The following is a 71,289-nucleotide window of genomic DNA, read 5'->3' as shown; positions in this document are numbered from 1 at the left end:
TAAAAGTTTTCTGGTTGGGGTCTGAGGACCTCACTCCTGTAGTATTTCTGTAGCTTGTGCTGATGGTCTGCGCCTGACAGGTTAGCTCAGGTCTTTGTAGTCCTGAATTCTCATCAGACAAAGCAGCCAAGAGGAACACAAATGCCTCTGCAGCTCTTGGCTCTGAGGCAGAAATGAGTGCTGAAGTGATAACGGGAGGGACTGGTTCCTGACCCCATAGCAGAGCTGGTCTCCTGTTATCCTGGGCTTTCATGGGTCTGTTCCAGCTCCCCTCTCCTGGGCACGCCCATCCCACCCACTCAGGTCTCAAGGTCTGTGGTGCACTTACCTAATTCTGGACCTGCCCTGGGTGCATCATATAAGCAGGATGGGACCCACTCAGCCTCCTTCCCCAACAGTCTCCTGCTTCTGTGCTGTGAAGCCCTCTTGGACAGTCCAGGTCTGGGTAGCATGGTCCCAGTCCTCCGTCCCAGCCTATCCTTCCCTCCATCAGAGCTCTCACTTATCTCAGCTGGGTATTGGCTCTCACTCTCTCTCTGTATATATATATGGGTTTCCCTGGTAGCTCAGATGGTAAAGAATCTGCCTGCAGTGTGGGAGACCCAGGTTCAATCCCTGAGTCAGGAAGATTACCCTGGAAGAGGGCATGGCAACCCACTCCAGTATTCTTGCCTGGAGAATCCCATGGACAGAGGAGCCTGGCGGGCTACAGTCCTTGGAATTGCAAAGAGTCGGACAGCTGAAGCAACTTAACACACATTCAAACACACACACACATAAATATATATTTGGCCACATCAAATGGCTTGTGGGATCTTAGTTCTCTGACCAGGAAATGAATGTGGGGCCAATGGCAGCAAAAGCACAGAGCCCTAACCACTGGACTGCCAGGGATTTTTCCCTCAATATTTTTTTAAATGAAAACCTAAACCTTCTCTCCACTCACCTTACCCCTCTTGAAAGAAGCCAATTTTGCATCTATTAACCAATTCATTTCCACTTTCCTAACTTCCTATATTCACATCTGCTCCCTGGAATCTCTTCTGAACAAGTTTTTAACACTTTATTAGTTTTTGCAGTAATTAATGGGTTAAAAAATCTTTTAACACTGTTTAAAAAAAAAAAAGATAATCTGGGCTCACACCATGAACATGAGCACTTGCTTTTCCTGAGTTTCACACTCCCCTAAATTCAGGACCTGACACCAGAGAGAGCGTCTCTCTTTATGGACAGGGACAGCTATTTGCTCATGTTTTGACACTTCTCATAGAAGCTCTGATGGCTGTGCTGTAAAAAGCCACTCCACCCTGGGCCCATGGCTCACATTTGGCAACTATGTCCCTTTAATGGATGCACGCGTGTCTATTGTGGGTACAAACATAATGGTTTCCATGGAGACCTGGTCACAATGACTAATTAGACAAAAGAAGAGTGTTTTTCAAAGCCTTGAAAGACATCATGGATGTAATAAACGAACATCATCTTAGTCAACTGATATATTCTTCTTATTTCTCCCCGCTGCTGCTGCTGCTAAGTCGCTTCAGTCATGTCTGACTCTGTGTGACCCCACAGACGGCAGCCCACCAGGCTCCCCCATCCCTGGGATTCTCCAGGCAAGAACACTGGAGTGGGTTGCCATGTCCTTCTCCAATGCTAGAAACATCAAAAAATGGTCCCTGGTAATTCGACCTTATTATGGAGTTGGACCCTCTAGCCACTGGGTCAGAGCCTTCTAGATTCTTAACTGCAGGATTCTGATCCTGACCTTCCAAAAGCAGCCACAGGGACACTTGTCCACTACCACCATTTGCAGACTGGGCTGTCCCACCTGGCCCCACCTGCTTACTCTCATAATGGCCATTAAGGAGACCAGGGATGCTCCAGATTCGCGGGACCTCGTCCTAACCACTCCAAATGACCAGCCTGACTCAGCCATCAGCTGCCCCACTGGGTTCACTGGCCATCTTCATTTGTTTCAGATATTGGGTGTATGAAAATTGATAAAGGGAAATTGCAACTAAGCTTGTAGTTAGGAAGGCCTATAGATAGTGCTTTCCTACTCATTGTTGTTCAGTTGCCAAGTCGTGTCCAACTCCCTGCGACCCCATGGACTGCAGCACGCCAGGCTTCCCTGTCCCTCACTATCTCCCTGAGTTTGTTCAAACTCCTGTCCATTGAGTCAATGATGCCATCCAACTCTCATCTTCTGTCACCCCCTTCTCCTCCTGCCCTCAATCTTTCCCCGAATCAGGGTCTTTTCCAAGGCATCAGTTCTTCACATCAGGTGACCAAAGTACTGGAGCTTTGGCTTCAGCATCAGTCCTTCCAGTGAATATTCAGAGTTGATTTCCTTTAGGATCGGCTGGTTTGATCTCCTTGGACCAGCTTTTTCACTCTCCTCTTTCACCATCAAGAGGCTCTTTAGTTCCTATTCAGACTCATCATCAATCACCTCAAACAGGAAGACAACAGTCACCCCCAACAGGAAGACCTCAGTTACTGACCCCAACAGGAAGATACCTACCTACCTTGCACTGACAGAAAGTGCCACTATTTTAACAGGAGGAAGGAAGACTTCCTTCCTGCCCAGCAACAAGTCCAGCCAATCAGAGACTGTCGTCACCTAAACTTTTACTTTCCTCCAATGAACTTAAATGTTTTTCCTACTGTCTTCCAATGAACTTGAATTTTTTTTCCTTGCTGGTGACTTCCTTTCCTTGCCCTGCCCTCCTTGCTATAGAAGGCTTCCATGTTGTGTAACCCCTCAGGGTATCTCCTTGTTGCCAGATGAGATGCTGCCTGACTCATATATTGTTTAATAAAGCCAATTAGATCTTCAATTCACTCAGTTAAATTTTATTTTCTAATAGATGCAACTTGTAGTCTCTATACCTCCAACAAAACTGGGGGCAATGAGTATTAACTATCCCAGATTGTAAAGAAAAGCTATCCTTTTCCCCAAGGGGTTATAAACTTAGCATAATGTGCCGGCAAAAATCTCAGAAGTGAGAGAACCACCCCAGCTATTTCTTCCAAAGGCTGTACACTGATCTGCATAAGCTTTCCCATTTCTTTCCTGCCCCTCATCCCACCATGTCAGACTTTTTTTAAGTGTTCAGAACACAAAATACCAAGACCTGAAACTATGACTTGGCAAGAAAAACTAACCTGTCTTAGATATACTGAACACTGAGTCCCAAAGCCACTCCATATAACAGCAGAATAATAATAATAATTAATCTGGATAGAAAATGAGAAATGCCTGGACATAAGGCAAACATACTTCAGCCAACAGCCCAAGAAAAAAGTCATCTAAGTCTAGAAGAAAATATAACCTAAAGCAAAAGAAAAATTTACCAAAATGCTCCCATAAAACTGCAAAATAAGAATATTTTAAAAGCATAAACTCTCAATAACAAATATAATGGAAGAAATGACAGAGACATAAAAATTTTGAAGAGTTAAAAAGTGAATGGACAAGTAGTAATTGATGCAAAAAAAGAGAAAATTGAGATTTGTGTGTGGGTGTGCCTGCAGGGTACCCTGCAAACAGTAAACTGACTGAAGCCACAGAGCTCGGCATCGACCAGAGTGCCAGTGAGGCTGGGGTGCAGGAGACACGGAAACAGCAGTGGCCACGAGGCTGTATGCTGAACATTTAGAGCTCCAGACCCGCTTTCCTGACCCTGCAAATCCGGGTGGTGGTGTCTCCCACTCAGCAGCAGAATAAAGTGGGACGTTTTCTCCCTGGAAAGGTTGAAGTCAGAGGCTCACGTATGAACATCAGTCACAGCTAACTAGTTGGTAAGGGGCGCTGTAATGAAAACACTAGAATTTAGTACAAGACTGTACAGGAAACAGGGGAAGATGGAAGTCCAAGCCCTGCTTGGCCCCAGGACACTGGCAGACCGCCTGGTGCCGTGAGGCGGGAGAGCAAAGGCCTCCTCTCAGAGAAAATTAGCCCAGGAGAAAAAGCTTGGAGATGCTGACATTCAGGTCTCCCTAGGGCACATCTTAATCCCATCTCTTTACCCCAAAGTGAAGCCCCCAGCCAACAAACACCACCCCAACCCCAAACTCACTCAGAGACTCCAATAAGCCTTGTAGTGCCCTCCTCTTAAATTCAAGCCGATAGCCAGGGATCACCAGATAGTTGGAGGAAAACTTGAAACCTGACAGATAAAGAACAAAGGAAACAGAACACAGCTTCCAAAAGCCCAACACAACTGAAGAAGGATGAGAAAAGGGGAAGCACAATTACAGGGGTAACTCGATAGTGAATTTAGAAAAATGAAATTAAAAGACGCTTACTCCTTGGAAGAAAAGTTATGACCAACCTAGACAGCATATTCAAAAGCAGAGACATTACTTTGCCAACTAAGGTCCGTCTAGTCAAGGCTATGGTTTTTCCTGTGGTCATGTATGGACGTGAGACTTGGACTGTGAAGAAGGCTGAGCGCCGAAGAATTGATGCGTTTGAACTGTGGTGTTGGAGAAGACTCTTGAGAGTCCCTTGGACTGCAAGGAGATCCAACCAGTCTATTCTGAAGGAGATCAGCCCTGGGATTTCTTTGGAAGGAATGATGCTAAAGCTGAAACTCCAATACTTTGGCCACCTCATGTGAAGAGTTGATGCATTGGAAAAGACTCTGATGCTGGGAGGGATTGGGGGCAGGAGGAGAAGGGGACGACAGAGGATGAGATGGCTGGATGGCATCACTGACTCGATGGACGTGAGTCTGAGTGAACTCCGGGAGTTGGTGATGGACAGGGAGGCCTGGCGTGCTGCGATTCATGGGGTCGCAAAGAGTCGGACACGACTGAGCGACTGAACTGAACTGAACTGAGGATGTTATTTAGAAATATGGAAGTAAGACTAGGAAGAAATAACTTAGACTTGAAGGAGGTTGGCAAGAATGAAGAAAAGTAGGAGAGAGTTGATTTTCCTTATGAAACTGGGAAAACAATTTGACTTTTCAAACTATGTGCATTTACACTTTTTTTTAAAGGAAGCTAAAGTATTTTTTTTTAGAAAAATAAACTTCCGAGTCATTAAATCTTCAAGCATTCAGGCAGAAAAAGCAAATGATCTACAAATGAGAAAAGGCCTCAGGCTGGACTGTGACTTCCACTCAGCAACAGTCAAAACCAGAAGATTTAGGAAAATGGTGTTTCAGTTTAAAATACATGTGAGCCAAGGTCTTCCTGTCCTGTATGGATGTTGTTCAAGTACAAAGGCAACGGGCATCAGCTAACTAAGAGTCTACTTTACGTATGACTTTCTCTTGGAAAAACTACTTAATAATAAAATCTAGCAAGGAAGAGATAAATAAAAAAATAGAAAACTCAGAGAGGGAGACATCCTAGCAAAAAGACTAAGCATGAGAAACGAGTCTATCCAAAATTAGAGTTTACACTAATTGTCGTTTCATTTAAATATCAATGTTCTAAAATGTATCAATGTAAAAATATCATATATTAACATGTACATATGGAATCTAGAAAAATGATACAGATGAACCTATTTCCAGGGCGGGAATAGAGATGCAGGCATACAGAACGGATCTGCGGACTCAAAAGGGGAAGGGGAGGGTGGGACAGATTTGGAGATTGAAACTGACATATAGACACTACCACGTGTAAAATAGGCAGCTAGTGGGAACCTGTGGTATAGCACAAGAAGCTCAGCTTGGGGCTCTGTGATGGCCTAGAGGGGTGGGATACGGGGGAGGGAGATGAGAGAAGGAGGGGATATATACATACATATAGCTGATTCACTTCGTCGTATAGAACAGACCAACACAACATTGTAAAGCAATTACATTCCAATAATAATCATGAAGATGAGTGAAGTAGGAAAGAAATGGAAGAAGGCCAGTGTAATGTCCTATAGAATAGGACATTCCGTTCTACCTAACATGCAAATATGTCATTTAAAAATACTCAGATCTCAAGGATGAGATGATTGGATGACATCACTGACTCAATGGACATGAACTGGAGCCAACTCCGGGAGAGACTGCAGAACAGAGGAGCCTGGTGTGCTGCCGTCCATGGGGTGGTGAAGAGTCAGACACGACTTAGCAACTGAACACACACACAAACATCCATACAATGGACTCAGCGATAAAAGAGAGTGAACTAAAACACATGACCCCGTTAATCTCAAACGCAATATGCTAAGTGAAAAAAGTCAAACTGAAAAGCATGTTCTGTACGTGTTACATGATTTTCTGGAAGAAGCAAAACAACAGGCACAGAAAAGAGATCAGTGGATGCCAAGGTCCATGTGTGGAAGAAGGGGTGGACTACAGGGGTGACAAAACCATTCCACACCTTGATTGATTATGGTATGACTACACGACCACGCATTTGTTAAAACGCATAGAACTGACTCTACACTGCTCTGTGAAAAATGCATTAGGACAGGAACGCAGAGGGTAGTCACAGACTTTTCACAAGGTATGCCGTGTCTTTTGATTTAACGGGCAATTTTATGTTGCTGTCTCAAAAATTCCATTGTTGAATTAATTTAAGTAAATATTTTATCTGGAAGTACTCCTGTTAATTGTGCTTATGATAAAACATATAGATTTGGGGAATTCCTGGAAGTCCACTGGTTAGGACTTGGCACTGCTGGAGCCCTGGGTTTGATCCCTGGTCAGGGTTCGTAGGTCCGACAAGCCAGCCACAAGGCTCGGCCAAAACAAACAAACAAAAAACAAAACAACAAAAAAGACAGAGATTTTTTTAAAAGATGACTCCAACCACAATGTCTACCCTAATCTCTTGTTGAACTTGGAAGCATATTTTAGGAAACAATTTCTTTGGTAATGACTGACGAAATATCTGAGGTGCAGAAATTCCTCTGGTTTTATTGGTTTCCTTTTCTTCTACCACAGTCAAGTAAAGTTACACTGAATGACTTACTTTCAAAAGTATCCCATTTCACAAAAATATTGCTACCTACCTCTCCACCTAGAAACTCCATATAGAAACATAGTTTGATGGTTTGAGGGGGCTGGAGGCAGTCTTTTTATTTATTGTACCCTTCTGTATTTTTGCAGTTTAACACCTATGCCCTATTTTTATGAAAGCAATGAGTCCTTCCCTGGCCCAACTCTAGTCCACAGTTCCACACCCTCCCTTCCAGGGCGTGCATGTCACTCTCCTTACTCCACAGGCGTTGCCGTGCCACTTCCAACCCCCTTCCTGGCCCACACATCCTTGAGAACCAAGAGTTCTCTCTTGCTCATTCCTCTATCCCATGGAGGGCCATGGTTCACACAAGCGCTCAATACATGCAGCTGGAATATAGTAGATGACATATTAAGAGGCCAAGGGCAAAATCCTCCATGAGCTCAAAAGGTAAAAAAAGCATCTCAGAATTTTCAATCCTGACCACTGTCTACTTTTCTACAATGTAAGAGAGAAATCAAGGGAGGAGGACATGGCTAAAAGCTTAGTTCATGAGAACACTGGGAGACCAAACACAGCCATCTTACTGCATAACAGCTAGGGACATTTCTCTCTGCTCCCATTGAGAGATGTTGATGGAAGCCGGGTGGTTGGGAGTCTAGAACCAAGAGTAAACAAAGAGAACTTCAGAATGTGATGGAGTCACAGAAGCCTGGAAGACACCAAGGTTGAGCAGAGATTGAAGAGAGAAACCCAATAGACTCTTTGGTATTTGTGAAGTCACTGTGAATTATTTGTAAGACATCTTAAAACATGATAACATGAGATTACCTGTTATTTCATTGAGGATTGAATTCAAATTACGTGCACTGCAGAGCTGGGTGTAGGAGGTGTTGAAAGAGTCCCTTGGCAAGTGGGTGAGCCAAGTCCACCCCCAGTGCATTTCAACGGGCTTGGTTGCTCCCTTTTGGCCCTTTTGTATCCCCCAACTACTCCCAAGAAGTAATGGAACTTTGCTTTTTCGAGAAATGCTTCCAAAATAAATCCAACTGCTTATGTTGGTAATAGAAGTGAAGAGGAAACGAAGAAAAAGGGAAGGCATCCAAGAAAGTGATGAGTTATATATACTGAAAAGGAATATCAGACTATAGCGTAGCTCAAACCGACCACGTGAATGACTTCAATGTAGTTCATTCAATATGGAAATCAGAAAATGTGACTCATGAAACTCAGAAAGTGCTTCCTTCACAGACAAAAATGCTCATCAAATGGGAGCTCAGTTTGTTTGTTTGATCCTTCATTTAATTCAACCAATTTTACTGATGTCCGGCTACGGCCCGAGCACTGGTCTTGGCCTTGCGGGTGTAACAGTGAGCAGAGCAAAATCCCTGCTCTCAGGAAGCTTGTTGTCTAGTTGAGGAAGACAATAAAGGAATACCTCCTACGTCAGGTGGAGACAGACCATGAAGAAAAAGTGAGCAGGCAGAGTGCAGGAGCTGGTATTTTAGGTAGAGTGGTCAAGACAGCCTCTGAGAAGGTGTCAGTTGAGCAGAAACCTGACTGAGGAGAGGGAGGGAGCCACATACCTGGGGGGAATGTGCTTGGGTGTTTCAGGTGAGAGAACAGCAAGTGTAAAATCCCTGAGGTGGAAAGACCCTTGGAAGAAGGACGCAGAGGCCAGAGAGGCTGGAACAAGGTGAGCAAAGGGAGGAACAGCAGGAGACGAGCTCAGAGAGGGAGCGGGGCAAGATCCGAGGCCACCAGGCGACCGCAGGGACCTCGGCTCTGACCCTGAGTGGAAGGGAAACCACGCCAGGGCGGTGAGCAGAGACTGGTGTGATTTGACTCCAGCTTCTAACAGGATCCTTCAGCTGCTGTGCAGAGAATAACTTGCAGGGAAAGAAGGTCGGGGGGATGGGGGGTGGGGGGAGGGGGGACCAGTGAGGAGACTCCTGTAATAACCAAAGGTGGTAACATGGAAATGGTCAGACATGGTCAGATTTGGGAAACAGTACAAAAAACCATATTCAGATGCTGGGGGTTGGGGGGTCACTTCCACCCCTAGATGGTATCAGATATCTACTTGGAGCAAGAAACTTACTTGTGTTGAGCCTTTTACATTGATTTAAAATATTACTTTAGGGACTTCGCCTGTTGTGGGAAAGTCCAGTGGTTAAGACTTTGCCTTCCAATGCAGGGAGTGCAGGTTCAGTTCCTGGCCAGGGAGCTAAGATTCCCATATGCCTAAAGGCCAAAAAACCAAAACAGAAGCAATATTGTAACAAATTCAATAAAGACTTTAAAAATGGCCCACATCAAGAAAAATCCTTAAAAATTACTTTAAATTATGCATTATATTCTTAAATATATTGCTGATAATGAATAGTGGCTTGCGTTCAGTTTTAGCAACATTCTCGTCTTGATAAGAATGACAAGCTTAGGGTCTATAGGGTGACTGATTCTTGGGCAATCCCATCGTTGGGTTGTGAGATTCAGGTCCAGACATAGCCAATTAGTTGCTTGATGTCAGATACCCACACATGGAAGTAAGCACACTCAGGAAGTACCCAGAAAGACATATCTGACTTGGTCTGGCTTAGCCATGAAGCCAAGGTTTAAGGCAAAAATTGTGTGTTTTTAATACCACCATTGGAAGATTCTTTAGACAACCAACCCAGGGAGCTAAACGTGGCTTCAGTTCTATTCAGTGATGCTCTGGCACCATTGGGTTTGACCACAGGAAGGGGCACATGGACAGTCTCATGCCACGTGGGCAATGAAACCTCTCTGCCTTCACGTCCTAGGCCGGGAAGTGGAGGAAGGGTATGGAAACCACAAGGCCTCCTGCTCACAGGCAAGGTCCCCTCCACTGTTTGCTAAGAAGCCTTTCAACCTGGATATCTGTTCATGGCTTTGTTGTTGTAAGGATTAAATGAGATGGTAGAGTCAGTTTCCAAAATCAGGAAGGGGTTAGAATCAAAGTGGCTTGAGGAACAAGCCACCTCTGCCCCATATTCAGTGGGGGCTTGGGAAAATTGCTTCGCCCCTCTGAGCCTCAAAGTTAGGAATAAAGGTACCTACCTTGCATGTGAAAAGCCAAGTGAAAAGGACAATAGACCAGGTACGTCCAAGTGTCCAGCACTGCACTTGGCACTTAGAAAGCCCTCAGCCAGGTTCAGCCCTGATCCTGGCTTCATGGATATTCCACTGTTAAGTCCCAGAGTTGGGAAGTGAGTGTTGAAGGGGTTCAAGGGCCTTGAGGGGGCCCTTTGGATCTGGGACTATTTGGACTCCAGTGGACTTGTGCTTCTCAAAAGACTGGGCCACCCTGGGCTCATGCAGCTGGTCTGGCCCTCCTTTTCCCAGAAGGAGACTTAAGCTCCAAAGAAAAGAGCGGGTAACAGCCATAAAAAGGAACAAATGTGAATCAGCTGAACTGAGGTGGATGAACCTGGAGCCTGTTACACAGAGTGAAGCAAGCCAGAAAGGGAAAAACAAATCTCATATATTAACGCATATATGGAATCTAGAGCGATGGTACTGATGAACCTGTTTGCAGGGAAGGAATGGAGACGCAGATGTAAAGAATGGACTTGCGGACCCAGCGTGGGAAGGAGAGGGTGGGATGAAGTGAGTAAATGCATTGACATAGTATGTGTACAACCGCCAGCAAGTGGGAAGTTGCCGTCTGACCCTGGGAGCTCAGCTGGGTGCTCTGTGACCACCTGGAGGGGTGAGATGGGGATGAAACAGGGAGGGAGGTTCAAGAGCAAGTGGACGTGTGTATCCTTACGGCGGATTCGAGTTGTATGGCAGAAACCAACGCAACGTTGTAAAGCAATTATCTTCCAATTAAAAAATATATTTAAAAAAGAAAAGAGAGTGTTAGCCAAGGCCGCATGGTCACTAAGGGTCAAAGCCATGGCTGGGACTGGGGGTCCGGTGCTCCCTCCCTAAACTCAATACCGCCCCCACATTCACACCCTGTACAACCTGGCCGAGGTTCCCCCAGGTGCTGCCGCAACCTACCCCGAGATGCTCTCTGGAGCTGATGCAAACATTTTGTTTTGTGTCACGCCTGTGGTGACAGCTGAGTGAAACTGAAGGTTCACAGTCATTCTGCTCAGAAACCTCGCACGCGTTCCATGTAATCGGAGTTTCAGAATGAGTCAGGTTTCCAAACTCTCCTCTCTCCTTCCAATCGCATGTCTGTATATGGTAACCTTCAGAAAACGAATCTGATAATTAGTCATCTTGGCCTAGTTCAAGACAACAGCCTGTTCTCCAATTTCACTTTGTTTTCAGCAAGAGAATGATGCCAACGGTAATTTTCACCGTGGTGAAAACACGCTTCTCAGCTGGGCCCTGCCGTGGACCATCAACCGAGACGCCTCTGGTGCCCACACCTGCCCGGGGCTTTCCCACAGCTCCGTCTTTAACCTGGCCGTGCCCTCTAGGTACCCTCCCCTCACATCTTCCGCATCTATGACACCAGCTGTGTACTAAACAAGATGTTTTGGACTCATTATTACACTTAATCACCTTTGCAAGACAGACCTTGTGGGTGTGTATGCCTGCTCAGTCGCTTCAGTCGCGTCCGACTCTGTGCAACCCGATGGACTACAGCCGGCCAGCCTCCTCTGTCCACGGGATTCTTCAGGCAAGAATACCGCAGTGGGTTGCCATTTCCTCCTGCAGGGGCTCTTCCTGACTCAGGGATTGAACCCACGTCCTTTATGACTACCTGCACTGGGAGGTGGGTTCTTTACCACTAGCACCACCTGGGAACTCAAGAGGAGCCTTACTGTCCCATTTTAGAGCCTGAGTGTCCCTACCTACTGTCCAGCCCCTCTCCTCCTTCCTCTCTGCTGCCCCCTTGCAGTTCCTCAAAAGGAGTGAGCTCGTTCTCACCCCAGGGCCTTTGCACACACAGAGCCCTTCACCTGAAACACTCTTCCTCCTGACTCTCTGCCTAGGTAACTCCTGCTCTCCCTTCAGATCTCAATTCAAGCCGAATTTCCTAAAGGAAGAGCTCCTCCCACGTTCCCACATGGCCCCGTAGTTCTTTACTTGAATCACACCTGCCTTCCTCTCCTTTCAAAGCAGCTATTTACAACTTGTAATTTCATATTTGTGGGATTATTTGCTATTATCTGCCCCTCCCACAAAAGCATGAACTCCAGGAAGGTGGTGTCCCCATGCCTAAAAAGGACTCGTGAGATTTTAGGTACTGCATTGGACAGGTGATGGATAAATGGACAGATGGATGATGGATGAATACAAAATACTAAGAAACAAAATTTTCCATCCACTGGGATAAGAAATGGGGCCCAAACGCAAGCCCAAAGCCTCCAACTTGTCAAACTTGCTCTGCTCCACATGGTAATCATCTACTCCCACCAGCAGTAGCAGACTGTAGGTGTACACACACACACACACACACACACACACACACACACACGCACACATCTCATCCCATTTCCCACATGTCTGGACCTCCAGAGGTATGAATTCAATGGATTCCAGAAGGGCCCCCAAATCTACATTAACAACATAATAATTTCTGGATGCCCAGATAATTTTGAAGGGCGTGTGTCCCAGACCTCCGTTTCAGGGTCTCTAGACTCAGGTGAATCCCAAGGAGGGGTGGGGATGGGGTGAACCGCCCAGCCCTCCACCCCGTCCGCTGCCCGGGAACAAAGCTGCGAGGGCAGCAGAAACTGGGGCCGTGCTGCCCTCCGGTGGTCATGGCGGTGCTGCAGCTGCAGGGCTTCCGTAAGGACCGTGGTCCTTCATCCCTGACTCCACAATGACCTCTCCAGGGCTTCTCTCCGTTTGTAAGTGGGACACAGTGTTTCCCAAACTTTGGTCCTTTGGGTAACATCACCATTTTCCCCATTTCATATGACTTCAACTATTTTTTTCCCTCTAAATATTTGTATATAAAATACTCATTTTAAAAGAGAAATTTGAATCCCTACTGTAGAGGGGAGGAAAAAAAATTCATTTTCCATAAATAGGAGGAGGGGGAAACATGGAGTGGGGGAAAAAAGAAAACAAGGATTCCCAAGGCTTTTTAAAAATAAAGATTATCATTCTACAAACAAATATAAATAATGACTTGCCCAAGTGGTGAAACTATAAAGAACAGCACAGAAATTATTATGCTAAAGGTCAGGACATGGGTCATCTCTGGGTGAAGGAAGGAAGCTGTAATTGGGAAAGGATGGAGGGGGTCCCAGAAAGCAGTTACAATCATATTAACCTGAACCTATGAGTTGGATGTATTTTTTTTTCTGTATTTTTATCCCACATTAAAAATTGATGAAAATTGAAAAAAAGCAGTGAAACACAAGTAATTTACAAACCCACACCTGAAGATAAGGGGAATGATAGTGAGCAGTAGGGGATGGTGGGGCATCTACCTGGCTCTAGAATCCTCTGAAGAGGCCCTAGCCTCCTGATAAAACAGCTGGGTGGGACCAGAAGCCCCACCTGGATAAATGCCCCAGAAACAGGCTGACAAGGGTCTCCCAGGCTCTCCACACCACCCCAACCCCCTTCCTGCCCTCCCCACCTCCTAGGGGGCAGACAGGGCTGCGATCAGAGCTAAAGCTTGGAGTGGGTCTGGGGTCCAGGACTGCTGTTTGAGGGTCTTGGAGCCTGCATGCTGAAAACAACGTGAACCACTCTTGGGGGACAGTCAGCACCCCAATCACCAGGCCGGCTGCTCTGCTTCGGTTATGGACAACCACAGACGCACTCGAGTCACTGACGTAGTCCATCCTGATTGTCTCGCCAGCTGTCAAACATGTTTACGGGGCTTCCCTGGTGGTCCAGTGGTTCAGAATCCAGCTTGAAATGCAGGGGACAGCAGTACAGTCCTTGGTCTAGGAAGATCCCCCGTGCCGTGGGGCAACTAAGCCTGTACTCCACAACTGCTGAAGCCCAAGCGCCTTGAGAGACTGTGCTTCGCAACAAGAGAAGCCACCGCAATGAGAAGTCCGCTCCCTGCAACTAGAGAGCAGCCCCCACCCTCCGCAACTAGAGAAAGCCTGTGCACAACAGCTAAGACTCCGTGCAGCCAAAAATAAACATTTTTTTAATATGTTTATGATCAGCCCTGCTGACATTCATTAAAGCCTGTGTGTAACTATTAAGGAAAGCACTACCACAGAAACACCATCACACATCACTCACATACCTCCGATAGGGCCTGTACCGAGTTTCGAGTTTCGGGACACATGAGGCTTTACCCGGCCCCTCCCAGAGCTACTCTAAGGATGCAAATGTCAGAGCCAGGCAATCCCCAGCGCAGAGCCCAAGCCAGAGGAACGTGGGAGCTGGGACGACCCTGTATGGTTGAGCAAGTTGAGGCCCAGAGGGTGAAAGGAACTCCCCGGAGGGGGACTCACGAGTGCTCTGCTGTTTGGTTGTTTCATCTCTAATCCTCACAACACCCCTGCCCAGGAGCAGCTGGGGAAACTGAGGCCACCCCAGAACCACCATTCTTCTCCTCCACTGGATTTTTATGTTTTTGGTTTTTTTTTTTCTGTTTTCCTCTTCCCCACCTTCAAGGACACCAGCTGCTGACTTACTGAGTGCCGGGCCCTCCTCGTCCCGCCTAATTAAGCCCACTCTTTTTTTTATTAAATGTGTGTGTTCAAGCATACAGAGGAAAGACACCAACATGTTATTGATATTTTCTTCTACGTTTTTCCATTTTCTGATTCCTTTTTATAATAAGATTCAGAAATGAGAAAATTCAGTTGTGTGTTAAGGAAATACAGCAGAGCAGTTTGGGACAATGAGCTCTAATAGGAGAACGAGGTCCCCGGGAGAGTCCTCTGTCCTTCATCTGCTAAGTGATCTTGGGCAAGTCCTTCCCCTGCCTGGGCCTCAGTCTCCCCATCCAGTCAATCCGAAGGGTGTGCTAGTTTTTCTTCAACCCCCATTCCAACCCACCCGTCTTCCCACCCTGCTCTGTGCTCAAAAAAAGGGCCCCTGTGGACTGTACCACCCTGACACCATTGCTGGCTGGCCTCCAGGTCCCAGAGGTGGGGAGGAGCCAGAAATGGCAGTATTTCTTCCCTGCGGTCTCCCTCCTTTGGGTCCTCCTTCTGGCAGTAGCTCAGCCCCTACATGACCACAGCTCCTGCTGAGTGGCCCCTACTTTCTGCCTCCAGTTCTCAGTGGAACCCCCTGCCCCTGCCCTCTCCCCCAGTCTTCTCACTGTTGCTCTTCCTTCAGTTCAGTTCAGTTCAGTTCAGTCGCTCAGTCGTGTCCAACTCTTTGCGACTCCATGAATCGCAGCACGCCAGGCTTCCCTGTCCATCACCATCTCATGTCCATCGAGTCCGTGATGCCATCCAGCCATCTCATCCTCTGTTGTCCCCTTCTCCTCCTGCCCCCAATCCCTCCCAGCATCAAAGTCTTTTCCAATGAGTCAACTCTTCGCATGAGGTGGCCAAAGTACTGGAGTTTCAGCTTTAGTATCATTCCTTCCAAAGAAATCCCAGGGCTGATCTCCTTCAGAATGGACTGGTTGGATCTCCTTGCAGTCCAAGGGACTCTCAAGAGTCTTCTCCAACACCACAGTTCAAAAGCGTCAATTCTTAGGCGCTCAGCCTTCTTCACAGTCCAAGTCTTACATCCATACATGACAACAGGAAAAACCATAGCCTTGACTAGACGGACCTTAGTCGGCAAAGTAATGTCTCTGCTTTTGAATATGCTGTCTAGGTTGGTCATAACTTTTCTTCCAAGGAGTAAGCGTCTTTTAATATCATGGCTGCAGTCACCATCTGCAGTGATTTTGGAGCCCAAAAAAATAAAATCTGACACTGTTTCCACTGTTTCCCCATCTATTTCCCATGAAGTGATGGGACCGGATGCTATGATCTTCGTTTTCTGAATGTTGAGCTTTAAGTCAACTCTTTCACTCTCCTCTTTCACTTTCATCATGAGGCTTTTTAGTTCCTCTTCACTTTCTGCCATAAGGGTGGTGTCATCTGCATATCTGAGGTGATTGATATTTCTCCCAGCAATCTTGATTCCAGCTTGTGTTTCTTCCAGTCCAGCGTTTCTCATGATGTACTCTGCATAGAAGTTAAATAAGCAGGGTGACAATATACAGCCTTGACGTATTCCTTTTCCTATTTGGAACCAGTCTGTTGTTCCATGTTCAGTTCTAACTGTTGCTTCCTGACCTGCATACAGATTTCTCAAGAGGCAGGTCAGGTGGTCTGGTATTCCCAGCTCTTGAAGAATCTTCCACAGTTTATTGTGAGCCACACAGTCAAAGGCTTTGGCACAGTCAATAAAGCAGAAATGGATGTTTTTCTGGAACTCTCTTGCTTTTTCCATGATCCAGCGGATGTTGGCAATTTGATCTCTGGTTCCTCTGCCTTTTCTGAAACCAGCTTGAACATCAGGAAGTTCACGGTTCACGTATTGCTGAAGCCTGGCTTGCAGAATTTTGAGCATTACTTTACTAGCATGTGAGATGAGTGCAATTGTGTGGTAGTTTGAGCATTCTTTGGCATTGCTTTTCTTTGGAATTGGAATGAAAACTGACCTTTTCCAGTCCTGTGGCCACTGCTGAGTTTTCCAAATTTGTTGGCATATTGAGTGCAGCACTTTCACAGCGTCATCTTTCAGGATTTGAAATAGCTCCACTGGAATTCCATCACCTCCACTAGCTTTGTTCATAGTGATGCTTTCTAAGGCCCACTTGACTTCACATTCCAGGATGTCTGGCCCCAGCTGAGTGATCACACCATCGTGATTATCCGGGTCGTGAAGATCTTTTTTGTACAGTTCTTCCGTGTATTCTTGCCACCTCTTCTTAATATCTTCTGCTTCTGTTAGGTCCATACCATTTCTGTCCTTTATCGAGCCCATCTTTGCATGAAATGTTCCCTTGGTGTCTCTGATTTTCTTGAAGAGAAATCTAGTCTTTCCCATTCTGTTCTTTTCCTCTATTTCTTTGCATTGATCGCTGAAGAAGGCTTTCTTATCTCTTCTTGCTATTCTTTGGAACTCTGCATTCAGATGCTTATATATCTTTCCTTTTCTCCTTTGCTTTTCACCTCTCTTCTTTTCACAGCTATTTGTAAGGCCTCCCCAGACAGCCATTTTGCTTTTTTGCCTTTCTTTTCCATGGGGATGGTCTTGATCCTTGTCTCCTGTACAATGTCACAAACCTCATTCCATAATTCATCAGGCACTCTATCTATCAGATCTAGGCCCTTAAATCTATTTCTCACTTCCACTGTATAATCATAAGGGATTTGATTTAGGTCATACCTGAATGGTCTAGCGGTTTTCCCTACTTTCTTCAATTTGAGTCTGAATTTGGTAATAAGGAGTTCATGATCTGAGCCACAGTCAGCTCCTGGTCTTGTTTTTGTTGACTGTATAGAGCTTCTCCATCTTTGGCTGCAAAGAATATAATCAATCTGATTTCGGTGCTGACCATCTGGTGATGTCCATGTGACCCTGCAAAAGTGACAGTGAAGTTGCTTCAGTCGTGCCCAATTCTGTGACCCCATGGACTGAAGCCTGCCAGGCTCCTCCATCCATGGGATTTTTCCAGGCAAGAGTACTGGAGTGGGTTGCCATTTTCTTCTCCAAAGGGACCCTGATGCCCAGGTATCTGGGTCCCTTTACTCCATCCACTCCCCAGCACTACTTCCCTCATTAAATCCACCTGAATTGGATTCTGTTTCTTGCTGGAAGCTCAAGTAACACAGGCATTAGTCAGTCTATGTAGTAAGTATAAATTTCCCTGACCACATTCCTCAGGGATTAAAAACCTATTAATACTCCCCACCTCTACCCTCTGACTGAGTTTGCCTGTTCCACTAACCCAGGTAGGCGGCGTGTGGACGTGCCAGGATTCAGCCGCCTCCAAGGGCAGAACGCTAACCTGTCCATGGGCAGGTCTGCTGCGCTCGGCCCATAAAAGCAATTCCAACATTAAAAAAAAAAAACAAAACTATTAATTTCCCTGCTGCTGCTACTGCTAAGTCGCTTCAGTTGTGTCCAACTCTGTGCGACCCCATAGACGGCAGCCCACCAGGCTCTACCGTCCTTGGGATTCTCCAGGCAAGAACACTGGAGTGGGTTGCCATTTCCTTCTCCAATGCATGAAAGTGAAAAGTCAAAGTGAAGTCGCTCAGTCGTCTCCGACCCTTAGCGACCCCATGGACTGCAGCCCACCAGGCTCCTCCGCCCATGGGATTTTCCAGGCGAGAGTACTGGAGTGGGGTGCCATTGCCTTTTTCCTCCTATTTAAATTCATTCTACCTTGTAAACTCCAGTTTCCGCTGAACGTGGGGAAACAAAGCGACAAACACTAAGCAGAACAGCCGCTTCACTCAGCTTTTCTTGCGGTAAACACGTCTTCCGGTTTCACACGTGTGCGCATGCGCCACCCAGAGGCAAGCCAAGCTGGGGTGGGAGGGGGTTACATACCGCGCCAGCATCTGGGAGGGTCGTCTGGCTGCGAGCCGCCCCTCAGCCCTCAGTGGCCTCTTGAGTCCGGGTCCCCTCGATTCCGGCTGCAGTAACTACAGTTCGCCCATGGCCCCTGATACTCCTGGGACCCTGTAACCCACGGGGCTTCCCTGGTGGCTCACTGGTAAAGAATCTACCTGCGACTCAGGAGACCCTGGTTCAATCCCTGAGTTGGGAAGATCCCCTGCAGGAGGGCATAGTGACCCACTCCAGTACTCTTGTCTGGAGAATTCCAAGGAAAGAGGAGCCTAGCAAGCTACAGTCCATAGGGTCGCACACAGTCGGACACGACTGAGTGCCCAAGCAGCAGCAGCTGTAACCCACTCGGACAGCGTCTGTCCACTGTCAGCCACATGCACAGCCTCTCTGGGGGCTTAAGGACCCCGGCCTGCTCCTCTGTGCTGTGCTGGGGTCACTGGTCTCACTGACATTGTCTGTCCTCAGGTCATTCCATTGCTATACTTCCCTTGGCTACCAGGCGCCACTAGTCAGGCGCCGTATTGGACTTTCTATGAGGCCTTTTCTGGGATCCCTACCAGCCTTGCCTGAGGTTGCTCTCACCTTGGAGGACGGGATGCTGGACACCTTCTCGGGGAACCCGGTAATTCTAACCCCTGACCCAGCCTCCTCATCCGGTTCCTTCCACATTCGCTCATTCGACTCATCTCCTCTAGAGCAGGGAAATAGTCTTCATCGCCACCCACTCCTCCCCACCCTGTGGTTCATGGTGTAAATGATAGTGCTTTGGGGTTCCTTTAGCTTTGTGTGCCATATGCCAAGCCAAGCTTCAAGAACAACAACAAAAGCAAGCAAACAGGAACATTTCTCTCTCTTCTGCTTCTGGCTCTTGTAATCAAAAGCCAAAGCTTTCCAGAGCGCTCTGGAGCTCAAAACCCTTAGCATCTGACTCTCAGTGCCTCAGGCTTCTCAGGGACCTTCCCTGCCCTGGGGTCTCAGCCACAAGGTCCACTGTGAGTGCTAGGGGTGACCTTCAGTGTCGCTTGTGACCAGCTGCACATCAGTCACTTACTCATTCAGTTAACAGATATTTCTTGGCTACCACTAGGCACCTGGTGCTCTGCCAGGCACCGGGGATACAGCAGGGAGTTGATACAGACACGATCCGTGCCTCTGGGGGCTTCGAGCCTCCTGGGGGAGGGAGGTGCTCCTCAGAAGAGGGCCAGTAATGAATCGTAAAGTGACAGCGTCATAAAGTGCTGTGAAGGAAAGGCGCTGGGACTACGAGGGCAAAGAATAGAGGAGTTTAACCTCGCAGGGAGTTCAGGGGAGGCTGAGCTCTGAAGAGCGAGTAGGAGCGTAATCACGCCAAAAGAGAAAATCAGATTTTCAAAACAGGAGATGCCAAGAGCCCATGACAGGCTGAGAGGAGAGAAGCAGAAACGTGCTCCAGGCCCGGCTGGGTGTGGAGGGTCTCTTGGGCACCTGAGGAATCCTGACTGTATCAGAATTATTATTATTATTATTAAAGTACAGTTGATTTACAATATTCTATTCATTTCGGGTATACAACATAGCTATGCAAAACTTTTATAGACTACACACCATTGAAAGTTAGTATAAAAAATATATATATATAAATTTTTTTAATTAAAAAAAAAGTGTAAACTATTGGTTGTATTCCCTGTGCTGTTCAGTATGTCCTTGCAGATTATTTACTTTATACGTAGCAGCTTGTACCCCTTAATCCTCGACCCCTCTCTTGCCCCTCCCCAATATCTTAATCGCAGTGGGAAGCAGAAGAGGGGCAGTATATCTGGATTTCTGGATGTCCCCTCTGGGTCTGGTCCAGAAAGAGGCCAGAGGGGACGGGGGGGGGAGGCCAGTTAGGAGACCTTAGACCAGACCAGAGACAGTCATCCCTAGAATTACAGCACTGGTGATGGGATGAGGGAAACTGGATAGATTCAAAAGTTGCCCCGAAGTTAAGAGCAGCAGGACGTGGTGCTAGATTCGACATAGGGGCGGAAGTGAGGGAAAGGAAGGATCAAAGCCTCTGTTCTGCTGAGTGGATGGAAGTTGACAGGCGGCGGTGTGGTCAGTTGAGACAGAAGCTTCAACACGGGGCCTAGTAGGGAGGAAAGTAGTTTTCAGACAGTCTGGGCAGGGTAGGTGTGAGACGTCCAAGGGGAGGCATCAGTTGGCAAAGTGGCTTCATGGGTTTGCACTCAGCAGAGGTTTGGATCTTGAGCTGCTTATGGTGAGTTGTCTACAATACAGACAGGAAGAGGGAGAAGAGAAAACAGCCCAGGGGACTCTTGAGTTCAGTGGCCCTGTGGCAGAGAGTAAGACTGAAGAATCCAGGACTTCCCTGGTGGTGCAGTGGATAGGAATCCACCAACCGTTGCAGGGGACACGGGTTCGATCCCTGGTCTGGGAAGATCCCACATGCCTCCGTGCAACTCAGCCAGTGCACCCCGAGGATAGCACCTGTACCCTAGCACCCGTGCTCTGCAGCATAAGAAGCCACAACAATAAGAAGCACACACATCACGACAAAAAGTGGCCCCTGCTCACCACAGCTAGAGAAAACCTGCGTGCAGCAACAAGGACTGAGTGCAACCAAAAACATATACGTGATTAAAAAAAAAAAAACAGATTGAAGAATCCAAACAGCAAATTCAAGGGTAGGGTAAAGACAGTCCAAAGAAAGTAGAAACTAACAACCACAATGCAAAGATGACTATAAATATTGCTATATTATAGTAGACTATAAATATGCTGACTATAAATACTGATGCATGCAACTTATTCCCAATTATCAGAAATAAGTATTAAAGCTTAAGATATATAATATGTTAAAATAATTTATTTTGAATAACCATGATCATAATCATCTGCCTGTAAAATCCCAAATTATTTCCCCCAAAAGTATGATATATGAGAGGAAGAAAAAGCATATGATGGGAGATCTAGATTGTTGTATTTAGAATAGTGTATTGTATTATAAAAATAAGAGGTATGACTTCTAAACCACCAAAGAAAACTAACTGGAGGAAACATGGCTCATTAGAAACAAAATGACAGAACTAAGCCAAACAAAGTAGGTTAGACAATAAATGTGCACAGGTTATATTCATCAGAGACTTAAACTGAATCCTAAACTCAAATCCAAATTATTAGACTTCAAAGTAAGGTTTTCCTGATGTTTGATGGTGCTTTGCTGGAGAACCCAGGAATACCAATTCCTGTTCTGCCAACCAGCCCATCTCATGAAGTTCCCAAAAGACAGACTCTCCAAAAAAGAAAATACAAACCCAAAGTTTCCACACTATTATGATTAGGCTTGGACTGGGACAAGGACAAGGTCACCAGTTCATGGGTTGTCAGATAGAGCAAGTAAAAATACAGGGTGCCCCTGTACATTTGAATTTTAGATAAACACCAAAGAATTTTTTGTTTCTTAATTTTTTAATAAAAATATTTACTTAGTTTTGGAGAACTATGTCATATAATAAATGACCAAAAAAATTAAAAGAATAAACCTCCCTAAACTGACATGTTATATGATAGATCATCTCCAGGCACAACAGCTTTTATTATGAATATAAAACATTAACTTTATGATTTTTATCTGCTCTTACATCAGCTTTAACTACTTGGTGTTGGAAGCTTGAGTGTCTAGGCTTTCAAAATTTCACAGCCATCTCAGCCCCTGTGGTGTGACTGAGGCTAACATCCCATTCCCATTGTGGGGTAATAAATTTCTGTCCTCGGGGTTCTGAGCTAGACCTCGAGGAACTTAAAAAAAAATTAAAACGATCCTCTCACCAGGATCCTTCTAACATGGGGAAAATGCAGCCACCGTGCATTGAAACATGATCCAATTTGGACACATAAATATATATTTTCAGCATAAGTATGTCCCATGCAATATTTAGGACTTGAAGTAAAAGTGTTAGTCATTCAGTCATGTCCAACTCTTCGTGACCCCACGGATTGTAGCCTGCCAGGCTACTCTGTCTGTGGATTTCTCCAGGCAAGAATGCTGGAGTGTATTGCCATTTCCTTCTCGGGGAGATCTTCCCAACTCAGGGATCAAACCCAAGTCTCCTGTATTACAGGCAGATTCTTTATTGTCTGAGCCACCAGGGGAGTCCAACTTGAGCTTAAAAAGTATCACTGTTTAACTGAAATTCAAGTTTAACTGGGTGTCCTGTATTTTACGTGGCAACCCAGCACACCAGAGCAAGTGTATTAGAAAATGAGATCCACGGACTTCCCTGGGGATCCAGTGGTTAAGAATCCACACTTCCATTGCAGAGGGCACAGGTTCCATCCCTGGTCAGGAAGCTAAGATCCTGCATGCCTCACAACAAGGCCAAAAAATAAAATAAATTTAAAAGAAAATGAGGTCCAGGAAAGAGGGAATTGGCACTCCAGCCACATGAGGGGGCACACTGGAGAGCAGGTGACCTTCCCACTAGTAAAAGTGGACTCACCAATCTGCAGTCTGGCCAATGAAGTTGGCATTTCCTTCTGAGAAGTCAGAGAGAGCCTTGGGCAGCAGCAACTTTTCCTCCCTGTCCTCAAATCAATACACATCCATGAAATGCCACCTAAAGGTTGAAAGTGAAGAGACTTCCAGATGACTGACAGTGGTATTCAGATGCTCACTGAAGTGATCAAAGGGAAAACCCAGGAAAATCTGCATGAGCACGTAAACCAGGAAGGAACCCAAACCACATGCTCACAATCTTGCGGTGAAATGTAATACGGCAAGGAAGGACTGACGGCTGGTGAGCTGGGTGACGCTCCCAAGAGCTGAGATTTGGGAGCTGGTTATTAAATCATTGGTAGCTTGAAACTGGCCTTAGCAGGAGTGTTTGCACCATGGAAATTGGCAGATGCTACAAATTAGGGGAAAAAAAAAAATTGAGTTTGGTGGTTAAACATTTGGACCGCCAGCTTACCAAGTAAGAAATGTCACTGAATACGTCACCTACACTTCCTGTGTAGGAAGTGGTCAGTGCCTCATGTATATCCATGGGACTTTTCAGTGTTTTGGCCAGCTTCCACCTCCAGTCTCTGCATCTAGAGGGGAGTGGGGGAGCTGGGTGTCTCTTGCTCCCAAAACTGCCCACACTTGGCAGATTGGAAGTGTCAAGGAACTTACACTCCTCAACAAATGAGACTTTTGGAAGTTGGTGTACACATGTTCCATCCTCCCTACCCCTTGGCTGGGGTAATTCTGAGTTCTGTGCTTTACACCTTTTCCCATAAGTTTCCCCAAAGGCCTTCAGAGGGAGGGAGATGGCTCGAACCATACTGATACTGAATGCAGGTCCATGTGCCTGACACACAGTGAGGCCAAGCAATACCAAAACGTCAGAGTTAGGAGCACAAAAAGGTATACTGAGGGGACCAGGCAAGGAGATTAGGGTGGCTCGAGCCTTAAAAAACCCCCAAATCCCTGAAAACTTTCAGCAAAGCCCTTTTATAGGAAAGGTGAGGAAGGGGTGTGGTTAGTTGTTGCAAACTTCTTGGTGTCAGATTCTTTGTTCTTGGAGGTCAGATCCCTTTGTTCCTGGAAACCTCCACCAAACAAATGTTATTCTCTGATCTCACAAGAAAGGGCAGGGTCCCAAAGTTCAACTCCCATCCTTCAAGGTCCTGGGCTGAAAAGACGGCGTTCCTGCGAGGATCAATTACCTGCCTGGAGGCTTCCTCCAGCATCCTGTCTGCATCCTCCCGTCAGTGGTCAGACATCAAGTGAGGTGACCGATCTCAGCTGACGGTGCCCTTAGGATTGGGTTCTCCAGATCCCGCCCAGCCGTCATCACAGAGGAAGCCAGGAGCCCAGGACCCCACCTGCCCTCGAGCTTGCCATTTAACCTGGAGAGAATCATTTGTATGGGACCCAGAGAAATACATGTAGCAGATACCAAGCAGGTTCACTCCCCACTCAGCTCATCACAATTGTCCTCCTTTGAGAACAGCCCCGACCACAGAGGTGGACCTTAAGTAATTCTGTGCAGTGTCCTTGCAACTTAACCGTGACCTCTGGCCACCTCCTAGGAGTAGGCGACTGATCTATGCTGGGCCAAGTTTAGAAACTTGAGTGGAGAGACTGAAGCTGGTTAAAGCTGGTACCTTAATGGTGGTGTCCATATACTCCAACCGATGAAGCCTCTATAGATCATGACCCACGGATACAGCCACCGCCATGAGGTCACAGAGATGGGGATGTAGGCGGGATTCCCTCCTGCTTCGGGGCCGGGGGCCTGGCTGGTGGGCGGCCGTGGTGAGGCGAGGATGCAGGAGAGCTGGGGGGCACAGCCCTCAGTGTGGCCCCGAGCCCCCAGCTCTCCTGCTGCCCTGAGGTTGAAGGACCTGGAGGGACGCGGGAGAAGGCTCTGATCCATCCCTCACGCACTCTGCCTCGAGGACCCATGCAAGCTGACCATTGGCAGAGCGGGACCCGGAAACTTGCACTCAGGGGCTGGCGCTAAAGGTCTCGCGATAACTCTCACTCGCAAACAGGCGCGCTGATGAGCATATGCTAAAGATCTCACGTTAACAGCTGTGTGCTCGCCCAACCCTCTTACAATACTTGTTAAAGTATTTGCAAATCTCCAGTCCTTTCCAAAAATGTTTTTCTAAATATGAGTTTTGCTTGGTTTCTTGTTATGGGAAAAATATGCTCAATGGAACTTTTTAAAAAGTATAGAGAATAAACTGCTGCCATTTTTGTCTCAGTCTTATATATATGTGTATTAATTTATTTGCTTGGCCACACTGGGTCTTAGCTGTGGCACTCAGGATCTTCAATATTCCTTGCAACATGCAGGATATGTCGTCGTGGCTTGGAGGATCTGGGCTTCCCAGGTGGCGCTAGTGGTAAAGAACCCGCCTGCCAATGTGGGAGACATAAGAGACGAGAGTTCGATCCCTGGGCGGGGAAGATCCCCTGGAGGAAGGGCATGGCAGCCCACTCCAGTATTCTTTCCTGCAGAATCCCACGGATGGAGGAGCCTGGTGGGCTACAGTCTGTGGGGTTGCAAAGAGTTGTACATGACTGAAGCGGCTTAGCACACATGGGGGATCTAGTTCCCTGAGTGGGGATCAAACCCCTGCATTAGGCCCCCCTGCATTAGTTGTGCAGAGTCTTAACAACTGGACCACCAGAGAAGTCTCTGTCTCATTCTGTTTCACTATCTGTATGTGAGCACACATACAAAGGTGTCTGACTTCCCCAACCTTACCTGCACCTCCAGAGTAAACAACTTGAACTTGAATCCTTGCTTCAGGCTCTGCTTCTGGAAGAAGCCAGATGAAGACAGAGTCACATCCCTAGGAGGAAACCATGAAACTGGGGAGCTCCAAGCAGCTGGGAGCAGGGAAGCAAATCCACAGGGCAACTGTCCTCGAGTCACACTCAGAGTCGACATGACCCCTGGGGAGTGTCGGGAGGGCTGGCTCCTAGCAACTCGGGCCCCAGTCCCATGTCACACTCCGCCACTGATGTTGGAATGAGATCTGAGTTGTTTCTGTGTCCAGATGTGGGAAGGGGTCTGGCTGACTTCAGGGTGCTTGAGCAAACAGAGACCCTCTTAGGCACAGAGCTTGGATGTCTAGGCTCCAGAATTATGAGAAAATGAACTTGGGCTTTTTCAGCCACCCAGTCTGTGATATTTTATTATGGCAGCCTGAGTTGACATGCATTCTCCATTGAACGTTCCAAATTAACTAGTATTATGTATTTAGCATTTAGTAATATGTATTTAGTATTCTCTTCTAATGTGAAAACTCTTCTCTGCATCTTTGGCTACATTTCCTTTCATTTCCTTTTTTCCCTTCTTCCTGTCTTTCATTCCTCCCTTTATTCTTTCTTTCTTCCCTTCCTTCTTCTCTCCCTCTCTCCTTTCTTTCTTAATTTCCTCTCTCCCTTCTTTCTTTCTTTTTCTTTCTCCTTTCATGTCCTCTCTCTCATGTGCTTCCTACCCCCTCCCTTTAGGGAGCTCTTATAAGTCTAGGGGTCTTATACCAGTTTATAAGTAGCTGAGTCTTAGATTTATCAGTTGTACTGATTTTTATGTTTTCTGTGTCATCAATTTTTACCCTTTTAATTCTCTCCCTAGGTTTATCTTGTGGCATATTTTCTAGCTTCTTGAGTTGGACGCTTCATTAACTTTCAGTCTTCCCCATTTAATAACCCAAACATTTGCGCCATGGGAATCTTTTGTTACATTCTGTGAGTTTTGCTATGTGGCGTTCCAATTGTTGTGTTCTGAATGGCCTATAATTGCAGTTTTGTTCCATTCTTTGAGTTATTTAGGAATCAATTTCCAAGCGGTTTAATTTTTTTTCTGTTTGTCCCTTTGTTTTTAATTTCTGTTTTGTGGTCAGATAATGTGGCCAGAAAAGGGCAGCTTGTCAGCACCTCAGAGGTTGTCTCTGTGGCCTAGAATGGCATGTTTCTCTCTGTTCCTCACAGAGGCTCAAATGAAACATCTTTTCCGTTTGTACTAATTTATGACACAGAGCTTGTTTTTTCCAAGCTGACTTTCCTTGAAGCACGGATCCTACGAGTAGCTCTGGGGATTCCAGTGCCACCAGCGTGGACCCAGGAAGCCCTCAGGCAGAGTCACTGTGGACCTTGCTAAAGTGTCCCAGTGCAGGCATACTTCATTTTTACGGCACTTTGCTTCATTGTGTTGTTTTGTTTGTTTTTTGGCTGTGTTGGGTCTTCCGGGTGTGCAAGGCCTTTCTCTAGAGACAGTGTGCAGACTTCTCATTGTGGTGGCTTCTCTTGTAGCAGGCTCAGGAGTTGTTGCACACGGGCTTAGTTGCCCTGAGGCACGTGGAATCTTCCTAGATGGGATCAGACTCGTGTCCCCTACGTTGGCAGGCTTAACCACTGGGATTCCTAACCACTGGACCACCAGGGAAGCCCTTATTGTGTTTTTCATCAATTGAAAGCTTTTGGCAACCCTGCAGCAAGCAAGTCTATTGGAGTCATTTTTCCAACAGCATTTGCTCGCTTCATGTCCCTGTGTCATGTTTTGGCAATTATTGCAGTGTTTTGATTTTTTCAGTTATTATTAAATGTCCTTTGGTGATCTGTGTAATCAGTGATCTTTGATGTTACTGTTGTAAAGAGATTACAGTTCGCTGAAGGCTGAGAGAATGGTTAGAAATGCTGTAGCCCTAAAGTAATTTTAAAGTATGTAGACTGTTGCTTTAGACATAATCGTGTGACTATTGCACATTTAGTAGGCTACTGGGTGTAAGTGTACTCAGTCGTGTCCAACTCTTTGCAACCCCATGGGCTGTATGTCGCTACAGTGCATTGGTTGCAAAGACTGAGACACGACTGAGTGAGTGAGCACGCATGCAGGATAAAGCTAACTAGGGAATGTTTGGGCAGGGCAGGTCACAGGGCGCTCCCTGTCACTATGTGATCGTCCTTCAGGGATGCCTGGGAGGGGGTGTTGGCCCTGAGAGAGAAGCTGACCTGAAGTCCCTCTGAGGCTGAAGGATTCGGATTTATGGTGACTCTGATCCTCCATCCCACCTCATAATGATGATTGCTGACTGGGCTGCCCAGGACGCATAGTTTTTCTTCATCAGGAAACACTGTTTCTGCACATTCTGTGACCCCTTCTCCACGCCTGCATCTCCAGCTGTCAGCAGCATCTCTCAAGACGATCAGAGTGGGGAGGGAGGGATTGCAAGGCAGATCTGACCTCGCTTGCATTATTGGTCTCTGACATGTACAGGCCGGAGAAGTGCCACCCAGACAGTTGGATCTGCATCCCTCGCTCCTATCCGGTTGCTATGGTGAGCAACCTGTCAGATCCCGGACATGAAGTAGATGCTGGGAGAAGGCTGAAAGCTGGAGGACCATTCAAGAGGTCCATTAGAAGCATTAATGAGCTTGGTCTTCCCTCTCTCCGTAATGGACTAAACATTAGCCTGCCCCACTAATGCGTTCTTGGCCACAAAGAAACCTACAAAGTCTAATGCCCTGTTCCCTATTATGTGGATTTCAGTGACAGAAGAAATACCTTCATTATCAATTCCATTCACAGACTTATAGATGCTTGAATCACTCGAGGCTCAGCCACCTCTGGTTTGGGCATGAAAGAGGCTATGGGAATGGGAATTTAAAAAAAAAAACAAAACATTGTGAGCATCATCAACAAACACCATGCTGGGCTTTAGGGACACATCAGAGCATATGCTGAATCACCTTTAACTCCCCATGGGCCCGATAGCTCCTTCAACACTGGGTTTCGGGCTTAGAGAAAATGGACTCTCTGTTGCATAAATGGTATAGAAGTTACAGTTTTCCAAGGACCCTTTCTCAGCAAAATATACCAGGAGCTGTCCTTGTGTAGAGGACGTTCCGGTGGGTGGCAGGGGTACAGTGAACATAACTCTGCGAGCCTCTCATTCCTCACAGGGGACAGCTTAGCTGGAGGCACTAGAATTCCCACCCATGCAGAGTAAGGTCCTGCGTGGAACCCGGGAAGGTCCCAGTGGGCAATGACTGAGCATCTTCTCCCAGTCTGGGGGGTTTTCTCCCTTGGGGAGGAGGCAGCATACTCTGCATGTGTAGAGAAAAGGGGGAAAAATTACTGGTGACAGAAAAGACAGAATGGGGATATTGTCAGGACTCTTGTCAAAGTCCCTATTCTCCCCTTCCTATGCATGTGACAAGCCCAGACTTCCTTGATCCCTGAAGTTAGGTGTGGCTGTGAAACTCACTTTAGACATGAAATGTCAGTAGAATGAAAATGTCATTTCAGTGGAAGTAAAAGCATAAAGTAGAAGAGCTATTTGAAGAGACAATGACTGAGCATTTTCCAAACAGAATGCAAGACACTAACCCAGAAGCACGGCCAATAAATATAAGGAGAGAATAAGTATAAAGAAATCCACAGGTCGACGACCTAGTGAAACTGTAGGAAAATCAAAGATAAAAGTTCTTTGAAACAGACCTATGAAAAGACACAGATGGGTTTCAAAATGAGAGTGCGAGCTTCCATGATAGCTTAGTGGTCAAGAATCTGCCTGCCAATGCAGGAGACACAGGTGCAGTCCCTGGTCTGGGAAGATCCCACATGCTGGGGAGCGACTAAGTCCAAGCACCACAACTACTGAGCCTGTGCTCTGGAGCCCGGGAGCTGCAGCTACTGAAGCCTGAGCACCCTAGAGCCTGTGTTTCCCAACAAGAGAAGCCACCACAGTGAGATGCCCACGCACTGCAACTAGAGCGTGGTCCCGGCTCTCTGCAACTAGAAGAAAGCCCCTGCAGCAGTAAAGACCCAGCAGAGTCAAAATAAAAAAGTAAAAAAGAATAAGGGTGAAATAAAGATGGTTTCAGACAAATGAAATCAGAAGAGTGTGTCAAGAGGAAATTCTAAAAAGAGAAAACTTCCAGCAGAAACGAAGCGATCCCACATAGTGAGTCGAGGTGCAAAAGGAGAGAGACATAAATGTGAACACAAGTGTAATCAAACTTTGATAATAGCAATACTTTTAAAATTAGGCTTAAAATACAGGGACTTCCCTGGTGGTGCAGAGGTTAAAGACTCTGTGCTTTCACTGCAGGGGGCACAGCTTTGGTCTCTGGTCAGGGAAGGAAGATCCCACATGCCATGTGGTATTGCCACACACACACAAAAACAGGGAACAAAACATAATTAATCACGAGGGAAGTAAATGAAGAAAAAGGTCTGTATTATCCAGAAAGAAGCTAATACTTATTAACTTTAAGCCTTGATAAATTAGCTTTGATTGTTTTCACTTGTGTAACTTACAGACTAGTGAGAGAAATGGAGCTTTTAAAAGTCTATTTAAAGGAAGATAGAAGAAAATGAACCAAGCATAAAAGAAGATGGTAGATTTAAACCCAAATATATCACAAATGCTATTAAACATGGAAGTTTAAAGACAGGTAAGTGATAAATTAGGAGTCTGGGATTAGCAAAAACAAACTATTCTACGTAAAATAAACAAGGTTCCACTTTACAGCACAGGGAACCATATTCATCACCTTGTAATAAACCATAATGATAAGGAATATGAAAAAGAATATATGTGTGTGTATAGCTGGATCACTTGGCTGTAGCCAGAAACTAACATATACTTCAACTGAAAAACAAAACAAAACAGAAAGACAGGTAAATGATGACATGTCACCAGTAGTTGTGAATGGCAGCTTTCCCCAAGCCCATCTCATGCCTTGAAAGTAAAGGACAACAGGACTTCGGCTGATGACTCACAATGCCCATTGTGACTGTCCACGGCTGCCCAGCAGCTTCACATAAGTGAGAGTTAAAGGCAAGGGCTGGCTGGCAGGCACATCCCTTCTTCAGCTCCCTGAGGGGCCACTGTGGTTTGGGCTCTGGCATCTGCTTTGTGTGGTCCTTCCGTCTCACATGCCACTTGATGACTGCCTGTTGTCTCTGCAGCTGCTCCTATCAGCCCCTTGTCCCTCCTCCGACCCATCACTCGTGGTCCCAAGAATAGGAGCCCGAGTTGTTCAGACCTGCAGCTCCAGAGTTCCAAGGGGCAGCGCTGGCACGGAGGACTGCTCCATCCTTCTTACCAAAGGCCTTTTCCATGAAGGGCATTTCATCGTGACTCCGGGCAGCAGGCTACCCTGCTTCAAGAACTAGTTCCCATGGAGCCAGAAGCCTTAGAAATTTGCCCTTACAACCCTCACCACCGAATCCCACTCAGCAGATTTCAGTACCACCTGGCATCATGCCGGAGAAAGAACCCCAAGAAAGCCAAAAAGATGGCCAGCTGCAAATACAACGCCTGTCACGTGGTCCCCATCAAGAAGCTGGAAGAGCACGAGGCTGCCTGTGTCAACAGAAGCACAGTGGAGGAAGAGGACAGCCTGAGTCCCCTGAAGGTCAACCTTCCAAATGCAGGGCAGAAGGGCAACAGAGACGCCTCTCCGGTGTCCTCCTGTCTCCCCAACCCCGATGTCTGGAATGTTGATAGCACAAATTGCCACCCCATGTTTGTCCTTAAGTCTTTCATTCCCCAGAAGCTTGTTTGTGAAAGCGACACCAGAGAGTCAGAGACAGACCACCACACCCCATCCCTGACTGCCCCCCTAGAAATCGTCAGACCGGGAGAGTGAACCGCCAGCAGAAGATACAAGCCTCTTAAAGCCTGATGGGAGATGCAATTCACCAGAATAAAAGGCATGCAAAGCAAACTACACTGGGGTGCTTTTTTTGTTTGTTTTTAACCCACCTAACAGATTCATTTTATTTTATTTTTTGGCTGCACTTGGTCTTCCTTGCTGCACACGGGCTTTTTTTAGCTGCGGCGAGCCGGGGCTACTTTTCATTGCTGTGCCCAGCCTTCTCATTGCAGCGGCTTTTCTCGTGGAGCACAGGCTCTGGGCATGGGGGCTTCAGCTGTTGTGCACTGGCTTGTTTGCTCTGCGGCATGTGGGATCTTCCGGGACCAGGGATCGAATGTGCAGCCCCTGCACTGGCAGGCGGATTCGTAACCACTGGACCCCCAGGGAAGTACAAGGCTTTAAATGTGCATAAACTACACAATGTTAAAATGGCTTTAAAATATACTATTTAACGGTATCCTCACAAGAATTCAATGAGGTAGATTTAGTATCCACACTTTGTAAATTAGGAGATTGGGGTTTAAACAAAAGAAATGGCATGGCCAGGGGAACAGGACCAAATGCAAAGGACAGAAATGAGTCAGTCCCCAGGCCACGTGTCCTAACCTACGGTGCTAAATTGTTTCCGTTTTTTTTTTTAAGTACTTGTAACTTTGCCACCCCTGGCCCCTTCAACTGTTTATACAAAGTGTTATGTAAAGATTTATTCTTGGAAAAAAAAGAGAAGTTCCCAGTGTTGACCCTAGAAACTCTATGGTTAATAAAATACTTGGACTAGAGAATTGCCACATAGGAAGTAGGTAAAATAAGAAAGTGGTATGTAAGTCATATATCTATGAAATTCAGGTCAACTAGATCAGGAAAAAAAAAGTTGGTTTGGCGTATGAAACAAATTGGTCATGAGTTAGTTATTCTTGAAGGGGAGTAAAGGATAAATTTTAATTCTCTCTACTTTTATTTAAATGTTTATTTTACTATTTTTTATTATTTTACTATTTATTATTCTCTATTTTTGTATAAATTTGAAATCTTAAACAATAAAAATAGTTTAAATGTATTTTAATATATTTACAATATATTTTCACATAAATACATTATACAATCTTATATATTTTATATAAATTAAATGTTATATGTTTTAATAAAGATAGTTTTAAAAATATGTATTATATATAAATCTGAAGACTTCCATAATAAAAATAGCTTTAAATATATTTTATGATATACTTAATATATTATAAATAGATATATTAGTGGGTGAAATGAAGGTCGCTCAGTCGTGTCTGACTCTTTGTAACCCCATGGACTATACAGTCCATGGAATTCTCCAGGCCAGAATACTAAAGTGGGTAGCCTTTCCCTTCTCCAGGAGAGTCTTCCCGACCCAGGGATCAAACGGAGGTCTTCCACATTGCAGGCAGATTCTTTACCAACTGAGCCACAGGGGAAGGCCAAAGTCAACTGCCCTCTCTGAGGTAGCAGGGATAAATTAGAGACTTGGGATTAGCAGATACAAACCACTTTATATAAAATAGGTAGACAATAAGGTCCTACTGAATAGTGCAGGGAACTATATTTGATATCTTGCAATATACATATATAAGTGATATAAATATAATAGTGATATTCAATATCTTATAATAATATACATAATATATACAATAATATAAATATATAATAATGTAAGTAATATAATTACATACTATATATATAACAGCAATTTGCTGTTACAACAGAAACTAACACAATATTGAATTTGACTATACTTCAATTTTTTAATTTAAAAACTATATATTATATATTACATATAAATGCATATTACATATTACATTTTTAATTTAAAAGTTTAAATATGTAAATATATTTATATGCACTATTTTAAGTATATATTATGAATATTTCAAGTTTGTATAAAAATAGATAATAAGATAAAGAGATGTATATACACACACATTAAATGCAATATAGTATTTTGGGTTGGCTTCTGGAACAGAAAAAGATACTAGTGGAAACGTGGTGAAATACAGTTAAAGTCTGTAGTTTAGTTAACAGCATTCTGCTGATGTGAATTTTCATTTTATTGAGTGTACCGTGGTCTTTCAAGATGTTAACATTGGGGAAAGCTGGTTGGAGGGTACAGGGGAACTCTTTGTACCAGCCATGCAAATTTTCTGTAAATCTAAAATGATTTCAAAATAATAAAATTTAAAGACAGAGCAAAGAGCAACACAATGAGCACAATTCTGGACTTGTGCTCACAATTCAAGGTCTCTACCCGTCGACCTTGGGCAGCTGCCTTGTTGTGGTCGTGTTAGGCGCTCAGTCATGTCCAACTTCTGCCTGCCTCTGTGATGGTTTGCTCATCCGCAGAGCAGAGATGATAAGCTCATAGGATGTCGTGGAGGCCTAGGACTTCACACACGCAGGGTTAACGCTAGGACAGTGTCTGGTACAAAGGAAGCCCTGCATTAATGTTAACTGCTAGTACTGGTAATGGTGGAGGTATGCAGCAAAGAGAAAATGTCATGTGGTAAGGGAAAAAATGATGAGCAAGTCAATTTATAAAATATATAAACAAAATTAATCAACTCAGAAAAATCATCAATGTTGCATTTAACATGATAAAAATAAGCTACGAAAGGGCACTGTTCAGAAGGAAAGAAACACTGAATAGCAAATATGTATATTAAAAATGTTTGCTGCTGCTGCTAAGTCGCTTCAGTCGTGTCCGACTCTGTGCGACCCCGTAGACGGCAGCCCACCAGGCTCCCCCGTCCCTGGGATTCTCCAGGCAAGAACACTGGAGTGGGTCGCCATTTCCTTTGTTGATGTAGTCCCCAAAACAAATTTTATACGTTACAAACCAACCAAGAGGAAGAAAGAGACCAGGATATTACAGAAACTTCACAAATTCAATGAAGGAAAAAAAGGAAAAAAGATATAGATAGTAAAGAGAAAACAAATTTAAATGGCAGAAATTAACCCAGATATATTGATATTCATATAAATGTAAAGGGATTTAACTTACCTATTTTAAAATCCTATTTATATTTCTAAATCAAATATATATCCATTTTGATCAATACTAACAGAGATTGTAAGAAATACATGCCACCACCACTTCCCATCCCCTGGAGAAGGAAATGGCAACCCACTCCAGTACTTTTGCCTGGAGAAGCCCATGGACAGAGGAGCCTGGCGGGCTAAAGTCCATGGGCTCACAAAGAGTCAGATACGATTTAGTGACTAAACCACCACCACCTCCACCACGTCCCATGCACGTAACAGACATAACCATCGATCATGGCATTCTTTCCTGAGCCTGGACAATACCTTCGGAATCCTTCTCAACACAGGGCTCCAGGCTGCTATGACACAGAGGTCAGCTCTGTCTTGACAGCATCCACCTCTAGGCAGATTCCCCACTTGATCCTCTCTGACCCTCACGTCCCAACTCATGTTCCAGGAGGAACAAAGAAATACAGAAACCTAAGAAAACATCCTAGCTGGAAATCTAGAGGAAAGACCAGGCAAGAGAGGACTGCCTGTTCTAAACGCCAGAGTTACATCTCAGCCAACTCTTCCGTCTTCGCCTCATCCCTTACCTCTGCTGGGCCTGTCTCCAGGGGAGACATCCCGGCAAGCCAGCCTCCAGCAGGGACCATCATTAAAACACATGTTGGCAGTGACAGTGAGCACAGCAAGCCAGTGCCGGGCTGGGTGCCAGCAACTGGACCACAGAGGAGAACGGGCTGGGGGTAATGGCACCCCCAGGAGCCCTGGGCAGCAGGTGAACTTCCAAAGTTCCTGGTGAGGATTCCTGGCAAAGGAGGAGCCTGGCATGAAAAGCCATATGCTCAGGCAGAGGCGGTTCTGGCATAACAGAGGAAGGAAAAAAGAAAGGGGAGCTAGAGATTTCCCTGGTGGTCCAGTGGTTAAGAATCCACCTTTCACTATAGGGAATGTGGGTTCGATCCCTGGTCAGGGAATTAAGATCTCACATGCAGTGAGGCAGCCAAGTCCACACACCATAACTAGAGAAGCCTGTGTGAGGCAACAAGGACTCAGCATAGCTGAGGAAGAAAAGTGGCCAGGGGGGAGCTACCTTGGGGCCAGTTGCCTTGCAGATATTAAGCCCCAGCCACAATCCTGAGGGGAAAGTATTTTTGTTTCCAATATACAGATATGAAAAGTGACTCTTAGAGAAGCTAAATAATTTGCCTTGGTTCTTAAAGTTAGTAAGTGATGAGTAGCCTAATGAACCCATCCCCAGCAATTCCACTCCTAACTTTGTAGAAACTGGAAATGTGTACACGAGTTTGCCAAAAGATGAGGACAGCATTCTCAACAGCACTATTTGTGATGATGTTGTTCAGTCACTAAGTCGTGTCTGACTCTGTGATACCATGGTCTACAGCACACCAGGCTTCCCTGTTCTTCACTGTCTCCCGGAGTTTGCTCAAGTTCATGTCCATTGAGTTGGTGATGCTATCCAACCATCTCACCCTCTGCTGCCCTCTTCTGCTTTTGCCTTTAATCTTTCCCAGCATCAGGGTCTTTTCAAGTGTGTTGGCTCTTCTCATCAGGTGGCCAAAGTATTGGAGCTTCAACTTCAGCATCAGTCCTTCCAACAAATATTCAATGAATGTTACTATTAATAAACCTTATTAATTACTATCAATATTCAATGAATATTACTATTTGTAATGCCAGTCCCCAAATATTCCACCTGTCCTTCAGGAGAAATGGGTATAGTATAGAAAAATCCATGATGGAACATGATACAGTTCTGAGAATGAACTGACTGTAACTACCCGGTCAGCAAGGTAAATCTTACATAAAGTGAAATTCAGTTTATACAAACTTTTTTTAAAAAGCAAGATAAATCAATGATGTGTGAAGTCAGGATGGTAGTTGCTTTGGTGGGAGGAGGAGGGGTTTCCGGGGTGCTGGTCATGGTCTATTTCTTGACCTGGGTACTGTGTGACCTGGGTACTGTGTGACCTGGGTACTGTGTGACCTGGGTAAGTGTGTTCACTTTGTGAAAATTCATCCAGCTATTCACTTGGGATCCGTGTATTGTCCTGCAGGTTGGACTTCCGTGAAAAGTCCTGATAAACTGAACGTAATGCAGATGCTTTCTCTACTGTTTCTCTCTGATTCCCTGGCTACGAAACAGACGGGTTATATGGAACAGGCCACTGAAGTGCTGGCCTTGACTGGGCTCAAGTCCTGACCCGACCACTTTCTAGTAACTTCCACTCAGAACAGTCAACTGAAACTTGGACACCAGCTTCTCCTTTGCTGGCTTCTTGCGCACAAGAGAGAAGTGAACAAGCATGTTGTGATAACACCGCAAGAGCCTGTGTCTTCTGAGCCCCCAAGTGTGTGCCAGTTTTCTATTCAACTTCTTCAACAACTCTGGAAGGTTAAGGCTTCTCCCATTTTATAGCCAAGGACTCCAAGGCTCAGAGACAAGCTGGGATTCACAACTGGGTCTGTCTGATGCAAAGTCAGAGCTTTATCCATGGCTATCAGGAGAGCCCTGGAAGGTTTGCCAGGTGTCCTGGGTGACAATCAAGACTCAAGCCATCTTCACAGTAGCTCTGGATTCCAGAATCCTTCCTCCCACTCATTTCCGCAAAGTTCCGAGTCTCCTAAGCTCCTCTTCCACCTTGTTGAGCCCACCATGAATTGTTCATTTTCCTCGGAGTTCTTCAGCAGAACTTTCTATGAGCTAGTTATTGCTGCGTTAATGCTGTTTAACAAAATATCCCAACGGTCAGTGGCTTCAAACAACATTATTTTTCTAAAAGAGAATTATTCATTTATTTGGCTGCAGCGGGTTTTAGTTGCAGGCCTTGGGATTTTCAGTTGCGGCATTCAGGCTCTTTTTTGCACATGTGGGATCCAGTTCCCTGACCAGGGATTGAACCTGGGCCCCCTGCATTAGGAGCGTGGAGTCTTAGCCACTGGACCCCCAGGCAAGTCTCAACAACATTCGTATCACGTGTCATTCGGGGGTTGGCTAATCTAGGCCCACAGAAAAAAGAGCAGCCAAAAAAAAAGAACACTGCTGCCCATTCTAGCAGACCTCACATTTTTTTCCCAATGCATAGGAAACAGTGACAGAATCAATCCTATGCTTGACCAAAAAAAGTAAATATCAACAAATTTCTAAGATTTAAAGTTACATGGACTATGCTCCCTTGACAACAGGAGGATAAAGCTAAGAATTAACACTAAAAAATGATGAAGCCTTCCCTACCCTTCTAGTTCTAGCTTCCCTAGGCTTCTCTCTCCGCCACATCACATCATGGCAGGATGAGATATTAATTAGCAACTAACAGGTACCAAGCCTGCTACTTTCAGAAGGACATCCCCCAACCATGCCTTTCTGCGGGGGTGAGACTCAGGGTCTGCACCTGTCCTTGTCAGACTGTCCCGTTCAACATGGACTATAACCTAAATACCTATTAACTAGATCAGCCCTAGTTAATATACAAGTAAAACACCTTCATCCTGCGCAGCTGAGATCATGGTCTGTATCAGTGAAAAATTCGTTTTTCCACTCATATAGAAATTCAACTTAATTGCTTTCCAGCATATCCAGCCAAGGGTGGAAACATAAAATCCATCTTCAGTTCAGTTCAGTTCAGTCACTCAGTCATGTCCGACTCTTTGCTACCCCATGAATCGCAGCACGCCAGGCCTCCGTGTCCATCACCAACTCCCAGAGTTCACCCAGACTCACGTCCATTGAGTCAGTGATGCCATCCAGCCATCTCAACCTCTGTCATCCCCTTCTCCTCCTGCCCCCAATCCCTCCCAGCATCAGAGTCTTTTCCAGTGAGTCAACTCTTCGCATGAGGTGGCCAAAGTACTGGAGTTTCAGCTTTAGCATCATTCCTTCCAAAGAAATCCCAGGGTTGATCTCCTTCAGAATGGACTGGTTGGATCTCCTTGCAGTCTAAGGGACTCTCAAGAGTCTTCTCCAACACCACAGTTCAAAAGCATCAATTCTTTGTGCTTAGCCTTCTTCACAGTCCAACTCTCACATCCATATATGACCACTGGAAAAACCATAGCCTTGACTAGATGGACCTTAGTTGCCAAAGTAATATCTCTGCTTTTGAATATGCTATCTAAGTTGGTCATAACTTTTCTTCCAAGGAGTAAGAGTCTTTTAATTTCATGGCTGCAGTCACCACCTGCAGTGATTTTGGAGCCCAGAAAAATAAAGTCTGACACTGTTTCCACTGTTTCCCCATCTATTTCCCATGAAGTGATGGGACCAGATGCCATGATCTTCACTTTCTGCTGGGGTCCTGCTCCGGTGGATCCAGAGAATTTGAAGGGGAGACAGAGTAGGCGAGGAAAAGCTTATTTATTTAGAAATATAAAAGAAATTAAGAAGAAACAGTATAGTAGGAAAATTTAGTGGATAAAAGAGGCTGAATAACTTGGTTTACATGGAAAGCCAATAAAGTTCCAGACAAGGAGCTTGCACCATCTATGTTAGGCCACTGGCGTCCTCTTGAATAGCGGGGGGTGCCCCACCTTGGGCTCCCCCTCGCGTGGATCTTAGAAGCCAGGGCAAGTAAGTAGACATGGCGAGCCTCCACGGCCCACATGGGAATTCAGCCAGAAAAGGAGTAAGACACAGGGGAACCAGTCTTCCCAGGACTGGCCCGGCCTCTATTGTCTAGAAAGGCCTTTTATACCTTTTTGATTGTACATAGAGATCAATGGGTAATATAAAGTTATGCAGCGTCAGCAGCCCTGACTCTTATCGAGACCAGGCTTTCTCTCTGCATACCTAATTGTATACACAAGTCTTAGGTGATTTACATCATCTTCTAGCCAGAGGGCCAATTAACATTTTACAGCCTTTTTTCTGATAAGGGTTTGTCAAACCAGAAGACTTATTTGTGTTGATCTTCCCAAAGTCTGGTGCCACTCTCAGCACTGAATAAAGTTACATTCTTACATAGCAAGGACACAAGAGGAGTGCAGTGATATATAACAAAGAAAAGTAATTAACTCAAAAGTCTAGTGTTGCTGACATCAAAGTACTACATTCCTATTTATATATCCTTATTACATTGATTAATATCCTTCAGGTGTCTAAAAGATAAAGAATATGGAGGCCTGGCAGCAGTCATTGAGTCAACAGTGAAAACCCAACACCAATATGATTTTTAGCTCTTAGAAAAGGCTCTGTATCTTAAGATGCTTTAAGCTTTGTGCCTCTTGTGGTTGGGGGGCTGTAAACAACCCAAAAATTGTAAAAGTCTCTAACTGTCAGGCAAGTTAGAGAGCCATCAGAGGGGTTTGAGCTGAGACACTCCTTTTGCAGGAGGCTGTTAACAGAAGCCCTGAGTTAACTCTTTCCAGAGCGTGTCAGAAGAGTGGAAAGCACAGAACAATAAAATCAGGCTGACTCTGGTTTTGGGGGTACATGCTCAGGAAATTCCAGGGGGAACCCCTGAGGCCTGACTCGCCTTGCCCATCAGGCCTCTCCGCATGACCTTGTCATGGGTGGGATCTCCCTTGCTGGCTCCTGGCAGTTTTCTGAATGTTGAGCTTTAAGCCAACTTTTTCACTCTCCTCTTTCACTTTGATCAAGAGGCTTTTTAGTTCCTCTTCACTTTCTGCCATAAGGGTGGTGTCATCTGCATGGAGTTAAATCACTGCCATCATTGTTCGTCAGAGTTTTGGTGATCACTGGAAAATATAGAAGTGACTCACACTGGGATCTGCTGACAAACTGGCTTATTCAGACAATCTCAGTCCCAAGCTAATACGGCCTATCAATTACCTGTTCTGAGAACCTGATTTCCCCACCAATCACTTTTCTTTCTTTTTTAAAAGAATTAATTTACTTGGCTGCATGTGGGATATTTAGTTATGGCATGCAAGCTCTTAGTTGTGGCCTATGGGGTTGTTTCTTGACCAAAGATGGAGTCCGCAGCCCCCCGGCATTGGGAGCACAGAGTCTTAGCCACTGGACCACCAAGGAAGTTCCCCAATCAGCTTTCCTGCTGCTTTGGTATTACAAGGGAGAAATTTTTTTCTCTGGATAAAGAATCATTTTCTTCACAACTGCTGTCCACCATGGAACTGGCTGTTGAGTAATAGAGTCACATCTCCTCATCAGTGGGAGTGTTCCAGCAAAGGCCAGACAACTGCTTGAGGTGGATGTTGAAGAAGAGGTCTGAAAAGTGAGAAAAATGCTTCAAGGACTTACCTATGGGCGCACTTTGCCTGCTGCCACAAACACATCAATGGCCACCAGGTGGCGATAGAGTTGCATCATCGATGCAAAAGTGTTACTAACCTAGACCAAAAACCTAATTAGAACAAACATTTCAAAATAGGAAAAAATAAGAATACCATACTTCCAACATTCCCACTTCTGGGACTATAGATTAGCAGCTCGGCCTCTGCAGACTTGTTCCTTCCTGGCTTGTTACTCCAGCTTGGAAAACACCAGGCTCTGCATCAGCTGGACTAGTCAAGATCCCCAAAGCCGCAGGCCTCGCTGGAGCACTGTGAGCCAAACCTCAATGGTCAAACTTCGAGCAGGGCCCTCAGCCTCCTTTCAGCGGCACCCAATACCCCCATTCCCGAGTGGGCTCTTTCCTCCCCGTCTACACATTGGACACACGTCTCAATCCTACCCCTACCTCGCAGCAGACAGCCCAGCCCCCATGCTATCACTCCCCTACTATTTTTCTTCAAAGCCCCTATTGCCTCCAGCATGTTGTGTATAGATTTGTCTGCCCTTGGTAAGACCTAAGACCCAGGGTGGGGGTACTTTTTTTTTTGCTAAGCAGCAGAACCATGCCTCACCAGGGGGTGGTGGGAGGAGTTGAAAAGACTCCTGTGAAAACTCCATGTGTATTTAATGCAGAGCAAACAACTCCTGGGCAAGCTAACAGGTCTGCAGTTAACTCTGGCCACCTTCAGGGGACAGGGAAGAACCTCAGGATAAGCCAGAGTGGGTGAGTAGGACTGCGGGGAGGGGGCGCTGGGCAGAAGCCCCTGACAGGTTGCAGGCCAGGCCACTGTGAAACGCCCCCCGGGAGCTTCTGATGAACCTGTGCGTGCGTGTTGTCACTTCGGTTGTGTCCTGACTCTGTGACCCAATGGACCATAGCCCGCCAGCCTCTTCTGTCCATAAGATTCTCCAGGAAAGAATACTAGAGTGGGTTGCCATGCCCTCCTCCAGAGGATCTTCCTGACTCGGGGGTCAAACCTGCGCCTCTTACATCCCCTGCACTAGCAGGTGGGTTCTTTACCACTGGCACCACCTCCATTCCCCCCGTGATGCGCCTGGAGTGGGGTAAACAGTGTGCAAATTGTCCCAAGGCACGCCGGGTCTGCTATGGGTGTTCCAGTCACAGTAGAGATAAAGACACCCCCACCTTCACCTCACCGCAGGGCAGGTCGCCATCAAAGCCAGCAGCCTGCTTGGGGCAGTCAGTGACAGCGCTTGGGTCCCGCAGGTCACCAGGGGAAAGAATTTGGTGACCCAAGCCAAGAAAGCAGCAAAGTCGCAGACGGCGTGGAAAGCAGGCACGGCCCAGCCACTGCACTGGCTGGTGTCCAGCTTGGCCATGCGAGATTGTGGGAAGCAGGTGGGAAGAGTGAAGGCCGGTCCCAGGTCTCAAAACAGGGACCAGGTGCAGCAGGTCAGATTCAAGCCAGGCTCGACTATGTGTGAGCACATGGGGGCCACCTGAGGAAGGCTGCCAGTACTGACTGGGTGACAGTGAGCAGCCTCAATGGAGACCGTCAATCGGACTTGAACCCTGGTAACTCCCAGTACTCCTCTTTAGAGGATGGTGACCCCAGGCAAGACGACCTGCCTTTGTCTCCCTGGGGAACCAGAAGCACTGAAGCAGGTCCTGGATACCAGCCTGCCCTCAACAGGCTGTTCTGTGATGAACTGGGATCCCAGCCGCCAGGGACGGCCAAAGGCCCCATCCAAGGGATCCCGCTGCCGGAAACATCGCTCATTTTAGACCTCTCAGATCTGGGACCTGCCCCTCGTCTACCCAGCCCAGGACTCTTCCCAGCTTACAAGCCAAGGGCCACAGTCTGTGTGCTGGGCCATGACGAGGGAGGGCCCGAGCCCGGGCTGGAACTGCTACCACAGCCTTGGGAAGTTAGGACCACTGTGGCCAGGCTAGACCCAGCTGATGCTCACTCCTGCTTTACCAGCCTGATCTGGAGGTGGGGCTCATCACAGGCCAGTCCAGCCACCTACAGCAAAGGCCCACCACTGTCCTACCTTCCCCCAACCCCACCCAACAGCCAAGAGACCACGGAGCCTTGAGACGCTTGCTGCTGCTGCCAAGTCGTTTCAGTCATGTCTGATTCTGTGCAACCCCATAGACGGCAGCCCACCAGGCTCCCCCATCCCTGGGATTCTCTAGGCAAGAATACTGGAGTAGCTTGCCATTCCCTTCTCCAATGCATTAAAGTGAAAAGTCAAAGTGAAGTCGCTCAGTTGTGTCCAACTCTTTGCGACCCCATGGACTGCAGCCTACCAGGCTCATCCATCCATGGGATTTTCCAGGCAGGAGTGCAGAGAAAACTGCCTCTTGGCACCTTGGCTTCCTGGGAGCAATAGGGTCCAGAGCACCAGGCCTGGGCTGTGCAGACAAGGTGGCACTCTGAGGATGAGGGTCAGGTCCCCCCATCCCTCAGGGCCCTAAGGGCAGTCACCAGGGAACCACAGGCAGGATCCAGGAGGAAGGTGGAGACCAGAGAGCCCAGGAGAAAGACAACTTTTATTCTTTCAAGAAAATGCACCAACAAGTTGAAGGAAGGAGCACGCTGGCTAGGTAGGTCCCCTGTCCTAAACAGGGGTCTGAGATGAGGCCAGGCCTGGCCAGGGCTCGGGAGAAGCTGAGGGGCTCCCTGTGGCACTCGGGGAGGGCCAGGCCAGCTCAGAGGTGGGACTTTGTTCTGTTAGCACCAGGAACTGCCCGCAGCTGCAGCCGGGCTTGGAGACAGGACGGCAGGTGGGCCTGCCTGTCCCCACCTGAGCAGTCTGGGAGGGGCTGGTGGCAGCAGGCTCCCTGCAGGTGGTCTGAGTGTGATTCCCACTCACACCCCAGAATTGGCCCCCAGCCCCCTGTAAACATGAGAACGGGCTCGTGACTGCCAAGCCCCTAAGACAAGATGAGGGTCCGAGACGTGTGGCTGGGCTTCAGGCGACCCAGGAGCTGCCGGGCTTTCTCCTGCATGAACAGCTGGTCCCTGGTGCCCCCGCAGGCTACCGTCTTCCAGGCGCTGGTCATCTGGGAGGAGGAAAGGGGGTTACCATCCAGGCAGCAGCCAGGGCTCCTAGGGAAGCCTGGAGACCCTGGTTGGGGAGGGGTGGGGACATTTTCTGTTACACTCCCTCCCTCTAGAAGTCGCAATCTGCGCTCACTGCACCTTCCTGGTGGACCTAGGGAGTTAGTGCCATCTCTGGGCATCCTCAGGGATAGAGCAAGGAGGCTGGACCAGAACATGAGCCCCCACCCTCCCCCGTGCCCACCATGTGGACAGCCCCCACGGGAGGAAAAAAACTCTGCAGGCTGGAGAGCAGCAGAGAGGGGTTGACAACTGCAGATGGCTGGGGAAACAGGCAGGGGATCCCTGCCTTCAAGGACAAAGTCACAGAGATATGTCTTAATTATGAGTGAGACCACATCGTGAAGGAGCAGCTTTGCGGAGGGGGATTTCTGGTACCCAGGTCCCCTGCGGGAGTGGCATCTGGACAGAGATGTGAAGCCCACGTTCACCAGTCAGCAGAGCCACTGGAGGGCATCAGGCAGAGGCAAAGCCGGTGCAAGGCCCTGGGGTGTGGAGGGCGCAGAGTGAGGCCCCGAGGGGCAGCACTCACGGGGGCAGGGGTTGCAAAGTGGCCCCGGGGCTTCGGGGCTGCCGGCTTCTCAGGCTTGGCCTGCAGGAAGCCCTCGTTCAACAGGCTGCTGTCCTCTCTGCTGCCCGATGGGGTGAGGCCCGAGGAGCCCGCTGCGAGGATGCTGGTCGGCTGAAAGCAAAACCAAGTCAGAGGCTCAGCGTTTTGCCACAAGCCTGGGCAGCCTCCCAGACAGGCCTTTACCCTTGAAACAGCCTGCTGGGCTCAGCGTCCTTGTTGCAGGCAAGAACCTGAGGCACAGGCAGCTGAAGAGACGCCAGAGACCAGGCCCTCCACTCCACCTCCTCTGCATTTAACCACCTGACCTGACTTTTTTTCTTTCCACTAGTTATTTCACTCCCCAAGGGTCTGTCTGGAGTGCAGCAAGTTTCCGCCTGGCGTGGATGCCTCATTAGACAGAGCTTTCTCTGCCAGGAGTTTGAGTGGCAGGCGGACCTGTAGGAGCTGCCAGGCAGTCATCTGTCTCGTGGGCCTTTCCACAGCCCTCACTGTCTGCTGCCGGCCACCAGTGAAATACAAGCTCACCTCACTGCCTGCTGCAAGGGATCGACTGCCCGGCATGGTTTCTGGGGCCCAAGCTCTGTGGAAGCCCCCTCTGGAGGTTGGCCTGGGAATAGGGCGGCATCCATGCCAGGGGAGAGGTGCCTTGATCACCTGGCAAGGCCCTAAGGCACCTCACTGATCGTCTCAGGATCTTCCCTAGCAGGGCAATACACAAGGGAAGGCGCTGGGGACTCAGAAAACACACGCGCCCAACAAGTGCTCGCCATCAGCGCTTGCCGACCGAGCCTTCTGTAAGGACCAGAGCAAGGCCGCCTGGGTCGACCAGTGGGGAATGCCCAGTGCCACCTGCCCCCTTCCTCCCCGCTGAGCCCGGCACAGGGAAGCCCCGCCGACTCCACCCCCAGGGCTCTCCAGGCTGAAGGGCTCCAGAGGCCCAGGCCCCCCAAGGAGACTCCATACTCTCAGCCTCCTGCAGCTGGGTGGGGAGTAGGGAGTGGCCTCACAGGACGGCTTCTCTCCCAGACCCCTGACCAACCTTGGGCAACGTGGACATCATCAGCTTCACGTCCTCATCCACGATGTCGAGAGCCAGGGACTTGCGGACTTTCTTAATGGGGCTTCGCCGCATCTGGGGAGAGGTGGTGGTTAGGGCACACGCCTGAATTCCCGTCACTCTCAGTGCCTGATGACACTGGTCCCGGCTGCCCTGGTCCAGAAACCAGATCCTGGTGCAGGGAGGGCCCTGGAGCAGGCCCGGCTGGAGAGGATCTTCTGGGGGAGCCGTGGGGGCCCAGGACACTGGCCCCATCGTAGACTCTGTCCACAGGGCAGACTGTCCTGCCAGGTGCTCACCGGGTATGGAGAACACCACGGCCACCTCCACCCAACCTCATCCCCAAGGGGACCAAGCACAGCCCAAGTCTCTACCACACTCAACATCCACACAGCCAAGTGACCACTAGAACACCCACCAGCCGGGGCACTACACAGAGACACATAACCCTGTGGGACACAGGCTGTTATGGGAATGCCCAGCCCCCAAGCCCCGCGCCTCCTATAAGCAGATCAGGGGCAGCTCTGACCCCAGGGAGGGCCTCTGAGACTGACAGCTGTCCCCGAACTCAGCCCTGTACCCCCAACAGCTGCTACCCCTGCTGGGAACCACCTGCAGACACAGCTGCCCACACACCAGGGGGCCCAGCTGAAGGGTCCCCTCCCCGCCTGGCCACCCACCACCACTCTGGCCCACTCCCACCTTCCCTTCTCCCTAGAGGAGAGCCCTGGGAACAAAGGGGCTTCAAAACAGGAGACACAGAGCCACCTGCAGTCAGGAAACCACGTGGGCCGGGGGCGGGACAGGTCTGTCCAGCTTGGCCCGGCCTCTGCAACCCAGCATCCGGAGCAGTGTCCCCACCCGCTCCCACCTCACCTGAACCGGCTGGCCCCACCTCCTCACACTGCGCCGACAGCCGGCTGGCGGCTCGTCTGAAGGATGCCCCTGAAATCCTCTTTGGGCCTTTTGTGTCCCCGAATGCTGCCTGTACTGAGTCACTGGGGGTGTTTGCCATTTCTGCCCGCTGAACTCCAGAAACGACCCCCCTCTGGGTCTTAATCACCACTCTACCCACCCCGCCTGGCCCAGAGTCCACTTCAAGAGGGTCCAAACAACGCGGAATAACTGAGGCACCAGCTCAAGGGGAGAAGGAAGGGTGGCAGGCAGCTGCGCCGGCCAGTTTCATGGACCCCCAGGCTGTAGGAATGGACGGCCGCCCTCCGCCCCTGTGCCTGTTCCCCAGCCGCCCCCTGCTCTGTTGCCTGTTCCCCGGCCGCCCCCGTCCCCCTGCCCCTGGTACCTGTTCCCCAGCTGCCCCCTGTCCCCCTGCCCCTGGTGCCTGTTCCCCGGTCGGCTCCCGTCCCCGTGCCCCTGGTGCCTGTTCCCCGGCCAGCCCCCGATCCCCTGCCCCTGGTGCCTGTTCCCCGGCCGGCCCCTGGACCCCTGCTCCTGGTGCCTGTTCCCCTGCCCGGCCACGCCCGGTGCATTCCCCAGCTGCCCCCCGCCCAGCCAGCCGCTCACCCCGGCCTTCCTCTTCTGCTTCTCGGGCCTCACTTCGTCCTCGATGATGAGCTCAATGCCGGCCTCGGAGCGTAGCACCTCCTTCAAGTCCTCCTCCAGGTGGGGGGTCTGGGGCTATGGGCGGGGATGGCCAGGGTGAGGCTCTGCGCCCAGGCCAGAGGACTCGTGCCGAGCCTGCTCGTCGGGGCGGCAGGGCAGACCCGGCCGCACCTCCGCTGCCCTGGGTGATGCCGGAGGCGGCCTGGAGCCGGGACGCTGGCCTCACAGTGTCCATGGCCATTAACCATCCTGCCTGGGACACTGGCCTTAGCTCCCTGAGGGCTGGGAGCACTCCAGTTCATCACAGCCGCCCTCACCCAGGCCAAGGAACCAGCTGGCATCCTCCGCTGGGTACAGACGGAGGCTGAGAGCACAGCCCAGGGCCACATAGCTGTGAGCTCAGAGCCTGGACACACTCAGAGCCCAGCTCCTCCCCGCCTCGGCCCCACACCAACAGAGGACCCGGACGCACTCAGAGCCCAACTCTTCCCCACCTCGGCCCCACGCTAACAGAGGTGTTGGTTCCACATCCCTTTCTTGGGCCTGGGCGCTCAGGCGGCAGAGGCCAGGGGATGTAGGGCACAGTGAAACCGGAGAAGTCACTCTAAAAGCCCCCGTGTACTTGAATTATCGCTGCCAATGTCGGACTTGCCCTCTTGGATGTGTCCCGAGAGCACACAGACATTTCAGTATCTGGGAGCTGAGTCCAAGTCAGGAAAGGGCTGGACTGACTGTGCCTGGCCCGGGGCAACTCCGCCAGCTCCAAGCCCTACCTGCGCCCCACGTGGTGAGCTGGGAGGGGAGCTCACTGCAGGGATTCTTCTCCGTGACCCGCCTTTCTCCCACCTGCGGCTGGGTTCTCAGAAATGACCTGCTTCAGAAAACCCGGGGTGCCAGCCCTCTCTGCCCTGGGGTAAAGCAAGACCATCTCATGAACTAGGAGCTGGGGGAGAAGGGCCATCCTCACACTGTGGGGAAAGCAACCCAGAAGATGTCTCCACACTGCCCAGCTGCTTACAGCCCACTGACAGGCAGCTGGTCAACAGCCTTGGGTTTGACAAGCAATTCACCACTTTCCTCAACCAGCTTGCAGCACCCACGTACGTCCTTCTCCATCCCAAAGCCTGCCCATGTTCTGCCTGGCACAGCCACGAGCTGAGTATTCGGTCACTTTGGATGTCGGCCTCCACCACCCCCAGGTCCACTGGGATGCCGCCGTAGCTCTAGCACCAGCCAGGACCGCCTGCATGGTGGTTGCCCTGGAGACATCTGGAGAGCTGGTAACTCATTTTAACAGGGGGCCATGTTTATCAAACTAGGGAATCGCAACTTCTCAAGGCAGTCGGGAGATGCTAATGGGATCTCAGGACAGGGCGAGTGATCATAAACGGCTGGAGGACCGACCCGGCCACACCACCTACCAGGGGCTTTAGTGGTCCGTACTTCTCAAGGGCATTCTTGAACGGGGTCGGCGTGTGGGGAGTGTTGTCCATGGAGTACTTCTGATCTGGGGTTACAAACCTGCCAGGCACGGAGAAGGAGGCTGGGCGATGGCACTGGGGGGCTCTGCCGTGGGCTGCTCCTGACTCCCACACCCCCAACTGACCTTTGGCCTCAGCGGCAGAAAGGCAGCCCCCAGACGTGGTCTCTTCCCATCCCATCTGCTCGCCCACCCACCCACCTCCCCATCTGCAAGGGGAGTACCGGGGGCAGAGAGGAAGGGCCGTCCTCAAAAACAGCAAAGAATAGGAAGAGCCTGAGGGAGTCCAGGAGACCCGAATGGATGGAAGAATGGCTGAAGATGTTGCCGTCACTAGGATTTTCCATAAAACAAGGTGGCCTGTGGCCAGACTGCAACCCCAGCAGGAGAGGCAGGCGAGGAAGACCGAGGAAGACTACACCCCTCCCCGTCTCTCCCGAGAAGCAGCAGCTACTCCTTTTGTGGTGCCAGCTGTCTGTTTAAGAGCTTAGTGACTTGACAGGGGAATCGTTTCTCAAGAAACCTGTCTATGTTAAATTTTAGATCACTTGTTGAAAGACAGATTTCTGACCAAGGGATCCATACAGCTTATCTGAAATCACCTATCATTATGAGAACTAAAATTCCTGAGCGGATCCCTGATCTCCAGCTTGACTCCTGAAATATAAATAGCAATGCTTCTCCCCCACCCAGCAAATGTAACGAGCCGAAGAGCAGTTAAGCAACTCTACCTGGAATTCAAGGGTCATGATGATACAAGGAAGAAAACTTATTGTGAAAGCACCTCCACAGAAGCAGGTAAGCCACCTGTACAGGCCTGAAGGTGGAACACAGCCGCCCCTCCTGAGCACCAGAAAATGGAGAGAACTGGGGGGCCTTGTGTCCTTCCCGTAGAGCTGCTCAAGCACAGTGGATCTGCACTCGGAACTTACAGAAATGACGCACACATTACATTTTTCGTGGCAAGGTGGACTCTCCACATTTCTAATATCTGAATTTAGAAAACCATCAAATTAAAAAAAGGAAAAAGAGGAATTCCCTGGTGGTCCAGTGGTTAGGACTCTGCACTTTGCAGAGGGCACAGGTTCAATCCCTGGTTGGGGACTATGTTCCCGCAAGCCATGTGGTCAAAAGAACAAAACAAGAAGAAAAAAAAAAGAATTAGAACAAAAGTGAAGCACCAGACTACACTGATGAAGGAGGTGTGATGACCAGGAGGAGGCTGCCTTCATGAAACAAGAGTCCCAGGTGTTTTCCCAAGGCGTCCCTCGCCCAGAGAGCCGGTCTCTGCTGGGGGAGCAAGGGCAGGCCTGGCACTCACGCAGCGTGCTTTTGGTGCAGGGGCGTCTTGTCCCGGTGCAGCGGCGTGGTGACCACCACCTTTTGGCTGCACACGGGGGTGGACGTCAGCGAAGGGCTCTCCAGTTCCAGTGCATCCTGTTTATTCCAGAAGTTCAAAAACTGCCAGGACGACAAAGGAAACCAGACAAGGCGATGAGCTCAGGGCCGGAGAGCAAAGGCCAGGACAGATATGCAGGTCCATGTGGACCCTTGGCTTGGCGTCACCCAATCCTCCCTTTGCCAGCCTGACGGGAGTCCATCTCCCACCCCCATGTGCTGCTGGCCGTGAACTTAAGGCAAAGCAGGCTGTCTGTCTGAGAGCAGCTTCTTTTCAGAAGGAAAAAAAAAATGTAGCTCTGAAATGGTCTTCCTAAGCTTCACGAGGGCAGGGCCAGACCTGGTTTGGGGTCCCACGTCCCCAGCACTGGGCACAGGGACTTGCACACAGCAGACACCCAGAAAATGGCCTGTACTGGACAGCGGGGGACCGTTGCCCACTCCCAGTGAGCAGTCGGGGTGGGGTGCACGCACCTGGGAGGGAGAGAAGGGCAGGGTCTTGACGGGTGTGCTCTTCGGGGTGAGGCTGTTGCAGGAGTCCAGGAAGGACAGGCTGGCACTATTCTCCGTGACGGGGGACAGGGCGACGCGCCTCTTCTTCTGCCGCTTGAGCACGGAGGGCGGTGTGCCCACACCCAAGCCCCCCACGTCAGTGCTGGGGGAGATGGGGATCAGCTCGCCCCGGCTGCTGCGGCTCAGGTCGGAGATGGTGTGGCCGTCCAGGCGGTACTCGGTCACGCTGGGCGCGGCAGCAGCAGCCGGCCGGGGCGGCGCGGGCTGCTGCTGCCAGGCTTGGGACTGCCCTGGGCTGCCCACGAGGCTGCCCTCAGCTGACGGCTCCTCGGGGAGGTCAAACTTACTCAGGTCACACCACGCATCAGGGTCCTGCCCGGAGACGGGGGCGGGATTAGGAGTAACTGGCTTTCCCAGCGGTCGATAAACCACAGGGCTCATGTGCTACTGGAAAATATCAGAGCGTCAAGGATGATCCCACAGGGACCTCCCTGGCGGCCCGTGGTTAAAACTCCACGCTTCCACTGCAGGGGGCATGGGTTCAATCCCTGGTCAGTAACCAAGATCCCGCATGCCACGCGGCACAACCAACAACAACAAAAAACCCTGATTCCACAGCCCAGGAACAATCACCCTTAACTCTTCCTTGCCTTTCCTCAACGATTCTTCTATGTCTGTGTATCTGTATTTATAAACATAACTGAAATCCTATCATGCACATGTCTGCTTGCTGTTATTAAAAAAAAAAAAATGTGCTATGCATTTTTAAGATACACAAAAAACACTGAGAAAAATACAAAGAAAATTCATATGCCCATCAAGAAGCCTAAGAAATAAAACCTTATCACTAAAGCTCCAGGTCTACCTGGCAAACCTCTGCCTGCATGCAGGAAACCACTGCCGAAATTAAGTATTGACCATCTTTATGCATTTCTTTATCAATTAACACTTACCTGTGTCCCTAAATATTTAGTATTTTCAACATTCCTAACTTTAATACAAATCATTTCTATTTCACTTCTTTTTCCATTTAAAATTTCTGTAGAGCTGGAATAATGCAGGCACCTCATTCTATTACCAAAGTTTAATGTTTACCATCAGTAGACTTTAGTTGTTGTTATAGCAAAAACATTAACTTTTATAATAATTCTTACAGCTGAAAAATGTTCTATCATTTGAATATACATTACTCAGTCCCCTTCTGTTGGACATTTGGGTTCCTCCTAATTCTTAAAGATTAAGAACAGATGTTCTTTATGAACATCTTGGACATAAACCTTCTTTATTTCTTGACAGACACCTGGAAGTGAAGACCTGGGCCCTAGGCCATGAGCAGGATGAAGGGTCTTCATTTGCCAGCCACGTTCCCAGACAGGAGGTGGCCCTGGGCTCCATGAGCCTGTACATCACGGCACCTCACTGGGTGCTTCAACTAAATTGTATCCACCCTCTACCCACCCTGCTGAGGGAGTATTACCCTCTCCCTCGCAACCCAAGGCAGCCAAGTCAGAGAGAGTATGATCCTCCCAAGGTCACTAAGTTCCTAAGAGTAATTCTGAGAGGAACGCTTGGGTCCTTTCTGCCTTTGTCCAGTTAATGACAACCTAGCCCTAGGGCTTCTGGAGACAAAAGTCTCCACTTTGGTCCCTGGGCATCTGGCTCTGAATGGGCAGGAACCCCAGTGGTGATTTCTGGTCCCTGGGGCTCGCAAGAGCCTGGGAAGTTCATTCCTGAGGGTGGAGGGCAGCTCAGGGAAGTGCTGACTCCAGGACCACCTTCCAGCATGGAACGCCAACCTTGCAGGGGCCCCTGGAATTCACAGCATCTAACAGGCCCAAGTACATGCCCCAAGGACTGGCCCAGGGGACGATGGCAGTGTTTCTACAGCTACTGTGACCTCCCCCGCCACCAGTCGCTGAAGGTCATCGTGGAGTCAGCCCGAGCTCAGCACTCACCAGCTGTTGTGACTCTGGATAAGCCTCCTAACCTGTCTGAGCTTGAGCTGAGTCCACCACCCAACCCCCTTCACAGGCTGTTAAAGGACTGAGAGCATACGGAGAGGCAGCAAGTAGCGAGCCTGGCGCGCGGCAGGCACTCCGGGGTTAGAAACCGTCATCACAGAAGGAGCCCCAGGACTGGGACGTGACAGGTGCCTGAGAGGAGTCTGAGGATGGCCCCAGGCAACCCGGTGAGGCTCCAGCAGGGCGGGCAGCGCTCACCTCAGCCGGCCCTCGGGTAGTCTGCTGAACAGACCGACACACACAGCTAACTGTGAGATCCATTCTGGTGAAGGAGACACCAGAGTTCCTGCCACTGTGGCAAGAGGGGAAACCCAGAGCCAGAGGGTCTGAGCAGGCAGCCCCCTGAGACCGACTTCACAGTCTAAGCCCTCACTGGGCAGGACACTGGGCATGATGGTTAAGACCTCAGCCCCTTACTTGCTGTGTGACCTTGGGTACACCATCTGATCTCTCTGAGCCTCATCTACAAAAACACAGAAAAGACACCCCTCCCAAGATACCATGTGGACTACATGTTACGCCCACAGCCTGACATTTAGCAGAAGTTCAATGAACAGCATCATTATTCTCAGCTAACAAGAGGAAGCCTAAGTGGGAAGGCTTGTGTGGGCGCTGCCCACTGAATGCCTCTGCCCCCCTAGTCACCAGCCTCTTGCCCACCACCTCCTGAAACCCACTCCACACTTCAGGCCTGGTGGATGGAGCTGTGAAGTCACACCAACAAGTGCAGCCCCCACCAGAGCCCCTCCCCAAGGGGCACAGCCCACAGCCAGCGTGGCTCTCCCTGAGAAACTGGGACGCGCTCACCGTCGCAGCCCCAGACCCCTGCCATTCCCGGGGTCCTCTCCAGGAAACCCGACCGTCGGAGCTACCACAAACGCCAGTGCACTGGTGTTGCTATGGACACCACACCCTCCCCATCCCCCGAGGACTCTGTCCCCCACTTCCCCTGGGGAGCATGCCCCACCACCCCGGGCTTTACGAGTGAGTCAGGAGCTCCCTGAAGACAGGGACGGCACAGCCACTCTCTTGGGGTTGCCAGGCCCTGGCCGGGGGCTCAGTTTCGGCTCAGCCGTGTCAGCAAGACGATGAGCAGACGGAAGGACGTCTGTCTAGGGGGACGAGTGCTCCCTGACAGGGGTGCTCAGGGCCCACCGGGAAGTCCCTCAACCAACATTACCGACTCGATCAAGTCCAGGGCTTCCGAGAGGCCGGACTCCACAGCAGGGATGAGGAGGTTGGCAGCCTCCACCACCCACTTGTAGGGCAGGCTGGTCTCCGGCGAGGAGCCTTCCTGGTCTTCACGCTTGGGGAAGTCCTCCAGGGGCTCTGGGGTCCGCACTTCGTCCAGCTCCGCGGGGACAGGCTCCTGCTCCTGGGCGGGGGCGGCCGCTGTGACCTCCTCCTCGCTGCTCTCCTCTTCCTTCAGGGCAGGGAATGCCGGAGGCCAGCTGGTCATGACACTTCCCTGGGGACACAGGGCATGCAGTTTGAGTTTGTCATTATGAGATACAAACTGTGCCGTGTTTCAGCAAAAATGCACCATCTGAACCTTATCAGAAGTCTATCAACCCTAGCACTTGATAAGGAAACTCAGGTGAACCCAAATTGAAACACGGTCTATAACATACCTAAGCAGAGACATCACTTTTCCGACAAAGGTTCGTCTAGTCAAAAACTATAGTTTTTCCAGTAGTCAGGTATGGATGTGAGAGTTGGACCATAAAGAAGGTTGAGTGCTGAAGAATTGATGCTTTTGAACTGTGAAGTTAGAGACTCTTGGGAGTCCTCTGGACAGCAAGGAGATCAAACTAGTCAATCCTAAAGGAAAGCAACCCTGAATTTTCACTGGAAGGACTGACTGATAGAGAAGCTGAAGCTCCAACACTTTGCCCGCCTGATGCGAAGAGACAATTCATTGATGGTGGGGAAGACTGAGGGAAGGAGAGAAGGGGGTGGCAGAGGATGAGACGGTTGGATGGCATCACCGACTCAACGGACATGAACTTGAGCAAATCCTGGGATAGTGAAGGGCAGGGAAGCCTGGTGTGCTACAGTCCATGGGGTCGTAGATTCAGACACAACCTAGCAGCTCAACAACAACAAAGCCTAACCTTATACTTCAAAATATCAGTACCATGAAAGGCTAAAGCGGATGAAAGAGACAGGACAACAAACCAGTGTCTAACCCTGGACTGGACCATGGGCAGGAAAAAAATGGAAACTGGATGGAAGATCAGTTAAAATTCCTAAAGTAGTTAAATTCCAAGTGTGTACTCAAGGTACACTGGTGAATGTCCTTATTCTTAGGAAATACAACTCAAGTATTAGGGGATAAAAGGCACAATGTATGGAACCAGTGTATCTCACATAGCTCAGGTTAAAAAATTTCTATGTACATAGAGAAACATAAAGCAAATCTGACCAGTATTAAAAATTAATGAACCCAGTAAAGGGTATAGGAGAGTACTCTTCTTGCAACTTTTTTGTATGTTTAGTATTATTTAAAAATGAAGGTTTGAAAAAGGAGTGGATACTAATTTTGTGACAGGAAAAGAAAAAAGAAATAGAGGAAGATCGTTTGTGGCAATAGCTCCCCTGGAAGAATCTGGAAACAAGCTCTGACACGTTGACCTGACTGCCCGAGGAGCCTTGAACCCAGCACACGTGAGGCTCCCAGTGGCTAAGACTGCACTCCCAATGCAGGGGCAGAAGCTCAGTCCCTGGCTGGGGAACTAAGATCTTGCAGGCTGCACAGTGTGGCTAAAGTAGAATAAATAAAATAAAGCATTCATTAAAAAAAGAGAAAACGGCCAACCTCACTAGTAAAAGCAATGTAAGTGAAGCAATGGCACTGCACAGCTGCTCGTAAAACTGGCAGAGACATTCTGTAAAGTCGGAGCCAACTGTGACCCAGTGCGGGAACACAGGCAGCTCCGCTTTCTGCTACAGCAGGGCGGCACTGCCCTTTGAGTGGGAGTCTGGCGATGCCTTATGAAAGTGCTTCCCTGGGGCTCAGCTGGGAAAGGATCCGCTGCAATGCAGCAGACTTGAGTTCCACCCCTGGAGAAGGGAAAGGCTACCCACTGCAGTATTCTGGCCTGGAGAAGTCCATGGACTGTAGAGTCCACGGGGTCGCAAAGAGTCGGACACAGTTGAGTGACTTTCACTTCTCACTTTAGGAAAATTTCAAATGTCTACACTGTTCGACTAAGCATTCCCCCACATGAAAAGGCACACGTACAAGCGATGTGAACAGTGATGTCCACTGCAGCATACATGGTGACGAGACGCTCATCAAGACAAGAGACAACAGACGGCATGACCGATTCAAGGATGAGGCGAAGGTCTGTACACACATAATGACAGGGGAAGAGGAGAAAATGACGTTTGTAAAACGGGTGGTTTAGTCGCTAAGTTATGTCAGACTCTTGTGACCCCATGGACTGGAGTCCACCAGGCTCCTCTGTTCATGGGATTTCCCAGGCAAGAATACTGGAGTGGGTTGCCATTTCCTCCTCCAGGGGTACTTTCTGACCCAGGGATCAAACCTACATTTACTATGTCTCCTGTATTGCAGGTAGATTCTTTATCCACTGAGCCATCAGGGAAGCCCATTTGTAAGACTGCAAGAAGATCCAACCAGTCCATCTTAAGGGAAATCAGTCCTGAATAGTCAATGGAAGGACTGATGCTGAAGCTGAAACTCCAATACTTTGGCCACCTGATGCGAAGAGCTGATTCTTGAAAAGACCCTGATGCTAGGAAAGATTGAGGCGGAAGGAGAAGGGGACGACAGAGGATAAGATGGTTGGATGGCATCACTGACTCAATGGACATGAGTTTGAATAAGCTCCAAGAGCTGGTGATGGACAGGGAAGCCTGGTGTGCTGCAGTCCGTGGGGTTGTGGACAGGACTGAGCGACTGAACTGAAGTTCTAATCTTACACAAAACACCCCCTGATGTTTTGTGTCTAGGGGGCTGGCCCTGCTGGCCCAAGGGAGTGCCTAGACCTGGATCTGGACCTCACAGGTCCAGCCTCACCCATTCCTCTCCACTGTCATTTTAATGATTCTATTATACTGGTAATTTATGTAACTAAGGTTAACATCCGACTTTTTGTTGCTAGAAACAGAACTTTACTGACTGTCCTTGTAACTAAATCACTGCTCATTTGCTCACTTCTTTCTTAAGTTCTTTGAGGTAGATAGACACATTCTTTAGAAACGTGAATGCGTTTTGCTAGATTGCCTGCCAGAAAACACTCACCTTTTCTGTGTGTATGGGATTTACCTCACTGGTCAATGCTTGCAATTATAAACTTTCTCCGTGCTTCAAAAATAATACAATGATCATTGTAGGGTTAGAAACAAGCCTGTAAGGCGCAAGGCTGAGCCTGTAAATCCCAACTTCCAGAGAGAATGGATATACTGTTTAATGCATGTGCCAACATTTACTACCAAGGCAGGAGAAGGGGGCAACAGAGGATGAGACGGTTGGATGGCATCACTGACTCGATGGATATGAGCTTGAGCAAACTCCGGGAGTGGACAGGAAGGCCTGGCGTGCTTGCAGTCCATGGGGTCGCAAAGAGTTGGACATGACTGAGCGACTGAACTGAAACTTCAATTAAAAAAAAAAAGTGTGCCCTAGGGTGTAGGATGTCAAAGTGAAAGTCGCTCAGTCGTGTCCAACTCTTTGTGACCCCATGGATTACACAGTCCATGGAATTCTCCAGGCCAGAACACTGGAGTGGGTAGCCTTTCTCCAGGGGATCTTCCTAACCCAGGGATCCAACCCGGGTCTCCCGCACTGCAGGCGGATTCTTTACCAGCTGAGCCACAAGAGATGTGAGATGTTAACAACTATAAAAGTGACACCATATGATTTCATTTATGACTTTTCGAAAATTACAGAGATTAAAAAAACTGGTGAAGGGTGCCAGGGACTAAGGATGGGAAATTCTGGGCTGAAAGGGGCACAAGACCCTGGGGGGTGATGGGGACATTCTGCATCCTGACTGTGGTGGCGGCAACATGACTGTCTCGGTCCTGATCTCCACAGGAAAAGACGAATCTTACTGTGATTGCACCTTGACACATCTGATTTTAAAGTACACGTATGTTTTACTATGAAAAAGCTGGAGAGAGCAACAGGTGGGAAGGAAGCCGTTGATGACGACAGGGAGGCTGAAGGCCTCCCCGCCTCCCCTTCCCTGACACTGGCTTCTGCATCCTGCTTCTGTGAGGAGGTGAGTGCCAAGCGTGGACACAAGTGTTATGGGGAAAGGCCCTTGTGAGAGACAGGTGGCCACACAGACCCTCCTGCAGGATCAAAGAACAGCCGAGGGAACGGGTGAAAAGGGAGGAGCAGGTGTTGATGGGATGGCATCGGATACACGTGAAATCCCGACCCACCCAAGCGCAGTGGCCAAGCCCTCCCGAGCTCCAGCTGCTCACCTGGCCTTCCGAGGAGGGGGCACTCTGGCGGCCGTCCTTGTCCTCCAGCTCCAGCAGCAAGTACATGGGGGGCTTGCTGTCTCTGGACTCACTCAGGAAGCCTCCCGTGTCCACCTTCCTCTTGATAGTGGAGTTCCAGTGATTCTTCACAGCATTGTCTGTCCTGCAGGGGCCAATGGGACCTTTGACCCCAGCTCGGTGGCCCACCCCCCACCGGGTGCATAATTAGCCTCTCTGAGCTGAGCTCTGGCTTCTGTCAAGGAGGGTTCAACCTGAGGACCTCTAAGGGCTCTAAGATGAAGTCTGACATGCCTGCAGCCTGGCATGATTTACGGAGTATTTCCACACACCTCTGCGAAGTAAGCAAACATCTTATTCAGCCGACAGGGTAAAAATCCTAACACTGAAGTGTTCTGGCAACTCTCAGACCCTTCCCGGCTCCCTGGGCATCTATAGAAACTGGAAGCAAGCTGCTGGCTGTTGGCCCATGTCCTGAGGCTCAGGGATCTCAAACATGAGCCCTGATCACCTCCCATAGATAGAAAATGACCAGAGAGGACAGAGCAAGAAAACACAGGGTCCCCTGCTGACTACTCTGAGCCTTGGCTTTTTAATCTGGGAAATCAGATCACTTCCTCCTCCATCACTTGTTAAAGATTAAAGCGCAAACACGTATAGTTGCTTAAGTCAGAGCAGTGACACGTGAAAGCAGGGAGGGTAGCACAGTGGTACAGGAGCGCAGGAAGTGTGGACGGAGAGAGGCCGACGGGTGCGCAGCAGAGCAGGACCGCGCAGCAGAGAGGCGCGGCACAAGGCACAGGGAAGCACGGGCTGTGGAAGCACGCATCGGCGGCGGCGTGAGCAGCCCCAGCGCACACGGGTCGCAGCAGCGCACAACTGTGGGCACACAGAGACAGTGCCTTCTTTGGGGCTCTGAGCTGAGTGCTTTTCCACCAGAATAACAGCTTGAATAGGCCACCAGTCTCAGAGGAGGGTCTGGGCACTACGGGGAGGTGGCCAGGGACTCACCACAGGCGGGAAGGACAGACCAACCTTCCCCGAGGAAACAACATTCCCCACCAAAAACCAAAGGGTGAGAGCGAGCTGGCTACACAGTGGGCACCAGGCAGGGGGCGTCCAGGCTCCATGTCTGTGGGTGGGAGGAGAGCATAGTGCAAAGCCCGACAGGTGAGCGAGGGTGACTGTGGATCAAGGTGAGGCTGTGGCATCAGCCAGGTCAGGCTGGCCACACAGGGAAGAGTCTCCATCCAAGGGTTAGTGGAAGCACCAAAAGGATTAACACACTTAGGTCTGAGTTTGGAAACAGATGATTTCAGACTCCAGGGAAAACAGGCCATCTGGTATTCTATCTCCTTTCCCTCCATGCCATTTACCCTGGCACCACAATGCCATCGTGAAGAAAAGATTAGAAATAAAGCAAAGTAGAAATGCCCATGGACAGGGCCAGTGATTAGGATGCAGCATTCCTGAGGCAGGGCGCACGGGTTTAATCCCTGCTCAGGGAACTACGATGATCTCGTGTACTATACGGAGTGGTCAACGCACACACAGACACACACACAGACACAGACACACAGACACACACCAAAGTACACAGGCAAGAGAGCAGGATAGATGGTAGTGGTGAATAAGAGATTTTTACGGTTTCCAGAAGCAACTGTGTGAAGCAACTCAGGAGACTGGGGTTGACCCTGGACGATCTGGCAAGACCGCAGCCCAAGTCCCAAGTTGTTCCAGTTCTCCCTGCAGAACCTCGAGAGACCCAGCGCTTGGAGCGGCCAGGCCCAGTGAGGAGTAGAGTGAAAACAGAGCAGTGCTTTGGACATCCAGACCAGGAGGAATGAGACTTACTCTCTTTTATTAAAAAAAAAAAAAAAAGACCAGGCAACCCAAGCCACGTGGCTTCTCAGGTGTCACAGTGGTGAGGAACTTGTCTGCCAGTGCAGGAGGATCCAAGAGACATGGGTTTGATCCCTGGGTCGGGAAGATCCCCTGGAGGAGGGCACGGCAACCCACGCCAGTACTCTTGCCTAGAGAATTCCATGGACAGAGAAGTGTGGTGGGCTACAGTCCACGGGCTCGTAAATAGTCAGGACATGACTTCAGTGACTTAGCACGCATGCAACCATGGCCAGGGCACGAAGCCAAAAGTGGGCCCAGATGAGAACCTGCACCGTGAACAGGAGGCCCCCAGGCCCGCCCCACCCCGCTCCAGTCTCCCAGCAGCCAGGTCCCTGCACTGCCCGAGGCAAGAATCTGAAGGCCTCTCCTTCTGGGAAGAGTGAACAACGCCAGAGAAATTGGACTAGGCCTTGAACATCCCCACAAAGGCCAGGGGATGCCCTGACCGGCCCTGGCCCCAGCGGGCGGCTCACCTCCCTGGCAGCATCTTGGCGATCTCGGCCCAGCGGTTGCCCAGCACCTTGTGGGCCTCGCAGATGATGCGGTCCTCCTCCTCCGTCCAGCAGGACTTCTTCACCTCGGGGTTGAGGTGGTTGTGCCAGCGCTCACGGCACTGCTTGCCCAGCCGGCCCTTCAGGTGCTTGGCAATCAGCGTCCACTGCTTCGTGCCATACTTCTTGACCAGCTCGATGACCTTGGGGGAAAGACGCTGTGAGGCCAGCGGGACCCCCCAGCCCCTCGTTTCCCACCCTAGCACCCACCAGTGGGATGTCATCCTCAGTCTCCTGACCCCCTCCCCCGGGGTGCGTGAATGCCACGGTGCAGCAGGCTCAGGCCCAGGCGTTACCTTCTGGTCCTCCTCTTTGGTCCATGGCCCTTTGACGAGGTCTGGATTCAAGACCCTCAGCCACCGATACTGGCACTGCTGGTCAGTGCGGTTCTGAAAGAAGACAGGCATCCTTGAGAACTCCTGGCCTGTGGCCCTACCTCGTTCCCAGAACCCCCACACACTACACACCCACGGGCCAGGACACTGTGGTTCCCTTTGCTACAAGTGGGCCTGGATGGAAGCAGGCAAACTCAGAACCCTGTGCAGAGCCACTGCCCACAACTGCCCTGTGCCAGCCTGCGGGCTATATCAGGGATTCTCGCTTGCTTCCGAGAGGGGCTATTTCTCTGAAGGTTTCAGACCCTGTAGAGGACAGGGAATGAGGAATGGGGCCAAAGGGTCTGGTGATCTGGTCCCCGAGCTGCCTGATGAGCCAGGAAAGCCAACAGCAGCTCCTGCCACATCCCCTCCCTGTCGGCCAGCTGCAGAGCCGGGGGTGGGGGATCCTAGGGGGAGCCACATCACCAGGAGGCTCTAGATGCTGGACATGGTGGCTCCGGTCAGCTCTGCGGGGGCCTCACCATGAAGCCTGCTCAAGCATCGTTTCCTCTCAGGTTCAGTTTCACGGTTGAGAAACCGAGCAGCCACTCGTCAGTGACTTGCAGGAAGAAATGCAAATATGCCACTGATATGATGCATGATCATGGAGCCTAAGGCCCCCAGGCACCCAGAGGCTGCCACGTGGGGACGCTTACATCAGGGTGCCCCTGATTCCAGTTTGGGTAGAAAGGGCCTCAGGAGGCTGGAAGGTTGTTTTGTTGGGAGAGCTCGGGGGGCGCCTGGTAAGGAATTCTTTCTTCTCCCTGACACCAAGTCTCTCCCAGGCTCCCTGTCCGGGGGAGCGGGCAGCAGAGGGGCTGCACTCACGGGAAAGTGGCTGGCCAGGAACTTCCAGTCTTGCTGTCCAAACTGCTTCACCAGGGCCTTCAGCTGCTCGTCCTGCCAAAGCCAGGAAGACAGAGGGCTCAGCTCACACGCATGCAGAAAGCGGCTGCTCTGGACTGAGACCCACCCTCCCTCCAACACAGAGAACAGCCTCATTCATCCATTCACGTCACGAAGCGATCATCTAACTATGCACCAGGCACGCCAGCACCAGAGCTGCTCAACTTTGGGGACTTAAAGTCTAGAGGGAAGCAGACGCTAATCAAAGGCTCCTGCAAACAAAAGGAGGGCCACTTTGTGCTGCAGGGATGGAGAGATGGACAATGAGGCCTATGGGGAATTCAAGGGACAGGCTCCAAGGAACTCTAGTGAGGCTAGGCTGCAGGAAGCAGGAGACAGGGAGGCAAGAGGATTTGGGGGTGGGGGCAGGGGTGGCGGGGACCAGAGCACACGCAGGGTTGACTCAGGCCTCTGCGTCACGCAAGGCCACCGATGCACTGAAGCATCACCACTGACAGGTGGTCACAGTCCAACGTGCTTGTTGTGAACTTCACTTTGGCAGCTGCAGGAGAAAGGGCTGCAGGAGGGCAGAATGGAGGATAGAAGGCCATTACAGGCATCCAGGCCAGAGACGACAGTGACCCAGCCCTAGAGACAGGGAAACGTGGGCACTTGGAATGGAAAAACATATCTGTTAGAACACTCTCCTGAACATAAACTCGTTCTCCTGAATATAAGCTATTGATTCATGCAACAACATTAAAATCACAGTATCATTAGGATGAGAGAAAGAAGTCAGACATAAGAAGAGTACACACTGCTTAATTCTGTGCAGAGGAACTTCTAGAAAAGGTAAACAAAGCTATAGGGACAAAAAGATAGTCAGCGGTGTCCATGGTCAGGGCTGGTTGGTGGGTGGAAGAAATGAACAGCAGGGAGCAAGAGATGCCTGGGGTGATGGGAACACCCAGCAAGGTGATGTTGCTGTGAGTTTCACGGCAGCACATCCACTGAAACTCACTGGATTGTACTTCAACAGTCGTAGCTGTTTGTGTGTAAAGTATTCCTCCAGCAAACTGACCATTTTTACCCCCTGCAACTTGTAGGTTCTCAGTTCCCCCATCAGGGATTGAACTGAGCTCCTCACAGTGAAAGCTTGAGGTCCTAACCACTAGATGGCCAGGGAATCCCCCAAACTTATTTTTTTTTAACTTTATATATATAAATAAAATGTAGTATTATCCATACAGTGGAATATTATTCAGCCTCAAAACAAGGAAATTCTGTTACAAGCTACAACCTGGATGAACCTTGAGGACATTATGCTAAGCAAAATAAGCCAGACACAAAAGGACAGAGACAGCCTATGTCCACTCATATGAAGAATCTAAAGTAGTCAAAAATAAAAACCAGGGACTTCTCTGGTGGTCCAGCGGCTAAGACTGTGCTCCCAATGCAGGGGGCCTGGGTTCAATCCCTGATCAGGAAACTAGATTCCAAATGCTGCAACTAATGATCCTGCATGTGGCACCGAAAAAATGATCCCATGTGCTACAACGAAGACGAGGGCAGCCAAATAAAAAAAGAAATCAAAAACAGAAAGCAAAACAAGGTGGTTGCCAAGGGCTAGGGGGAGGGGATGGGGAAAATTAGTGTTTAATGATTCAGCTTTTTTTGCAAGATGACAGTTCCAAAGATCTGCTGCACAGTGAGAATACGCTTCATGTACTCAACATACACTTGAGAACAGTTACAATGGTTTAACATTAGGTGTTTTTTCACACACTCTCTCTCCCGGGAAGGAGAAAAAAAAGGCCACCACAGACATCCAGACCCTCAACTGCAGCTTGGCCACAGCCCAGCACCAGCTGGACAAAGTCCCCATAAATCCTGTTGTGGGGCCAGCCCACATCCACACAGTCAGCTCCGGACACCATACCCTCCCTTGCTGCCCATCCCACCTGGTCAGGCCAACCCTTGACTTCTGCCCATGTCCCCTGGGTCCATCTCTAGCACCACCATCCTCCCTGACAATGGGGGTGGACAACTCCCCCCTCTCCAATTCCTCCTGGGCCCCGTGGGCCCCTCCACCTGTCAACTCTTACCTGCACTGCCCTTATCCCGCCACAGCCATCTTCTGTCTGAACAACGCAGCGCCCCTCCCTGCTTGCTCAGCCTCAGGCGGCCCCAGATCTCTTATCCACCCCACATCCAGTAGACCAGCTCCCTGAAGCTACAGTCACATCATTCATCTGCTTTAAAAATCGTCACTGGCTTCTCCCTGCCAGCTGAGCAAGCCTCCGTGTCTGAGCCCAAGCTTCACAGCCTTCCTCCTTGGACTCTGTTCCATCTTTCCCTAAATCAACCTTTTCAAAAACTCTTCAAGGACCCTTCCCTCCAGCCACACCAGGGCCCCTCTACTTGCCTTTTCCCACCTACAACCCCTTTCCTGTTCTGACTTACCCACCATTTTGCATACCTCCCTGATCACTGAATTTCCAAATCCTCACCCATGAAGCGTTCCTTAACCTCTCAGACAACAGTAAACTCAACTTCTAAAGGCATTTAAGGCAATGACAGGCACCTCTTAGGTCCAGGGGGCTTAGTGTAAGACAGGAGACACCACGGTGGGCATAAAGAACGTCGGTCCTGCCAGTGCTGTGATGGCCACAGCACATCCACAGGCCTTGCGTGTGGTCTTATTTCTCCATCCCAGGCAGAGAGAGATGCTCTGGGGTAGGGACCCCACCTTGTCTGATCTCCTAAGACCACAAGAGCAGGATATAGACCCTGGTCTACAGTGGGATGAACAGAAAAGGCTGGCCTAGCACTCCTGTGAAGAAAAATCTTTTATGATTTAAGAGTGTTTCACAACTCAAACAGTAAGTTAAGAGGAGGTTGAGGGGGAAGAGACTCACAACTAAACACATCTAGGAAAACAGAGGCAGAGTAAAAAGATAAGGCCAATAGGAGTTTTAACATGGTACAGTCAAGTTACAAAAAGACCTGACAGTCTATAAAACTAAACATATACCTATCCCTTAGGGATACATCCCTAAGTATCCCGCCTAGAGAAATGAAAACATAATCCTCAAAAATACTCAGGCAAGAATTTTCATAGCAGCTCTAGCCTCAATAGGCAAATTCTGTAAACAGCCAAAATGCCCATCAACAAGTGAAACATACCATGGGCTATCCATACAATGGAATACTATTCAGCAAGAAAAAATGAACAAAGTACTGAATCATGCAACATTACGCTGAACAAAAGAAGCCAGAAAGAAAAAGAGTATAGCTCTGTGAATTCATTTACAGTACAGTTGAGAACAGGCAAGAAGATCAGAGACACTGACTGGATGGGCCACTGCCCGGAGCTGGGAAAGATGAATCACAAAGGGAATTTCCAGGGATAATCAAGATGGCACTTATGTAAGTAACACACACTTATCAGAAGTGATGGAACTGTCCACTTTAAAAAGGTGCATTTGACTACATATATATATATATATATATATACACACACACACACACACTCCATAAACACGATTAAAGAATAAAAAGAAGATCAATTCAGAGCTTGGTATTACTGACACAATACAATTATTATTTTTTAAAATGATAATAAAGTAGGGGTTGGCAGATTTAGCTAAACCACCCAGCAGTTACAGGACAAGCAGCACAATTAAAGTTCAGGATACAGAACACATCAGCTTCCCAGAGACAGCAACTGCTGCTCCTCAGAGACACATCCCTCCCAGAGTCAATACTGACAGGGTACAGGAATGCTGAGAAGCATCAGAGAGAAACAGAGGGCCCACTGGTCTCCTTCAACAGCGCCTCCTCTTCATCATACTGGTTGGGGCAGACACACCCCAGTTTCAGTTCCGTCCGCCCCCACCCCCGCCGCCGCCCCCACAGCTTCCATCACTTCCATCCCCTGCAACTGCCCCTCAGTGTCACTTACCTCCTCCTGGGTCCATTTGACCTTGCACTTGCTGTCTCTCTGCTCTGGCACATCTGAATCTGTGTCCTGGTAGTGCAGCTCATCCAGCTCCTCACTGCAGGGGAAAAAAGCCAAAGGTCAAGGATATGCGTCTCTAAGGGCTGCCACCTGATGGACAGAGTATGGACAGAGGCCAGTGACCTCGAAGGAAAGGTTTCAGGGAGGTGGGCTTCTACTGTAGGCACAAATGTGGGTGCTTCCACCCTCCCCCTTTCTAAAAAGTTTTTGATGAAATGGGGTTATGGGGATTTCCCTGGTGGTCCAGTGTCTAAGATTCTGAGCTCCCAATGCAGGTGGACCAGGTTCGATCCCTTGTCAGGGAACTAAATCCTATGTGTGGCAACTAAGACCAACCACAGCCAAGGAAATAAACTAAAATAAATATTAAAAGAAGAAATAGAGTTATGGTCTATTTTTTTCTTTATTCTTGTCTTTTCACTAACACCCTTATGATTTCAAAAGCTAAAAGAAAAAAGATTTCACCAAGAATATTAGGATATTCAACACCAGACACCCACTTCATGTTTCCTTTTCAGTAACAAAACTGTAACTTGCATGGGTATTTTAAGGATTAAAGTCAAAGATGTATGTAATCATTATGCACCAGGATTTTAAGAAATATTGGTTATCTGAGAAAACCATTTAAAATACATTATCTCAGGGACTGCCTTGGTCGTCCAGTGGCTAAGGCTCCATGTTCTCAATGCAGTGAGTCTGGTTCGAGCCCTGGTCAGGGAACTAGATCTCACATACTCCAAGTGAGAGTTCCTAGAGATTCCGCATGCCACAACCAAGACCCAGCATAGCCAAATAAATATATATTAAAAAAGAAAATATATTACCTCAGTATCTATGTGCATTTTTGCATACCCCTTCTCAATCCTTGCCTTCACACAGGCCTAATTTATGGAGCAAAAAATCAGAGTACAAGCAACTTTGAATTCTGAATGTTTTTATTTTCTAATAAGTAATTTTCTAAGTCACTCCAACATCTTCCTATTTACGTGGTATAATGTTTACAAAAATGAAGATCACGCTATCCACCCCCAGGGATGTCTGGGACTCACTGGAGCACCCTCCCAACTCAGGTGGACCTGTCAGGGACATTCCTCAGGCATGCATTTTTACGTAGGAAAAGTCTATGAATCTCCAAGCACAGGTCAGGTATCAAAAGAAGGAAGAGGACTTCCTTCTGCAGCCACCCTCCTTTTCCCTTCTCAGCATCTCCCTAGTCACTCCCACACTCCCCAGAGCGCCTTGGAAATCCTCCTGTCTCATAACATAGGCCCTTAGGTTGCAAATGCCTATCTCCTTGACAACCGGGACAGAGGTCACCTCCACCTCCGTATCTGCCTTTGGAGGATGGCACCAAAATGCCTTAAGAAATGTTTGCTCTGGAAATGGCCAGATACAGGAATGAATGACTGATAAACATGCAAAGCTGCTGCCTCTTAGTTGATCAGAAATGCTAACATAAGTTAACTTTTAGAATGAGGTAAGGAAGGGCTGTCTAAACCCACCAACACCAGTCACAAGAGCTGGAATTCAACCTTGTCTCGTCATTCCCAACCCAATTCATGGAGTACTCCACCATCTCAAAATAGGAGATTCTACAAGATACTAATAACAGAAAGAAGCTGGCTTTAACATCTACTGACCCCAGGCTCTGTTCTAACAGAAAATATCTTTGGTTCTCTGACACCCAGCTTCTAACAGAAGCTCAGCAAATGTTCCTTCAAGGACAAAGTGATTTCTTTGTGAACACCCTCTGGAGCTCCAATACTCTATTTAATGCGGACAGTACTTCAGACGGCTGGGACAATTCCGTGAGGTTTAATATACTTATATCACCATCACAGTAATGATTGTCTATTTCACATGCATTCTCATTATTCCCATTTAATAGATGTGAAAACTGAGCTCCCAGGTGGCACTAGCAGTAAAGAACCCGCCTGCCAATGCAGGAAACTAAAAGACACAGGTTCAATCCCTGGGTCAGGCAGAGCCCCTGGAGGGCATGGCAACCCTCTCCAGTATTCCTGCCTGGAAAATCTCATGGACAAAGGAATCTGGCAGGCTACAGCCCATAAGGTTGCAAAGAGTCAGACATAACTGAAGCGACTTAGCACGCACACACGAAGCTCGCAGGGGTTAACCTGCACCTGTAGGTCCTCATCTGATAATCCCAGCAGGAAAAGCAGAGGCTAAGTCAGTAGTGCAACCACGTGGAGGTCTCACACACCCTTTCTATGCCCTTCCATGTGCTGGGCTCTGCTCCAGTTGGGGTGAGTCAGAAGCTGAGCAGGAAGTAGGGCACTGTGCAGGAAAGTTACAGCAAGTGGCCAAGAATCAAACTGAATGCTGTGGGGTTCCAGGATGCAGAACCCATCCCTCACCTGGGAGCTGGGATTCTTCCACTGAGCCCCAGGGCAAAGATGGTAGAAGACCTGGGGGTTTTCAGGGGCTTTGGGTTTGTTGCCTGGAGTGAACACTTCCTGAACCAGAAATTCAGGGCCTGACCAGTGCCTGCCCAGAAAATAACTCCTGGGAATTGGAGCTGCTCTGAGAAACCATGGCCTGAGGAAGACACACCCTGTGCCTGATGACTTCCCAGGGATCAGATGTTTCCTTGCTGAGAAGCCTGTGAAGGCAAACATCACCTGAAGCGGGATATTTCAGGCTATTTGGGATGGATACATGAATCCTGGGAGGGAACAGGTCAGAACCCCTTGTGGTTCTGTAGTGTGACTCCCAGACTGGTTGAAAAGCCTAGAACTCAGACACTCAAGGAACAGGTGTAAGACAGGAACATGGAACCCACAGACCTGATTTCTGGCTTGTCTCTGCCATTCAAACTCTGGGGGATAAGTAAAATGGAGACTGCAGTTCTTGCCTCCGCCCCAGGGGTTGCTGGCACAGATCAGTCTCTCTTCCCCTTGCATTCAACCCCAGCTGCCCCAACCCCCGCACGTAGGACAGGAAGAAGGTCTCCGGAGCGAGACCGACCTAAGGCCCCGAGCCCAGGTGATGAGGGACCAAAAAGTCCCTCCCGGCCTCAGCAACCCTCCTAGGTCAGGGGAGAGAGCCGGGAGTGCTCCGCGCTTCCCCGAATGTTAAGAAATGCCCACCGGCAAAACCAGACCCCCCCAAAAGGCTCCAAAGACAAGCGTCTTCCAGGCTTTCGCCTCCCACTCACCGCGACTTCGAAAATAATTTTTCTTCTCCAGGGGTCGCCTCCCTCCCCGGTAAAGGCCCTTCCAGCTGACACCACCGTCCCACCCCCACCCCGCAATTAGGCGGGAGACAAAATGACATCATACAAGGCTTGGCCCGGGTCCCAGGAGACCCGCTCGCCCCAGCTCCGAGGCCCAGCAGGCCCGGGGGTGCCGAGCGAGGAGCCCCCGAGAGCTCCCCGGCTTCGCGCGCACCCTCGACGCCTCCCCGCGTCAGGCGACGCGGGACACCTGAGTTTTCCGCCGACCCCAACCGCGCCCGGCCGGGATCGGAAAAGCCCCGGCGAGGGTGGCGGTGCGGGCAGGGGTCGGGGCTGAGGAGGATGGCGCCTGGGGAGGGGGGAAGGGCCCTCCGCCGGCCGGCTCCGCTCACCCGCGCGTCCGCCGCGACATCCCCCCGGCCCGGGCCGCGCCGCGCTCGCCCGCCCGCCGGCCGAGCCCGGAGCGGGAGCCGGGCCGGGGTCAGGGTGCGAGCTGCTCCGGCCGCTCCGGGCCCCGGGACCGCGTGGCGAGGCGTCAGCGTGACCACAGGTCCGGCCGCTGCTCACGGGGACTGCGGCCGCCGCCGGCGCTCGCAGAAACACTTTTCTATCTCCCGCCAAGCGCGTCGGCGCCGCCCGGGCCAGGCGCGCGGGCGGGCTGGTGCGCGGGGCGGGGCCAGCGAGCGACGCGGGGCGGGGCCAGCGAGCCGCGCGGGGCGGGGCCTGAGGGCCCGAGGGCACCGCACCGAAGCTCCCAGGGTAGGGAGCTCGTGGGCGCGGCTTTGACCCCGCCACCCGGTGACTGAGGCAAGGCCCGGCCGAGAGCCTTGGGGCAGGCCTGGAGGAGGGAAGACTGAGAAAAGGGAATGAGCCGCAAGGGTGGGAGAGTGAGGCCGAGGGAAACTACCTGTGCAAAGAGCCCGGCGCTAGTCCAAGCAGCTCCTATGTCCCTACACCCCCACCCCCACCCCCACCCCCACCCCAAAGCGGCCTCCTCACCTACGCCTAGGCCAGGGCTGAGACTTGGAACCCAGTCCCTTCTTCCTTTCCAGCCTTGAACTCAAGTGGCTCCAGCTCCTCAGCTGGACTCCTGGCAGCCCAAAGCAAGCCTCCTAAAAAGCAAACCTGATGTTGCCTCTCCAGAACTTAAAGTCTCTGTCCTCTCCCTCAGGGTAAAATATTCTGCAATCAGGTTTATAGCACTCTGCCAGACCACCACCCCGCCCCTAGCTGGAGGAAACTCTTCAGCCTCCTGGCCGTTGCTGGGGTGGATACACTTCCCACCTGTCCCACCGGAACTAGTTCCTGTTGCTCCTTTAAGAGTCCACAGCCCACAGTCTACTTGCTGACTTACTCACGTCCTGATTTGAACTATGGGCTTGCTAAAGTTCAAAGTGAGTGAAGTCAGTCGTGACTGACTCTTTGCGACCCCATGGACTGTAGCCTACCAGGCTCCTCTGTCCCTGTCTCCAAGCAGGAATACTGGAGTGGGTTGTCATTTCCTTCTCCAGGAGATCTTCCCAACCCAGGGATCGAACCTGGGTCTCCCGTATTGCAGGCAGACGCTTTACCATCTGAGCCACCAGGGAAGTCAAGTTCAAGGGGCCCCTCAATTCACAGCAGTATCCCCAAGGCCCAGAATTCATTGGTTGCATTAATTCGTTTCAGTTGAGTTCAGTTCAGTCGCTCAGTCGTATCCGACTCTCCGAGACCCCATGAATCGCAGCACGCCAGGTCTCCCTGTCCATCACCAACTCCCAGAGTTCACTCAGACTCACATCCATCGAGTCAGTGATGCCATCCAGCCATCTCATCCTCTTTCGTCCCCTTCTCCTCCTGCCCCCAATCCCTCCCAGCATCAGAGTCTTTTCCAATGAGTCAGCTCTTCGCATGAGGTGGCCAAAGTACTGGAGTTTCAGCTTTAGCATCATTCCTTCCAAAGAACACCCAGGTTTACCACATGCTTGAACTCCTAGGGTCTTAGCAATTAATTTTCCATTTTAAGTTGCCATTTTACCATGAGTTTCATGCCACATCCTGGAAGGAGTGCAGAGAGAAAAGTAAATGAATTATGAGATGGGAGCCTGGGGACACAAGGCTGAACCTCAGCCTCTTAGCCCCTGCTTATGCCTCAGATCACTCTCCAGAAACTTCTGGCCACCTCGGGACAGTCCAGCCAGCTGCTGCAAACTTCACTTAACACAACAGAGGAAACACTGACATGTTTCATGCTGGAAGCTTCCCCAGCAATTATCTCAGGGCTTCCCCCACCTACTTCCCTCATAAAGTAATTCATGAGGACATCCCCTCTTCATTGCTAGAGCATAGCATTTAAGCCAGACTGCCCAGGATTTGATTCCCAACTCCGTGTTT

At 49.3% G+C, this 71,289-nt stretch overlaps 2 protein-coding genes across 3 annotated transcripts; one reads left to right on the top strand and one right to left on the bottom strand.

The window, feature by feature from the left end:
* GTSF1L (gametocyte specific factor 1 like) lies at window positions 30,732-31,642 on the top strand. Of its 2 annotated transcripts, XM_005688568.2 has the most exons (2): window positions 31,091-31,375; window positions 31,451-31,561. In XM_005688568.2, exons 1-2 carry the CDS (start codon window positions 31,091-31,093, stop codon window positions 31,559-31,561), a joined length of 396 nt encoding a protein of 131 aa, XP_005688625.2. The 2 variants fall into 2 exon arrangements, with proteins under 2 accessions (XP_005688624.2, XP_005688625.2); XM_005688567.3 differs by having other exon boundaries at window positions 30,732-31,642.
* Window positions 43,353-69,576, bottom strand: MYBL2 (MYB proto-oncogene like 2). Its single transcript, XM_018057893.1, has 14 exons — window positions 69,309-69,576; window positions 65,664-65,757; window positions 61,682-61,753; window positions 60,773-60,865; window positions 60,399-60,619; window positions 58,003-58,165; window positions 53,723-54,010; window positions 50,483-50,893; window positions 49,932-50,071; window positions 48,552-48,651; window positions 47,092-47,205; window positions 45,553-45,645; window positions 44,475-44,624; window positions 43,353-43,884 (listed from the first exon to the last, which is right to left on the bottom strand). Exons 1-14 carry the CDS (start codon window positions 69,326-69,328, stop codon window positions 43,756-43,758), a joined length of 2,088 nt encoding a protein of 695 aa, XP_017913382.1. The 5' UTR covers window positions 69,329-69,576; the 3' UTR covers window positions 43,353-43,755.

Source organism: Capra hircus, chromosome 13, assembly GCF_001704415.2.
Source record: "Capra hircus breed San Clemente chromosome 13, ASM170441v1, whole genome shotgun sequence".
Taxonomy (NCBI): domain Eukaryota; kingdom Metazoa; phylum Chordata; class Mammalia; order Artiodactyla; family Bovidae; genus Capra; species Capra hircus.
This window is presented reverse-complemented; position numbering and strand designations above follow the sequence as displayed.

Coding starts and splice junctions, on each gene's coding strand:
- GTSF1L (XM_005688567.3), top strand. CDS start 31,091: ATGGAGCCAGAAGCCTTAGAAATTTGCCCTTACAACCCTCACCACCGA.
- MYBL2 (XM_018057893.1), bottom strand. CDS start 69,328: ATGTCGCGGCGGACGCGCGG. Junction 65,758..69,308: donor ATGTCGCGGCGGACGCGCGG/GTGAGCGGAGCC, acceptor TTTCCCCTGCAG/TGAGGAGCTGGATGAGCTGC. Junction 45,646..47,091: donor AGCAGAAGAGGAAGGCCGGG/GTGAGCGGCTGG, acceptor ACCTCTCCCCAG/ATGCGGCGAAGCCCCATTAA.